Consider the following 70,442-nt stretch of genomic DNA (forward strand, 5'->3'; position numbering starts at 1 on the left):
CGACCTCCGGTTCAGTGCCGAGGAGAGCAGGTTCGGGACGCGTTCAAAGGTGCCTGAGGAGGCTGTGCTGTTGACAGGGGAGCAGTAGTGGCCCGGGCGTCGCCAGTGGGGTCCCCTCAGCCCCTCCTCTCGGGGGGACTCCACACTGCTTCCTTTGCACCATGAGCCTCTCGCTGGACACTGCAGTCTTGGGCTGGTCTCTGCATGCGGCCCCCTCTATCCCCCAGCCCCACCTCGGGCCCCCACCCGTGAGCTGCTGGGAGGCTGGGCGTCCTGGCCCCTGCTCCTCAGGTCCCCCCATAGACCACCCCAGGTGCCTCATGCTCAAAACAGTGTCCCCTCAGTGCCCCCCCTCTGAAGGCCAGAGGCCTCGGCCGCCCCTTACCCTGCTTCCTCTTCCAAGCCCTGTCCATTCCACCCCTCCTCTGCCACCATCTGGGCCCCCTCTGCCGAGCCTCCTGCCTGGACCCCTGTGGCCACCTGCAGGAGTGTCCTGGGGCTGCCTTGGCAAATGACCACAAGCTTGGTGGCTGAGAAGACAGACGTGTTACCCCCTGCTCTGGAAGCTGATGGCCTCCGGCTGAACCCCTGACGGTGGACCTGAGCCCAGCCCCTTCTCGAGCTGTTGCGGGCACTCTCTGTCCTCCTCCCCCAGCCCTTTGCTGAATGAGCTGTGAGAGGCCGCTGAGTTGGCCATGGATTCTCAGGGTCCCCTGTCCCCAGTCAGGACCTTGGTGCCCATGCCCTCCCATCCTTCTTAGAGCTCCCCCAGTCTGCCCTCTGAAGAAACCTCAAGGACTGGGCCTGGGGGTCCTGGTCCCCTGAGAGGGCAGTTCCAGGAGCTCTGCTGGGATCTTCCAGCTCCTGCTGGAAATGGGAGCAGGTTGAGACCCAGGGCCCACCCTGGCAGCCTGGGTGGGGGGCAGAAGTCTGGCCAGTGCCTGCACCCGGAGGCCTCCCCAAGCTCCTCCTTGCCTCGGCCTCCCAGACGCACGCTCCACATCCTCCCCAGAGCAGCTCCAAGCCGGCAGGCACTGGGGAGGGCAGCATGGGCAGCACCACCTGTGCCCAGGTCTGGGGAGGGCAGTGTGGCTGCGCACATTGGGCCTGCCTGGCTCTCATCCATCTCAGATGCAGTAACCGAGACCCAGGGAGGTTCAGAGACTTGGTCGACACTCCCAGACTTCCGGAGGTGCCCTGGGGAGAGCACCCAGCCCACAGAGGACGTGTCTGTGGGGTCTACCCTGTTTCTTCTGGGTCCAGGGAAGGTCCTGGGCCACAGACCCCATGAGGCCTGGAGCCCAGCTGGGCCAGGCCAAGCCTGTTGGGTCATCATGGAAAGTAACATCCGGCCACGCCCTCGGTGAGCTGAGTCAGTGCGGCAGGGCTGGCCCGGGGCCCAGATGTACCAAGGTGACTTGGACAGCGGGGATAAGGGGTATGTGTGGGGGTGGTCCAGGCCTCACTCTCTTGGCAGCTGAGGGGGCAGGGGTAAAAGGGGTCTTTAAGGTCAGCGCCTGGTGGGAATCCAGACTTTCACCAGAGCCACCCTACAACCTGAGACAGGGACTCCCAGAAGGGTTCCAGGCAGACAAGATGCTGGAGAATCACACCACTTCAAAGGAGTCCAAAGCTCAGCCAGGGCCAGCCTGAGAAGGGGTCCTGGAGACCCTGCTGTTGGGGGCCACTGCCTTCCAGCATCTCCTGGTGGGCGGGGGCCCAAATGGCTGGGTCTGGGGTCCCTTAGTCCCCCTCCCCGACAGTGTGGCTGTGCTCCCTGAGGTTGGGGTGGGAGTGGCTGCCTCTACAGGAAGCAAGCTGGGAAGTCATTCCCCTCGGAAGTTTTGAGGCAGGGGCCAAAGTCCAGGTGCGGCTGCGCTGGGCGGGTTGGCTGATGGGAGACAAGGGCAGCCCACGCTGGGGACAGCGCCCTTCAGTAGGGCACCAGCCTCCAGGGTGGTCCCTTCTTCAACCAGGGGCTTGGTTGGTAGCCAAAGTCTCCCTCAGGGCGTGCAGCCGGCCAGGTCAGAGGACACCTTTCTCACTACCTGTCGCTCTCGGCTGCCTCTGCAGCCCACCCAGAGTTCCTGTCACCTTCTGGGCACTCAGGAGACCAGTGTGGGGGGTGGTGGGGGGAAACGACATGATGGGACACACACATACACACACACATATTCTGAGCAGGGGGCAGGTTAGACGGTCAGCACCACCAATAGGACAGTTCTGGCTGAGCCCAAGGGCTCCACCTCCCACCCCAGCACGGTCTCCCACCTCTGGGACAAGGCCTGGTGGGGTTCCCCCAGGCAAAAGTGCCCTCTGGGAGCCGGAGGCATCAGGCCGACTCCGCTGGGCCCTGTGACGGCCTGAGACTTGGGTGACTTGAGGGAGGCAGTACTCGGGCCGGGGAGCAGACTCCTGGACACTGAATGGGGTGGGGTGGACCTCTGCTTGGCCCTTGCCCTACAAAATGAGCGCCAGGAACCAACAAGGCAGGCTGGCTGCTGGGGCGGGACAGTGCTGCAGATGGGGGAGCACCTGGACAAGCCACCTGAGCCGTCCACCCAACCCCCACTCGCTGCACGTGAGGACAGGGGCCCAGAAGACCTCAGCCCCTAGCCAGGCCCTGGAGGCCTCAACTCTGGACCCCTCAAGGGGAAAACCAGAGTTTTAAGTGGAATCACCCCAACTTGGGGGGCTCTTGAAAAATCAGCTTCATTGAGGATAATTTATATACAACCAAACGCAGCCATGTGAGGTGGTTCCAGGAGCCTGACAAATGTACCCACCTGTGTAACTCCTTCCTTCTCCCAGACAGCGCCCTCGTCAGCCCCGTGCCCATCCCCAGACAGTGCTGTTGCTGTCGCTGTGCAGGCTCTGGAAGTCACAAAAATGTGTCCTTATATGCCCTGCCCTGTGTCTGGCTTGTCAGTCAATGCCTTCGAGATTCCAGGTTGCCAGGCTCCTGTTGCTATCGGGGTACACAGCCATTGCTATCCTGCCACCTCTAACTGTTGGCCACTGGAGGGACCATTTGAACCACCTGGGGAACTCCTGCCCCCCCCCCCCCATTCCCCCAGGCCCTTGGGCAGAACCAAGTGCCTCCCATGAGTTGGGGTGCGGACATTGGCATAGCAGGGGGCTCAGAAACGGCAGTGGGGCCCAGTCATTCGCTTTGTTTTGCGCGAGTCTCTCAGTTGACAGGTGAGACCCAAGCCCAGAGGGAGAGGCATCAAACCATGCCCTGTGGCCTCAAAGAGAACCACGGTGGCTCAGGGAGAGTCAACCTAAGGAGCAAGGGGGCAGCAGAGGCCACAGAGATGGGAGGTGGCCCTGGACACCCACCTCCACTTGGACCCTCAGAAAGGAGCACTATTGGGCCCAGAGGAGGGCCCCAAAGTGGGGCTCAGGCTGGGCTGGGGAGGCCTGGTCATTGACCCTCTGCCCGGTGGGCAGTGTTGGGGTCTTGTGGCGGTGGCAGCCTGTGCCCCAGGAAGCTCCAGCTCCCAAAGCCAGCCCAAGTGACCACTCTGAGCTGCTACGAGGGCCACCTTCCCTGCTGCCTCCTAGCTGGTGGCTCTGGGCAAACCTCCTGGCCACCCTGTAACTTTCCAGCACAAGCAGGCAGGACTGAGCAAGCCCCTGGAGCCTCTGCAGCTTCCCTGAGGTCCTGTGAAGGCAAGTGCCAGCTCCCCTCTCCTGTGACTGCCCAGAGGCAAGAACTATAGGGTCCTCAAATGTGCTGGGGGTCCAACAGGAGGGGAAAGGGCTGTGGAGAGGTCAGAGGACAGTCTCAAGGACAGGCCCACACATAGGCCGAGGCTGGAGGCAGTTGCCACAGCGCAGTCAGGGAAGGCAGCTTCTCAGGGCCTCGAGCCGGAGTCAGCATCAGAGTGTTTCTGGAACAGCCAAGTCACAGCCTGAAGTCAGAGCCCCCAGGTGAGTGTGGCATCCTTGCACGCTCTTATCCCACAGGGGAAAGAAAACCCAACACCTCTGAAGAGGCCACAATCGAACGCTCGTCCCTCGCCCCATTCGTGTTGTTCTGACGTAAGCACGTTTTGTCTCATTGCTATATCAGTCTTCATCGGGAGACCACAGAAAGGGGTCCAAAGTCTAACTTTCCCTCCTGCCCGACCCCCAGGTGACCCAGATGCTCTCCCCAACTTCTTGTTTAGCTTGTAGCCTCCAGATGTAATCACCGTGTGCACACATATGCACAGGTGGGCGCACGCAAGCACAGATGGGAGCAACCATCCAGGTCCTGCCCTTCAATAACACATCCCAGAGGACGGTTCCCATTGGCACGAGGCTCCTCCACTTCAGACTGCTTTAGCAATGCCGTCCACACGCTTTGCACACACATAAGGGTGTGGATTCGTGTCAGAGCTAACACCTACTCTGAAGCCTTACAAGCTGCTTGGGGAGAGGCGTGAACAGGCCACACCCCTGTCCCCCATTTTCTCAGGTTCTCATCACACTGAGTTGCCAAACTCCTCGCTGCCGCCGGTCTGACAACAGCCTCTCCTCTGACTGAGCTTCATCCCTTCAGCAAGACCCAGCCTCCTCCATGCACCTAAGAGGGGTGCCACTGCTTTGTAGGTGACGATGGTCAGGGCCAGACCAGACTGGTGGCTGGCAGGAGGGAGGCTTTCAAGGGTCACTCTTGGAGCGGCCCTCGAGCCAGCTGGACCAGTGTTCCAGTGCAAAACCGTGCCTGCTCACGTCCTGCAGCTGAACCAAGCACATCATTTTGTGCAACCAATTCCGATCCTTCAGTTACCTGCAAACAACGTTTCTACATACAGGTTCACGAACATGACACTTAGAGACCCCCTGGAGCCTTGACCAGTCAGGGTTGGCAGTGACGGGCAGCTCCCTGGAGGTGCGGGGGCCCATCCTCAAGAAGTGCTTCTGGCACCCAGGGGACAGGGGGCAGTGTGCAAGGCCATCATCACTGCAGCCTGCCCCTCCAGCCAGCCACAGCAAGGTGTCTTGGCATCCTCAGGCTCCTTGCCCCTTCTCAGCAGCCCAGGGCTGCATCTGGCCCAGGTGAGGCTCACCCCTGGGGCACACTGGCTGGGAAATCTGGGACCAGCTGCCAAGAACCTTAAGACCAGAGAGTCTTGGGCACGCGGAAAGCATGCTCATTCCCAAGCCTCACCCGGCCCTGCATGCATCTTCCTGTGGCCACAAGGACTCTCCCCCTTCTGGTCGCTCTCGGGAGAAGCCAGCCCCGTAGGCAGGCAAGAGGTGAGCTGAACGTAGGCCCTGGGTGGGTGAGGAGCGGCCAGCTGCAGCCCTGCCTTCCCCTAGAGCTCCGCTCCTCTCGGCGAGGCGGCCCTGTGGGGGCAGTCAGGTACTGCAGAAGGGCCTGTGCCGCAGGAGGCTCTGCAAGGAGCGCTCCCTCCTCTGAAGGAACAAGAAGCCACCAGAAAAGCGCCAGAGAGATCAAACATGCGAAGCTCCCCTCCTGGAACCTTCTGGACCTGAAAGGTGCAGCCCCACACTCCGGGAAACGACTCCCCCAGGGTAGGAGCAAGCTTTCCGCAGCTAGCAAAGGGCCCGCCCGGGGACCCTAGACCACCCAACAGTGAACTGGGCCTGCACAGGGCCTAATGGACAAACTAAGTAAAAAACTGGATTTAAAAGCCTCAGAAATCTAACAGAAAATCAGAAGCCTAGAAGTTCTGGATCTGCCCACACCCAGGGCCCTGAAGAGACAGTCCAAGAGAGTGTGTAACCACATCCGTGCCCCGCCAGGAGAAGAGCCGACGCTGGTGCCCCCACCACTCCTCCCACAGGGCTCTCCTACAAAGAAAGACCATGCACAGCGCTGGATTCATGTTTCACAACTTTAATAGAATATTCTAACTATTCTGTACAAATTGAAAACACCGTATTCAGTTACAAATGTATCATAAGTAAGGCTGAGCACTCTACAGGCCTGATCACAGTGTGGATACGGCATCCCCCAGCTGCCAGAGACCACGGTCACACACTTGGAAACCCAGCCAAGAACAGGTCGCTCCAAACCCAGGGCTTTTAAGACAAGATGAACGTGGGGTCAAGAAATGGGAGTGATCAAGAAAGGAAGACTCGACATGAACACTAATGGGAAGGTCCTACTTGCGCACCGAGCTCCCAGCACAGCAGACTGGGCATCCTGGTGCTCTGCCCACCCCCAATCCTCAGAGCCAAGAGCGGTCTGTATGTCATGAAAACAAGCTCCCGCCTCGGCAGCTGGCAGGAGAACGTAGCACGGTTTCTTCTACACAGGCCTTGCTCCAGTAGGAGCCGCCACCCCCTCTTCCTGGTCAAGTCACTGGGTCTCTAGTCACAAACATGGTTTCCGAAACTCTAAGAAGGAGCAACAGCAGGCATCCCAAGCCCTCATAAGCATGAAAGAATAAATAAATACAGGATGAACCACAAAGCTCGCACCGCAGGGGCAGTGAGCACCCCCCACCCCGAGGACAATAAAACCAAAGAACACTGTCAGGAGCACAGGAGCCTACTCCACCAAGCCCCGGGAGGCGAGGAGACTGCAGGAGACCAAGCGGCTGGAAACAAAGCGTGAGAGCTTCCTCAAGTGAAACAAGAATCCAGTCCGATGCGGGAGTGGTGTCATGGGTTCTAGGTGCCCTGCAACCACAGCCCAGACATCTGTCCTTGGTGTCGAGCGACCTTCCACCCTCTACCCCCCATGTGGTCTGCGGGCCCCCTCGCTCCAAGGCAGGACCTGGGAAAGTCCACTGAGCTGCACCCAAGGCCGTAGAGGGTGCTGGGATTAACCCTCCTATTTCTGAAATGCATTTAAGTTGCCACTGTATAGGTTAAGCAAAATAATAAGGAAAAAGGAAAAGTGAAAGTGAAAATCATGCACTTGAAAACGAGTTAGATGTAAGCGCTGTCAATCCGACCATGCGCGGCCAGGCCGAGGCCTGCTGGGCGTCCGCAGGCAGCAGCCACACCCGCAGAGGTGCGCTCGCGCCTCACTGCTGTTTGCACTCGGAGGGCTGGCTCGGCTCCTTCTGTCAACGAGAGAAGACAAAACTTGTAACGATCAATCATCACCAAGTTCCTCCAACCAAATGAAAACCAAGACTCACTTATTTCACCCATTTTTACAGAGAACACAGTTAATGCAAATGTACTTTTAAAATAGTAACAAAAAATCAGCTAACCTCCCAGAAAAAAAGTCACAGTAGAATTGCCTTTTTGTTTAAAGGCGTGCTTCTGAGACACTGTAATTCACGGCACATTCAGCAGGAGGGTCTCAGGGGCGAGGGGAGGGGCTCCTGAGGGTAGCAGAGATTAAGGAAACGTGTGGGAACGCCCAGGTTTCAAAGCTGACAAGCAGCCTCAGAGCTTCGGGGCAACACGGCCCCTGGCCCACGAGAAACAGCAGCACGCTCCCCTCTCCACTCCCCGCCCCCGAAGGCCGGTTCAACACTGAAACAGCGTGGCGCTGTTCCAGGGTGTCCACACAGGCAGCCCAGCCAGCCCTGCCTGATCCCTGGAGCGCACCTCTCCCCAGAGGCCAGGCCCTGGCGCTCAGGAGGTGTCTCTCTCTTGCTCTGGGGCTGCTCTCTGCTGACAGGGAGCATGCCAAGGGATGCACCCCCGAGTGGCCTACGCTGCAAGAGCAGTGACAAGAGGCCACTACAAGAGCTCCACAGAGAAGCCCGATCCTGCCAGGAGTCTCTAACAGTGGGAATTCTGTCCTTCCAGAACAGCTATCGGGGACCAATTCCCCACAGGAGAGCAGGTTCACTTCAACATAGTCTAACGTGTGTATCTCACACCACGTAACACCACATTTACCAACGCCAGGAACTTCGTGTGGAGGAGAGCAAATAGCCTGAGAAATAATGATTTCACTAATACTTCTGAGCAGATAATCGTACTCCTCAGTAACCTGCGACTTCTGGTTGCTAAGATGACAAAAGACTCTGAAGACAACGTGGCGTCCACGGAGTCTAAGCAAGCCTGCACTACCTGGTTCAGAGAAACACCTGGACAACGTGACCGATCCCTCCTATGGCGTAAGCCGGGGCAAATCATTTCTTTGGGAAATGATTTAAAGGATGAAACAAATTGCGTGTAAAGGATACATAAAGATACAATGGTCTAAGCTGGTTATTTGTATGTGGAATGGGAAGAGCACAAGGACAAACCTGGACCCTCGGGCCCGGCCCCAGGTCTAAGCCCAGCAGTGGGCCAACAGCAGGTCACTCCGGGAGGGGGCCCTACCCTGGCACCTGCTCGCCACACACTCATCTGAAACCCTGACGAAGAGCTGGGCACCAAAACAAACACCCCTGAGTGGAAATCCTAGCTGAAAAAGAGAGTGAAATCCAGCTCTGCCATTTCAAGGGTAGACCTGAAAGGTGGCCCCAACTGGTGGCCAAGAGGATCAAGCGCCAGCCCCAGACTCGCTGGATGAGCGCAGATGCCCCAGGGTGGGTCAGCAGTGGCAGCAGATGTGGGAAAGCAGTGCACAGCCTCCTGTGGACCAGGGGGGAAAGCATGTTTCCATAATATTTGCAAAAAGGAAGTGGGTTAGAGAAGAAGCCAGGCAAGTGGTTCTGTAGGGTGACGTGTGGGAGCTGGGCCAGGTGGTACTGGATGGGAGGGACTTTCCACATATGTGAATTACACATATATAAGGTGAATGTTAGACAATTTACGATGTGCTGTTTCAATCATGTCATATATATTTTTAATCAGGAGAATGTATTATTTACTTGTTTCGCATAAAATCAGTAACTCGGGTGATGAAGACTGCTTGGAAGGAAGGGGTCCTCAAGAAAACCAAGACCAGGAGAGGGGCTGTCACGAGGACACGAAGCCAGAAGGGAACCTCGTATTCAGAGGGAGAGGGTGGGAGGAAAATCTCACCAGGAGGGGCAGGGGCTGGGCAGCCCACTGGCACACCCGCCTTCTGAGGACCATGGCAGCCCCACCTCTGGTAAGCATCCAGACAGACAACTTCCAGGCTGTAATGCTAACAGAGAACCCTGGAGCTTCTGAGGTGAACTTTATCAATGAGACACAAACGGTATGTGGACTGTGACAAGGGCTGTGACAAAGCTGCAACAAACCCTAGTATCTTCTGTTTCATGTCACAAGGTTTAACAACAGCTTGGTCACTCCATGTTACTGATTATCAAGGGAGAGAAGTTGGTGCTTCAAAGGCACAAACTAATAGCCAAAACCTCACCCGTCATGGGACTATCTAAAAGAAGTGTTTTAACAGATGACAACTGCCCTGAGAAGGGACAAAGACAACCCACCAAGCACACACTGTAGCACCACAGCCTCACAGGGACCTGCAGCCCCCAGTCTCGAGAGCCGGCCCAAGTGGAGAGGGAACGGCTTCCTCCGTGGAGAAGCTTGACCCCTGACGAGAATCTGACGACATTAAAGAGATGCCGCTAACACTGTTCAGACGTGATGATGTCACCGTGGTTATGCCCAAGGAGAGTCCTTCTCTCCTGGAGACACAGGCTGGACTGTTTACGGATGATGCTTCAAAGTGACTGGTAGGGTAGGGGAGGAGTGGGGCTTCGGGTGGAACAAGCCTGGGGACAGCAGACATGTAGGGCAGCAGGAATTAAGAGCAATTAGACATAGTGTTAAATATGTGGGCAAATGATCAGACCTGACCCTCTAAAACAGACAAGATCACAGGCGTCGGTTCATTTCCTCTAATTAACACGTTTCCTTCAGCCTAGGTCTGCCCACCTACCTGCTAGCTGTCTATGAAAGCAGGCCCACGGGAGGAAGACAGGAAGGCAATGCAGACAGACGCTCAAAGCCCTCAGGTCTAACTGACTGCCTGCATCCATGGACCATCTGCAGCGGTCAGGTGAAGTTCTAAAGTTCCGACTCTGACAGGCTCTGCTCTTAAACCGGTTGCTTCCTTACCACAACATGTCGAACCCCCGCTATTTCCCGGATGTTACTGTTACTGCACTTGTTTCTCACAGCATCTCCTGTTCCCACCTCTCCTTTCCCCCACCACCCCCCAGCACCCCGCAGAGGTGACGACAGCATCCCTTGAGTGAGGGACTTCATGACTGGAGCAGAGCCAGGGTAAGCCACATGGTGGGGAAGGGGCGGCTCCTGGGGGTTGCTGACGCTCCTTAAATCTACAACCAGTTCTTTTCTTCTTCAGCCAGAACACTCTTCAGCAACCTCAAGAGCATGTGTTAATGCTTACATGAAAAAGATGCCAGCAGCTTTTTAGAAGAAAAATTCTGGCACATTCAAAGTGGTCACCCCTTTTTTACCTATTGGTCTGCACAACACCTGAACTTGAAAAGTACAGACAATCAACAGACACACGTCAAGACAAACCACAGTGGACCGATTCCTACTGCCACAGTGAGTGGCTGATCCCAGCACAGCATCCCTGGCTGACGTGTGCTACCCTGCAGGCTGCCGACCTCCCGGGCTCTCTCATTCCGTCCTGTTCCAGGAGGGCAATCCCACTGTCAATAAAAACGCCACACCAGTGACATCATGCTGCTTGGTCAGCAGAAACACTGTACTCGGCAAGAGGAGCCAAAAGTAGTTCCTGTCAGTTGGTTTTAAAGTACACTCAACAGACACCTGCACAGAAACACTGCTCTCCAGGAAACACTGGGTCCAGCCCAGCACACACCGAGTGAGCCTGGACAGCAACTTCCTCCGCATCCAGAAAGTCACAGCAAGGCATTGTACAAGCACAGATCAAAAGTTTGGAAGTTAGGAATAAACGGAATTCCACCTTACCTAGAAACGCATGAATGATTAACAGACAAAAATTACACCTAAATGGGGAAAAAAATGGAGAGGAACTGTCAGCATGAAAGAAAATGAAATACACAAAATTACATAGGAGGAAAGAGCCACAATTTCTCATGATACAAAAAGCTGCAAAATATCAGCCTTGAGATAAGCAACCTCAACCACCAGTTCTGTACCTGTAATACCAAAACATTGTTTCTTCCTTATCTTCCTTTGCTTGTTACAGACTCTAACGTGACAAATCCCTCTGAAGAGGTGCATATGAAGGAACAGAAGTGTCACATCCTGAGCCCAGAGGACAAGACTCAAGTCGTTCCAACTGCATGTGTGAAACAGCACATCACACCGCTGACCCTGCTCACTTGTCATCACTTCTCACCTACTCCCACCAACGGCCCACTGGCAGGCTCCATGAAGAATGAGTACTGAGGACCCTCCACTTCCTTTCTAGTTATTTGTGATCATTTGGTGAGAATGCTCTTCTAGAAAACCAAGACGTGAGAGGACACAAGGTTGGCAAGGAAAGAGAAGAGGAGGAGGACAGAGGACAGAAGGAAACAAGAAACGGAGGAACGGACCACCAGCTGCCAGTAACGCAAGACAGACAGTGCACCTGAGTCTGGAGGTGGACCTGCAAACTATCCTCAGCCTCTGTTCTAGAATCCAAACCGGGAATGTGTGCAGCAGCACCCCAAAGGGCAGAAAAACAGCCATATATTACAGCTGGGACCAGCGCACAGCAGTGTTGGGGGTGATCATCGCCCAGTTCTGCTAACTAACGGACATCCCTCACCCCCTGCCCACCAAGTCTGATCCACTCAAGGCTGGGTCCCCGGTTTCCCGTCCCTCCTCTCGGCCTCTGGCTGCTTGTCACCGAACACAGGTGTGCTTTCAACAGTTATCCTCTGACGGACAGGCCAACTGTGACAAAATGAACATTTCCATGAGCTAATTCTCACAGTGGTATTTATATGGCACATTGAAAAAAGTTTTAAACCATCTCCCATCTTTCCCTAGAAGGAACTGCTACTGTGAGCATGCATTTACAGAAAGATTTGGTGTTAATACATGGATTAGAGAACTAGTTATTACAGACAGCTTAGTGCACATTCCACTTTGGGCAAAAACAGGAGAAAAACAAACAACATGATGTTAAATAGAGATATACATTATAAACCAGGAGTGTTAGTCCTCTGACAGTCATGGTGTATCTAATTCTAGGATGCAGTGAGCTGTACATTAAATTATGTGTCAAGTAACAAAGTACCTTGATTTAAGCTAATCTGAGATAAGGAAAAAATCCAGACACGCAGGTAAAATTAATGAAATTGCCCGTTTCTTTTTCTTTTTCGCAAAGCTTCCTACTTTATCTTAAATTATCTGAGCTATCTAGACATCTGAGTATTCTTGGCCCATGTACAACTGTAAAATTATGCCTAGAATTCCATTATTCTAGTCATTAAAAAAACAACCTTTCAAAAGTTCCTTCTTTGTATCTTTTCCAAAATAAACAGTTTATTCATGTTGTCAGTTAAATCATTATCTTAGAAGAATTAAAGATCTGGAAAATAATGTTGATCTACTGAATGAATTTATGTAAATAAGATATAGCTTGAGAAAGAGCTGTAAAAGCGTTGTACTGAATATACTTAACACTCAAATCACATATAAGGTGTTTAATAGCTTCTCATTCAAGTATTTCTCTGACAGGTTTTAAGTTTCCTAATTAGAGAATGACAAACACACAACCTAACACTCCTGCCTCACAGTGGGAAACACATCTGAGAAGTTAAACCGTGCAGCCCCGATTCAGGCAGCCCCCAAATAACTGACCTTGGGGTTAATCTCAGCATCGTCCTCATCGTCTCCCTCCTCGTCGCCTTCTAATTCCTGTTAAAAGGAGTGAGAACTAGTTGAACAGACAAGATGTATATTCTTGTGGATCCACCAGCCACAAACAAATTAAAGCAATACTTGGGTTTAGAAGGAAACCAATTACTACTATCCATAACTGATTAAATCACCTCTTTTGGACACATAATTATTTCTGGGTATCTTTTTGCTCTCACAGATCACCCTGAAATAAACACACTGCTGAAAACGTAGATTTTGTCTGTTAAATGGTTATTTTCTAAGATGCATTTTCATAAACCAACTGCAGGGTCAAAAACTGGACGCTGGACAGCATCTGCCACGCTTTTCCCTAGTTTTCAGGGAGGTTAAAAGCCTCAAAGGCAGCGTCTCACAAAATGGGTCCAACCTGGTCCCATAGTTTCAGAACCTCTGTCCACTCAAGCAGACGAGGCATGGCGCAGCCTCACAGAAGCGGCGATGCTTCAGAGAGCTGAGTCTTACCTCCTCTTCTCCTTCCTCACCTTCTTCAAACTGAAAAACAAGGAAAGACGTTTTCAGGTTATAAAACATGACAGCCACCTGACCCAGACAGTCCCTGCCCAGTGCCCACAGTCAAGCTCAAGGAAAGCAGGAAGTCTGGCTCGGCCTCTGAGTAGCGGCAGCACCTGCTCCAGGTTGAGCTCCTGGGGACAGTCTGCCACTGGGTATCTCTGGGCACTGACACTGCAGACTGAGCCGGGGCCAGCACTGCAGGGCCACTTGTTCCCCAGCCCTGCTGTGTTGATAGGCTGCCAGGTACCTAAAAACCACCCAAAACAAGGACTGAGGATGCAGAGGGGTGCAGAAAGGAGACGGCTGGCTTGTGTGCGCACTGGCTCCACCTGGGAAACTGGTTGATCTAAGCAAACCAGTAGCATCATTTTATCACATACAGGAATTGAGATATCATTTTATGTCTCATACAAGGTGAAACATTTACGAGAAATATCATAAAATCGTGGTGTTTAACCTTTAAAATAAGTCAGAACTAAAGTGTGCGAGGGAGAAACTCCAATGCTACAGTTGGTGGCTCTTGAATAAATTTCTCCTGTGTCCAAAGACATCACTGGTCAGGCTCTCACTCAAGTTCCAAACATCAGACTGGCATCAGAATATAAAACAAAGTAAACCTCATCACTATCGGTGCACAACACAGGGTACGGGAAGAGTCACTGGGCTTTTTCTTACAAACATTTCTCTTTTGGAGCCCACAAACATGTTCCTCAGAGACCACTCAGCGGGACGTGAAGAGTGCTGAGTGCTGCGTGGCCCGTCTCAGACCCCAGGCCAGTGAGCAGCCCTCCGGCACTGAGCAGAACCCCCACAGGATGACTGCCTCCTGGCCCTCTTTGCTTCCGAGTTTGCAACAGCCTGACAGGGAAAGACCTCACAGTGTTGTGATCAATGAGACTCTCACAGCATCTCAGGTCAGACTGCAACCAGCCCCAAACAGGCTCAAGTGCCGATCTCTGAGGTTCCAAGGACACCAGTTCACCCTGCCCATGTCTTTCAAGAGAGCTCTGTGGGGCAGCAAGTTCCTGTTTCAAATGCATCACACTCACATAGAGCAGTGGTTCCAACATGGGGTGTGCAGCCCTCAGGCTGAGCAAGATGACCCAGGAGAGCATGGAAGATGAAACCAGAACCCTAAACCCAGGCATCCTGGACAACGTCCAGTGTTCACGCACAGTGTCTAATGCACCCAACACCACTACACCAATCTTTACACCAACACTTACTGAATAATTACTCTGCCAGGCACTGTTCCAAGAGCTTGGCAAGTCACTCGAGTTGTGCACATTAACTGTTTCACAGAGGAGGAAACTGCAGCACGGAGGCGACACCTGGTAAGTGGCAGTCAGGACTCCAGTCTGACGTGAGCTCCCACTGCTGTCCTCTAACTGCACTGCTCACCAGCAGTATGAGCATGGAAGGTATTAAGAGCGAATGTGCATACATATATTATAAGCAAAGCCACTGAACTGCTCACCTGTAGTAACACGTGCATATATTCTAAGTAAATAAATATGCATAGGCTGCATATTCAAGTTTTTAAATTGATCAGTATAGGATCAAAAAAGATTGGAGACAACTGGCCTAGAGATGAGCTTTTCAATGTTTTGGCTAAAGTAAATGAGACTAAAGATTCAGTTTCCTAATTGCCAACAGTCTCATTTTAAATCTTCAAGTGGCGTTAGGGTCAGCCCTCCCGCACTGGAAAGTGGAGGCAGAGGACAGTTCCATCACCACTGAGAGTTCTACTGGACAGTGCTGGTCTGGAATTTGTGGTGTAACCAGCATTTCCTAAAACTTCAGTCTTACAACCACTTGAGTGCTTAAATGACCCCACACCATGCTGAGTTGTGTGTACACGGTTCCTGATCCCCAAGGCCATCTCCTAGTCTAGGGATGGACAAACCGCACTTTAGAGATTAATTGGTCCACACCACATGGCTCGCACGCCCTGGTCTGGCCCCCGCCCCCGACTCGGGACCTTCAGCACGATGCGGAGGTGCAAGAAGCAGGCCTTCCTGGCCTCAGAGAGCTGCCCAGTTCCTATGGCCCTGTCCCCAGCCCTACTAGACCTCATCCGAAAGGAAACCTAGAAGCATCCAGGAAACCTAAGAGTGCTAAAAGCAAGGGAATACCATCTAAACCGTACTTCCAGTAGCATGCTACAAGACAGACTCTATTTCCCCACCCAAGCCTTGGTTACGATAACTGTCCCAGGTGACAGTCAAAGAACGGCCAGGTAAGCTGTGCCCAGGGGTTATGCTCCCAAGTGCTGACTGCAAGGGCTTGTTTCCTTCAAGCAGAGAGAAGTGGCCGGCACAGTGGCGCCTTTTCTCTGTGGAGCATGAGTTTCTACTTCTCTGGGGTTGACACACCAAGGCAGGCACAAAGTTGGCTCTGATGATAATCGTTTGGTGTGGCCAGACCTCTGTGAATGAGATTTTCCTCGTGCTTACGAGTCACCCAAAGCTTACAGACCTTAAACGGGACAGTAAACCCCTGGGGTCTTTAGAGGAGATTACGAAGTGAGTCACTGGATGGGGCTGACACAGGGGACTGGCACCTGCCCTGAGACCACCTCAGAGCGACCTGCTGCTCCTGCTTCTGTTTCTGCCATTTCTCCTCCTCCTAGTCTATGTCCCCCAAATGCCAGTGAGCTGTGTACCATGTATCTGGTGGAGGACGTAATAAAAATCTTGGCCTGGGAATTCCCAGCCACCACTCAGGACTTCTCTATACCAGCAGAGGTAAGCACCCAGGGGGCGGCTGCCCCCAAGCCACATACATTGTCGTCATCCTCTATGGCCTCCCCCGTGAAGTAGAGCACAGCCCGCGGGACTATCCGCTCACGGAAGAAGTGTCCAATTTCAAAGTCGGAGGCTAACGTGAATTCGGAATCTTCATCCTGAGAGGGAAAACCTAGATGTTAACTCATTTCAATGGGATGACCATCACATTCTCTCACCTCCTCCTTGTCTCTCAATTCGGGTGACTCAAAGCACCAACGCCAGCACTGCTGGGCGACAGCCTTTTATGAGGCTAAACGGCTTTGAAGGAAGCACCAGCACGAGGTGGCGGGGAAGGTAGGAAGTGCAGGCCACCGGGCTCCATGGAGCGCCAGGGGTGCAAGGTGGGCGGGACTAAAGCCACTCTGCCCCTGAAGCCCCAGTGCAATAGGTACCTCAGCCCACCCACACCGTAGCCCACAAACTAATCCCAGGTTTTCAGGGAGTAGGAATGAATTAAAAAGAAAGTAGGCAACTACTCAGGAAATACAGATTTAACGGCAAAACAAGACTTTTGATGACAACACAGATCTTACCAGTGATTCTCCGTCCCCAGATGCTAGAAGAAAAGAAAAAACATCTCTACATTACACTCATGTCCACAACCTTTTAAAGCCCACACAGAAAGCTCAGCTGACAGATAAAATGGAGCATTTCACAACTCGAGCTGTCACCAGAAATTGCCTAAACCTGTGCCTCCTCCTGGACACCCTCACCACCCCTGCCTAACGACGCCAGCTCCAGTGCCCACAGCCCTGCCGCCCCCACTCCCTCACGCCATGGCTGGGACCCAAGCTCGCCCAGGGAGCCAGCTGGAGAACGGCAACATTCAGAGAAGCACTGAGAGAAGCCAGAGGCATGAACAGGGCGAAAGGTGGATGGGGTGGCCCTTGACTGGAGGCATTCAGGGCATTTGTGCTGAAGTGGAGATTTAACTCGTGTCCTGCACAAAACTCAATGTGATGATTCCGTGGAGAAAGAGGAAAATCTTTAAGCCTCGTAAGTCCTGAGTGTTCCCAAGACACTGAGTCTCAGCTAGGTCAAAACCACATTTCTGTTTGTTTGGAAAGGTGAGAGGAGAGAAGAGAGTGCTGAAACATTCTTCCTGCAAAATGAAAAAAGTCCCCTGGGGGCAGGAGGTGCTATTCACCGATGTTCTGCACTTTTCAACACACATACGACCACACATTTTGTTGAGGGACTAGAGCCCGACACTAAACTAAGTGTGACAGGAAAGACAGGGACTTAAACCAGGCTCAACAAAGCCTGGCGACGTTAAAACGATCAAATGACTCAAATCCCATCACCCTGCCCCTACCACCCTCTGTTCGCTTTCATGGAGCTTATCACTTGCTCTGTGTGTCTGACGACTTTAAACACAGCTCCACGGAGGTGTAACTTACAGAGCGTAACACTCACCTACTGTAAGTGTACAATTCAATGACTTACGGTACACCTTTAGAGTTGTGCAACCATCCCAATGCATTTTTAGAATCTCCCAAATCATGCCCCAAATTCTGGAATTCACTTAATTCTATTTTAATATTATTATTTAAAATCCAGTTTTAAAAAACTTCCAACAAAGCCACTGACTTTAAGAATCAAGGCCCCGCTGCTTCACGCTGAATTCAGACAGGTACCCTCCAATAAGCCCATGCAAGGCTCCAAAAGGGATCTTTCCGAAAAAGGAAATTTAGGAACTAAATTTTGGGCTGTTCTTAACCCCCAAACTAATATACATTTGCATCTTCCAGGTTCAAAAACAAACTGCAGAAAATGGCCACTCCAATAAAAAAAGTGAAGGACTGAGTGGCAGGGGCAGGTCAGTGACGGCACTGGCTCAGAGACAGGGCAGAAGGCCAGGGCTCAGACTTGAGGGGAGAGCCGCCCTGCGGCCCCCAGGCAAACGCCGGGTCACGGCTCCCTGGAGCAGAAGCCGGCGTTTCTGTATCTCAAACTGTTTTTGTTCATTACAAATAAAGAGAAAATGGTTTTTCCTCATATCCACACTTTAACATTGCCAAGTGGTCTGGCCTTCACATTCTCTCAGGATTAGAAAATTATATTAAGACTTCCAAGTTATTTATTCTCAAAACCAGTTGCTCAGCCTTTATTAGCTCAAAGGTTCCATCTTTATGACTTAGGGAAGGAAAAAACAAAAGAAACAAAAAGCTTCCAAGCTATGATTCTGCCCTAAGTCTTTCAAAAATGGAAAACCAACTATAGTCACGTGTCAACAGGGACACGTTCTGAGAAATGTGTCCTTAGGCGACTTTGTTGTGCAAACGTAGTGTGTACTTACACCGACCTAGAAGGTAGAGCCTACTATACAACTAGGCTGCATGGTGCTAATCTTATGGGATCACCATCAGCTATGTGGGCCCTCGTACACCAAAACACTGTGGCATGGCACAGGACGGTACTCACATTTGTCACAACATATAAATTCCAAAATCCCTGTGCTCTACCAAGTCATGCAGAAAAACGAAACAAAACAATTTATGAGAAAGAGAGAGGTGGGCAGATAATTCAAAAGCTGGTCAAGGGTAACCAGAGCACAGCCAGGGACATGTGCCTCGAGAGCCAAGTCCACAGCTCCAGGCTGGGGGCCGCCCCAGGGACAGCAGAAAGCACGAGAGCAAGGCGTGGAACGGCCGCTGGGTGCTCCAGTCATCCAGGCGCGGGCACTTGCTTCCGCCTTCTCAGAGAGCCCAGAGAGCTCGCCTGGGCTTCCCATCCTGCTCCCCGTGCGCCCAGGGAGCACAGCGGCCTCAGGCACGGCCACCATCCCCTTACCTCCCACGCTCACCAGAGGACCAGGACCCTGTGAGGCCAACAAAGGTACCTTATATAAGTACATGGTCAACATTCACAGCCTCACCCGCTCACCTTTCAGCGGACTGAAGAAGTTAAAGAAGGAATCATTGGGGACTTGTTTGGTGATTGTTCGAACAGTGCCTCGACCCTTGTGCTTCTGCTTCTTCTTGATTGTTTTGACTGTGACGTTTTTCCCTTTCTTCCAGTCAATAGTACACCTACAGGGACAGGACAGGAGTCACCGATACACACTCCACGAGAACAGTCATTACAGGTGGACACGGTAAGCAAACCACAGCTCCACGCTTAACCTGGAAAATTTAATAAAACCAACCTGCAAGCAAGCACTACACACACCATGAGGTTCACCTGAAGGTCAGTGAAAGAGAAACGGTGTGGCCGCCATCATCCTGGGTGGGACACTGTCTTAAGTTTTAGACTTCTCGAACTGCAATGGCATTACGTCGCAAGGACTCACCAACGTGTTTTCTGTGACCAAGCCCAGTCAAGGTTGGGCAAAGGTGCCTATTGATGCTCAAGAGCCTGTCACCTGCTGCCCCTGTTCAGACTCCAGAGCACAAATGAAGTCACCCACTCATGCACCCAAATTCTCAAGGCAACTAAGTGAGCGGGACAAGTTGGGGAAAGGAAACAGGTGACCACTCCAAACACTGATGCCTAACGCAAAACACACCAAATGCAGGTCCTTGGTGCTGGAGCAGCCCTTGGTGGGAGTGGAGCACTTTTGAACTCTTTGAATCACCTTGGAACAACTCTTTGAATCACCTTGGAACAACAGGTAACACGTGGCAGGATCTGACGAGCGTCTGCTCAAGAGCATGCCTGGAAAGCTAGGTTTTCTTCTCCCATGATGGCCTGGCTCTGGGAAATGATCTTTCTAAATTACTCTAGCCATTTGAGTCTAACAGGATCTTAATAAAATTACTCATACGGGGAGATTCATAAGCATTAGTACTTGGTTCCAGTGAAGAGGGATAATTGTTTCAATTCAAGGATAAAACAATTTCTCAAACGGTCTCAAACAAACCAAGAGGAATGAACTCCAAACCACATTCTCTCTGGTGCTCTACAGACTGAAATCCCCAAGGTGCTCCGTCATGATTCAACCAATCGAACTGGGCCACCAATTTCCAAGGCAAGCAACTAATCAAAACTGCCCTGCACTGACTCATTCATTCACTCAACAAATACTTGCTGAGGGTAATTTATCAGTCGATGATCACAGCTTCATTTAAGGTGACTAGAGAACCCAATCCCCTCATTAAAATGAGGAAACTGGGCCACTATCCCAAACCTTGGCACGTGTAACTATATGATACATTTCCCAGTGCTGACCATCCCAGCACCAAAGGGAAAACTCAGTTAGTTTAAAGCTTCGTCTACTTAACTTTCAAGCAAACTAAAGACTTTTTGCCTTATTCCTAATTTCTATCTTAGTTGTAAAGTTCTAAAATCATCTCCTGCTTTTGTCTTGCAAAAAGAAGTTAAAATAGCATTTCCTTACCCGTCACAGTCAACTATTTCAGGACCTTCAAAGGAAAAGGGATCAGCCTTATCTGGCTCGGACTTCATCTTGTACGTTTTTGTCAGGACTGAATTGGTAAAGTAGTCGTTGGGTTCAAAGTGGAACTCTAATACAAAAGACTAAAAACAAAAACTCAGGGTTAGCATCACTTGAAATCAACAAATAACTAGTGACAGTTTTAATCAACAAATAACTAGTGACAGTTTTATGAACTACACAGTACTTACTGGAAACCAGCTCCTCTTTAAGCAGGACACCACAGGCAGAAAGCCTTACTCAAAAGCTCAACAGATATGGGCACATAACAAGAAAACACTCTTACTGCAGAAAAACACCAGCACCAGGTGAAAACACAAATGCCAGGCTGAGGGAAACCCCTATGGCCCTTCAGTCCCCGAGTGAGGGCATGTGCCCGCTAACGTCTGCTTCCCACTGGACCTCAAGCTCTCCCAAGGAACCCCAGCTTCTGTCTGCTGCCCCGAGCTCATGTGGGCTGGGGGGCCTGGAGGGAGAAAGCAGGCACCAGGAGCCCTGCCCTCCTCTCCTTTCCTCTTGGACTCAGGTAGAACACTGCTTTCTTTGCCACGAAGAGACCCCAGGGGCGTGGGGGGGGGCACTGACTGTGCTTCTGCAAACCACACAAAGGACAAGTTCATCCTTCACTCACAAAGCACTCTACAAATCTGGAGAGACATTCACAACGGGAAAAATGGACAGGTGTGTACAAAATTGTTATCACAAGACAGAGATTCATGCTCACAAGTAACAAAATAAACGAAAAATAAAATGAGCTGTCCCCCGTTTGGACAAAATGTACAGGGAATAATATGCAGTGCTGCGAGTGTTTTGGAAAGCCAGGTGCGCTCACATACTATCAAAAGGCTTACAAAGGACAATTTGGCAATACCAAAAAATTAATAAAGTTAAAACAAAAACTCTCTAACTCAGTAATTCTCTTTTGAGGAATTTGTCCCATGCACGTATTGATGTGTCCATACGTGCAGAGACATTCACCTCAGCCCTACGGATAAAGGAAAAAGACAACCTTGGTTAAGCAAACTCTATTACAGACACAGTCTACAAGACAATCTGTGGGTTCAGACAGCCCAGGTTCAAATTCCTCTGCCCTTAAGTGCTGTGTGATTTGGGGAAGCTACTCAATGTCTCTGCACTTTCCTTTCCTCTTCTGTAAAATGGAAATGACGATCCTCTCTCTCTCTGTGAGTTGACGAAGATTAATCCATGGAAGCATTTAGAACAGGGCCAGGTTTACAGGCAATGGTTGCTAAATGTTAGTTGTTTCCATTTTTTTTTTTTTTTTAAGGATTGGCACCTGGACTAACAACAGTTGCCAATCTTTTTTTTTTTTTTTTTCCCCTGCTTTATTTCCCAAACCCCCCTGATACATAGCTGGATATCCTAGTTGCAGGTCCTTCTAGTTGTGGGATGTGGGACGCTGCCTCAACGTGGCCTGACAAGCGGTGCCATGTCCGCGCCCAGGATCGGAACCCTGGGCCACCGCAGCGGAGTGCGCGAACCCAACCACTCGGCCACGGAGCCGGCCCCTCCATTTTTATTATAACGGTACAGTCATCAATTGTGAAAAAAAATAAAGACTAAAAACAAACCACTTCCACAAAGGGGAAGTAAAAAAAGAACTCTCCAAAGGAGTGAAGGAAGAGAGAGGCCTGAGGGCTTAGGAAGTACAGACACAGGTGGCTCGAGGATCAGGGGGACAGCCCAGTTTCTGGAAGGGATGGCAGACGATCTGGCCAGGAGGTCTCCACTGACCTCCGCAAGAGCAGTGTGGGCTGGTGGGGTGGTCACCGAGCACAAACCACAGCCTGGCAAGGAAAGGACGGCACACAGGGCACGAGAGCATAGGAAGGCATCGCCTGCACCCCGCTCCAGCACCCCAGGGCTTTACAGAAGCCGACACACGGAGGGAAGGCAGGGAGGCAGTCAGCGGAGAGAATGCTCCTACCCCAGGACTGTGGAAGGCTGACATCACAAAGAGGACAGGAAACCTAGCGGACCGGCTGGCAGCAAATGGCACGCTTACATTTTGTTCCTTTGTCACTCCCTGCTCTCGTACAGATTATGTATTTTCTTCTTTCTCTTCCCACATCATTTCTCGAAACCAAGTGTGGTATTTCTCTTCTTCATATTGTTCTATTTTTTCTCTCCCTAGGCCTCTGTTTAGTCAGAAGAAACCCTAACACAACTGGGAATGAATTAAAGAAAGTGCTTAACGTTCCAAAAGAGAAGGGCCCAAGGATGAGGCGACCTCATTCACACGCCCACAGCCAGTCAGCCATAAACACTGGATAAACGCCCACTCGCCTGGCACTTAAGTGTAAAATTAGACCTCTCTTCTGCCCAGCAAAGTCAACACAGCTGCTACTGTCTTTGCCAATCCTCCTGCGGAGCAGACTAGGAAGTGGTCCCCACCCAACACGCCCATGTGGTCAACACGGACAAGCCAAGTCCAGGCCAACGACACACTGGATGCTGTGCACTGCTGCTGCAGCTCTGATCTAACCTTGAAATCATTTCAAAACAGAAAGACAGAAAAAGATTATTATTACAAAAAAGAATGAGTAAAAAAAAATACTGCTAGCAGGAATGCAAAGTGAACCACCGTTGGGCCTTATAAGTTCATCTCCTCTCACTCAGTAATTACTAAAAGGAATCTAAACTAGGAAATCACCAGAAACTTAAACAAAAGACTTAGGTTCAAGTGTGCTGATCGTAATGCAATGATTTAGGATGGGGTGGTGGTGGCAAGTCTGGGGAATGCCAGCAGAGCCTGTGTGACATGAGAGAGCAGTGTCTCGCTGTCCACGCGCTGTCACCCCACTGTGCTCCAGTGCCGGCGTGGCGGGCCTGGAGAAGAAAGAGCAGTGATCCGGAGATGAGGAGGGCATGGCACCCATGTGCTTCAATCTCATGCTCGATGGCTTTGTTTTTCTTTCTAACTTTAATGCCTTAGATATTTTATAATAATTTTGAAAAGGACAAAGACTATGGGGAAACTCCTTAAGCTGCTGACAGTCATTTCTAGAAGACAGAAATTTGTACAGTGTTCTTCACACTTCTCTGTGTTTTCTAAGTTTTCTACAGTAAGCACATATGACTTTTACAATGGGAGAAGTAACAAGAAAGGGAAAAGAAGACTGGCTCACGGTCTACCACACCAGGGCTCCAACCTGTCTCTGAGCCACTGTAAGAGAAGGACAACACAAGACAGATGGACTGAGAAACGAAGAAGCAGACCCAGGAATCATCAAACACCCGTCCAGTAAGCAAAGGAAGAAAAAAGGAACTGATCCAGAGGGGAAAACTTGGTAAGCTGAGTCTGGATGACTCACAGGTGAGAAAGAAGAAAGAGGACAAAACACACAAAATCTTAAAACAGCACTCACACATCCACGTGCACACACCCCCACAGGGAGAGAATCCACACAAACCACAACAAGCGCCGGCACACTGGGCCTCTAGGGGGCGCCGGGGGAAAGCCTCGGCACAGGGTGCAGGCAGCAGGAAGGCCCTGAGATAAGCCCCAGCAGGAAAGCAGGGCTCCCCCGCTCCAGCATGGCCCTCAGCCTGCACAGGCCTCCCTCTGCCTCGGGCCCACGCCCCCACCTGCAGAGGGAGAGCTGATGGCACAGCCCAGAGCGGAGCAGACAGGAAAAGTGGAAGGGATGGACGGATGCAGGTGTGTCCCCGCCCCTGGCCGCCAGCAAGCATCCCTGCAGGACTAGGAGGGAGAATCCCACTCGCCCCTGCCTCCTCTGCCAGCTGGGGCTGGTGCTCTGCAAGGGGAGGAGGAGATCGACCCCAGGTCCCAGCCCCTATGCCCACCCCCAGATACCTAACCCACAGTCCTCCAGGCACTTTGTCTCCAAGACCTGAAGCTGAGAGCCACCAGTCAGTCAGTCATGTGTCGTTGGAACTCCTGTAGCACTGGAATGGAACCTGTAAGCCACAGCCAGACTAACAGGTCACGAACAGTGCTCCCACGAGGACCCCACCTCAGGTAGGATGGCGTGCCCCCATCCCCAGACTCCTTCAAAGAGGAGCTGGCTTAGGTCAGACTCCTCTCGCTCACTGGCAGGCAGACCCGCCCGCTAACCCTAACATAACACACTACAGCAAGGATTTTGGAGAGAGGTGTTTTGTGACAAATCAAAGACCAGGGAAACATTTTCCACTCTTATCTACCGGCAGTTATTTCTTAAGGTAAAACCTCATAGGTTTCTTTCATCAGTATCTTGGAGTTCTGTTAGTGCTGCTCATACGTGAGTATAGACCTAGCATCCTTTTAAACCTGCTTTATAAACATTAGATCCTCATAAACCTGGGAGACACTTAGGAAAAGGATATCACCCCATCTGACAGAGGAAACAGACCAGCTCAGAAAGCACAGCATGGCAGCGGGCACCACGGCTGAGGAGTCCAATCCTGTGTCTGACTCCTACACCTGCTACCAAGCAGCCTGTGGCCTGAGTGACCTGTCAGGCTGCACATACTGCTGGGTGAGGCCCATAAAGGCAACGTGAGAGCCCTCATAATTCTCGGTGAGTGTCCCGCTTGAGTCTACGCTGCAAGTGAGGGGCCACGTGTGGATTTCTTGCCCTGGCTCCAACCCCTTACCCTCAGTGGCCTGATCGTTTCTGATGCCGACCAGTTCAAACAACCAGTACTCACCATGGGTTGTCCAGGGTCTGAAAATTTCACTTTAATATCCTGCAGATGTTTTAAGATTGGTTCGTCATATTCCTAGTCACAAAGAGAAAAAAGAAATCTCTAGTGGGCTTTTTAAAAACAATACACATTTCCTCACTGAGTCACTGTTGCATACACTCCTAACTGCTGGATAATTACCCCTGTTGGAATTCTGTCCTTGTCAGGTAATAACTCCTAGGAAGCCACCTGAATTTGTTCACCAACTACCAGTCTTAGAGTGGAAGCAATGAGATGCCATCTTCCTCTGGCAGAGAGCACAGGTAACCACCAATGCCAGGCAGGAAGGGCAGGTCTTCAATGCCAGGAGCAAGAGCCCTGACTGCTTCCATACCACCAGCTGCCGCTGCATACGGGGATCAAAAATGCCATCAAATAAGACTGCTGGACCTCACTGTCTCTCAAGAGACAGAAGAAACGCCTAGATCAGCCACTGGCCTTGGAAGCCAAGGCCCTGTCCCCTCATTATGGCACGTGGCAATAAATATCCCAAACCCACAACACACACAGTCAGTCACAGCCAAGGACACTCACAAAGCATGTCTGAGACCTAACCCGCAGGCACTACACAAGAGCTTCTAACAGCGCGATATGCTTTTACAGGTGACCATTACTTAAACTCAGAATTTACTAATGTCTGTCATTTGAGAAAGTCCAGGGGACGGAAAAATCTGAAAAGGAATGAGGAGGCTTGAGACCCAGTAAGCGAGTACTAACACAGGTGTTTCATTCGTAAGACAGTTACTTCACCCCTGAAACCTTCACCCCTGAAGCCTGGGGACAGAGCCTAAGGACTTCTTGAGGTTCCATTAAGTTCTAAATTGTCTTATAACTAAACTACCCACTTCCCAATTTTAAATTCCTTTAACATAGAACAAAACAAAAAACAGCAACAACAAAGGTATCTAGCAAGTTTAGACAAAAAATAACCCAAAAACAGTTTTTCAAGTCGGCACATAAGAATGGGCCTGCAGACTACGCACAGTGCTGTCTGGCACATACGCCTCGTTCTAAACTGCCGAGACGGACGTGATCACTAGGATGCTTTCCAAATACACGGAGCAGGATCTTCACATTCAGCCCACTCAAACTCGCAGTACCCACTGGTATTTTCCCAAAATTCATGAAATTACCATTATGTTCTTAAATTCCTCAACCAGCCACGTATCTTGAGGGCCAAGAACTTCATATGGCCCAGAGCATAATGCAATGCCCTAAATAAGGAGACTCTCAAAAGCACTGGCACTAACATAGAGGTGTTGGGGAGAATGAAAAGAGACACCTCATTAACACATGGCTAACTGTGGTACTACTCTCAAAACCCAAGGAAATGCTATGGGGGAAGCAGCCATGGTCATCCCTGGATTACTAACTAGCTGGCCAGGCACCACCAGGAGCCAGGTTACCCAATCAAGTCACCTAACTGGCACCAAAAAGCCCACATCATGACAACCCTGCCCCCAATCAGTGTGTGCCCACCCAGCAGCATCAGCACCACCTGGGGGCATATTAGAAGTGCAGGCCCTCAGCCCACCCAGACCCAGAGTCAGAACCTGCATCTCTGTGTGATGCCCAAGTGATGGGTAGGCCTATTAAAGTATGAGAAAAACTAACTCAGGAGTCTTTCCGACTGCTCTATAGGCACGGGCATTTTCAACCCGTGGGGCACATTAAAATCAGATAAGAACCTCCACAAACACCCCAGATGCTCACTGACTTGGAGGTGGGGAAAGCACTGATGTTGCTATTTAGTTTTAAAGTTGCCCAGGTGATTCTAACATACAGCCAGGGTGAGAATCTTGTTCTAGCATAATTATTCCATTTTCCCAGCGAATTTCTGGTTCATGGCATTCCTTTAAAAGTAAGGTTTTTTTTTTTTTTTTTTAAGGAAGATTAGCCCTGAGCTAACTGCCAGTCCTCCTCTTTTTTGCTGAGGAAGCCTGGCCCTGAGCCAACATCCAGGCCCATCTTCCTCTACTTTATATGTGGGACGCCTACCACAGTATGGCGTGCCAAGCGGTGCCATGTCCGCACCTGGGATCTGAACTGGCGAACGAACCCTGGACCACTGAAAAGTGGAACGGGTACACTTAACCACTGAGCCACCGGGCCGGCCCCCTAGGGTCCAGTTTTCTTAAACCCCACCTTTTCATATGAAAAGGAAGCTCAGATGGGAAAAGAGAGGCTACTCTGAGCCACATATTTTAGATGTCCCCTGAGTTTGGAAGGAGTAAGAAACACATTCCTTCGATCCTTTCTTAAGTTTTGGTTACAGGTAAGCATCAAACGAGGCAGCAGTGACACAAGTTTCTGAAAGCCCTTATAAACCTAACTGTGAGATCTCACGCAAAGTCCAGGAGACCTGTTTGCACGCCACCACGGCTGTGCTCTGATGTGAGAAGCACCGTGCTGACCTGTCTGGATCAAGTCCAGATGCAGAGATGACCATCTCTGTGGACCCCAGGCAACAAATCAGGTGATGAGACTTTGGGCATACTTGTTTCTGTATTCTAGAAACTTCTACCATAATTCAGTTCAAGGAAAGTCAAATTTGTTACCTTTTAATTGGTTCATCGTTTCATTACAGAAAGCCTGACAAGGCAAGACAAAAAACAGAATGACTGCCTATTCCAACTTTTTTTTTAAATAGAGACTTTTTCAAGAGAAATGATAAGAAAATATTAGAAACTTGCTATGTATTTAATACAACTAGCAAGGGTACACAACAGGGCCATTTCAAATTTCAAAGATCAATCAAAGGAGAGGTTTAAGGACGTGCCAGTGAGAGTGTGCAGGCATGTAAATATGCTCATGCGCACACACACACACACCCCTTCATTGCACAAAATCCATTTTTCCACTCTGCTCTCCCATCCTCACACTTTCCTGCTTGTTCACATCACAGGAGGACGAAGACGGGTCTTGGACCTGTTAACAGGCTTTGTGGAGGTGAGGTAACAGACCTTTCCTAGGAAGTAAGCCGACTACAAGTGCTGACTAATGTTCAGAGCTGCTGCCCTCTCCACTACAACTGCCACAAGGTCACACGGAGGGTTCCAGCAGTAATAAGCTGTCCTGGTGAGACCAAGAGCACTCACCTGAGGGGTCGGTCACAGAAAGTGCCTTTTCACCCACAATGGAGAATCATTAAACACTCAGTGAACTTGTTCAAAAAATAAATAGTTTTAAGACCAAAATCTCTCTGCAAGGTGGAAATCTGCTCACCTGGACTAATTCACTTAGCATATCTACGTTTCTAAAGATGGTAAACCAGAACTCCGGAATTCCTTTGGGGTTTGGCTCTTCTGCTGTTGCTGCTTCTTTTTCTGCTACGACTACTTTATTTTTCATGTCTCCCTAAAAAAATAAAGATGCAAAACAGAACATATCACAAGACAACAAATTGACAAATAATTCAATGACTTAGTGCAGAATATAATTTCAGAATCCCACACCAACTTCTATTAAAACCCTTGTTCTCTGGATCTGTATCTCTCAGACCACTGTGCACCTCACAATTTCAAATGCTTCTGCAGGACAAAGCATTCAAGGCATTCCATCCAGACATAAGTTCATGATATAACTTTGTACCAAGGGAACAAGAAGCTAGAGATGACACAATGCCACCAAACTTGGGAAAGGCTGTCCAGTGCTAGCTCTTTTAGACGTCCACCCGGGGACAATCACCTACCACCAGATGCAGACTCCCTGTCTTCAGCCACAAAACAATGCCAAGCACCCTGGAGGGCCCAGTCTAAGAAGACAGTGATGACAATCATGACAGTGGTGGCAACGTGGAGGGGAGTCTTTCTAACGTCATGGCCCCAGGGAAAAGGCAGGAGATTAACACAACACTCAGTGGAGCCAGAGCAAAGTGTGGCTGCTTCCTCACACGCGAGTCTTGTGAGGAAATGATCATGAGGGGCTTTTAAAACGAACAGAGGCAGGTCTTTCTTGAGCAATAAGGAACTGATTCACAACTATTGTGATCCACAGCCATGGCTTCAACTAGGCCAGGTTCCACTATTTTTAAAAGATCAAAAACATATACAGCTAGCCAAACTACCATACACTTAAAAAAAAGCCCTAAAAGTTAATAGTATAGGATAAAAGCTACTGTTCTGGGGCCGGCCCCATGGTTGAGTGGTTAAGTTTGCGCACTCGCTTCGGCGGCCTGGGGTTTCACTGATTCGGATCCTGGGTGCGGACATGGCACCGCTCATCACGCCACGCTGAGGCGGTGACCCACAGAGCAGAGCCAGAAGGACCTACAACTAAAATATACAACTATGTACTGGGGGGCTTTGGGGAGAAGAAGAAGGAAAAAAAAGAAAAAGACTGGCAAAAGATCTTAACTTAGGCGCCAATCTTAAAAAAAAAAAAAAGACATCAGAGAGAGCTAAGTGCTGTGAGACTTTCTGGTACCAATCCCAGCCCAGAAGAGAAAAAAGCTACTTTTCTCCCAAACATAAAATCAGGCCAGCAAAGGTAATCTTGTGGCATGCTGGGACTTTGTGTGGCAGTGGGATGGGATCTGTCACCAGAAAAAGGCTGTGAGCAGGCGATGGACAGGGCACATTACCAAAGGGCCTGCAATCTACCAACGTGAAGTGGCTAGAGGCACCCTGGCTACTTCCTCACCACTGCTGGTCCCTAAGCAGGGTCACTGTACTCTAGAGAGCAGCTATAGACAGTAGAGAGGGGAGACTGTGTCTGGTTCATCATGTTGACTGACGGCACATCAAGCCAGATGCCAGGCCAGGGGCTGCTCAGTACTCACTGTCGAGAAGAAATCTCAACCCACCTGAGGGTGAAGGAGCACCTACTGTCAGGAGGTCTCTATCCTATAAAGCTGTATCAGTGATTAAAAACCAGCTAAAGAGGTTTCTGATTCCTAACAGTTTTCAAACAGAACGTAAGCTGCACTCAGTAAAGACAACTTACCGCCAGTTTGTCCTCCTCTTCACTTTCGCTGTGCCATTCTGATTCCGCATCTGTTGGCTCAACGTCACCAGTGATGAATTCCCTTCTCTGAGTAAAAACAAGACCTTCTTATGTTAAGTTATTCAGAAACTTGAGTTAAGATGAGTTTGTAAATAATGTCTATGAAAAGACTGTGAAAACTGGTGCTTTCGTAACTTATTTTACAATTCTAAGTTTTAGGGCTGAAAGAGTAACATTCAACAATTCACTAAGTCTGGATATTTTATGTAAAGAAAGATGTGAAAGATACTAATTACATTTACTAACAGAGCTCCCTACCTTGTCAAAGAGAGGCTGGTATAGAGCTGCATACTTTCTTTCCAGGTCGTGGACTTCTTCATAGAACTTGGCTTCTATATGAGCGCACTTCACCTGAAGCTGTTTCAAGGCATTGATTCTTCTTTTGACGGCTTTAGGTAAACTAAGAGGGAATAAAAAACGTAACATCCATCTCTGCCAAATGAGGCAGCACGCTTCTCAATTTTATTGGGAGAAATTTAGGTTAACACAGAATTAACATCCTTACAATTAAAAGCTAAAAATTAAGAAAAGGACAAACATCCCAATAGGAAAAAACAAAAAGGAAGCTGAAAAGATAATTCACAAAAGTAAAAGTACAAATAATCAAACAGGGAAGAAAAGGTCCAAACTCACAAGATATCCAAAAGAATGTAAATTTAAAAGAACTGCTGTCTTTTCAACAAACTAGCAATTAAAAAAAAAAAATCCCAGGTTTGTTGAGGCTGAAAGGAGATAAGCCATCTCATTGACTCATCTTTCTTTTTTTTTTCCTTAAGATTTCATTTTTCTTTTTTCTCCCAAAGCCCTACTGGTACACAGTTGTGTATTTTTAGTTGTGGGTCCTTCTAGTTGTGGCATGTGGGATGCCACCTCAGCATGGCTCGACAAGCAGTGCCATGTCGGGGCCCAGGATTCGAACGGATGAAACCCTGGGCTGCCGAAGCAGAGCACGCGAACTTAACCACTCGGCTGCGGGGCTGGCCCCTGGCTCATCTTTTTTAAGGGCACACAAGAAGCTTGAAAATGTACTTTGGATCCAGTAACTCTACTTCTAAGAATTTATCCTAAGAAATAACCAAGTATCTATGTACTGCAAGGTCCACTGATATATTATTTGCAAGAGTGAAAAGCTAGAAACAATGCCAAGTTGAACAGGATTAAAACACAGCCTGTCCACAGTCACACTATCCAAGAACGCTCAGTGTCACATGACACAGACAGACATGCCGAGGGAAAACGGGAGACAACCAGACAAGTGCGGTTGTTGTCTTCTAGTCAGATAACTATCAGCTTGCCTTTTGATACCTTTCTATATTATAAGAAATATTTTAGTCTGTATGTATTACTTTTATAAATCAGAAGAAAAAAGCCATTTTAAACCCAACACAATTATTTCTTTAACCTGAAACCCTTGGTCACAATCTGGAAGGAACAGCAGATTCCTGGGCCTTGTCACAGACCCACACAACCCCCTGGGCGGGCCTGGGTCCTGCCCTCTGAGTTTGCCTCCACCTGGGCGGAGTCCTCAGGGCAGAGCTGGCACTAGTCTGCACACTTTACTGATCCTCCAGCCACGCACAGCACAAGTACCAGGCAGTTCCCACACAGAGTAGTTTAGAAAGTAATGAAACAGCCCTGAATCACAAAGGACCCCTCTCCTGGGGTATGAGTACACAGGCCTTAATTATACTCAGGGTAAGGTCCTTCACCAGACTCCCAACTGGAGTCACCTTTCTAGGACTACTGTTGGTGGAAGAGAACAAGGAAGCAGCAGAGTTAGCATTAACAAAATGGTAGAGAGTAACACCTGTGCTTCTTTTCTTCATTAACTGCACGATTTAAAATTTTTTAACTTTTCAGAGGCCGGCCTGGTGGCACAGCGGTTAAGTGCGCATGTTCCACTTCGCCAGCCTGGGGTTTGCCAGTTCAGATCCCGGGTGCGGACATGGCACTGCTTGGCACGCCATGCTGTGGCAGGCATCCCAGATGTAAAGTAGAGGAAGATGGGCATGGATGTTAGCTCAGGGCCAGTCTTCCTCAGCAAAAAGAAGAGGATTGGCAGCAGTTAGCTCAGGGTTAATCTTCCTCAAAAAAATAAAATAAAATACTTTAACTTTTCAAATCTTCTTAATGGAGTAAAAACAAGAAGGATTCTAAGTAAACTGGACCCTGATACCCTCCTTGGCCACCCTCCAGCCAGTTACAGTATCTACACACTGTTCTCCTCCTGCAACAGGCACTCCACGTGCAGTCCGTCCAAAGTGGAACACTCCTCTTTCCAGGAGACCTTGTTCGCAGTCCTGCATCTCCTCTCTGAGCATGCTGCCCACTTACTCGGTTTCTAAAGCCAGAAGACTAGAAACCACTACTCATCCTCAGCTCTTGTACTGCCGCCCAGTCTCACTACAGCCCAGTGATTCAGTGCGCAAAATCTGAAAACCCTGCCCCACTGAGTCAGCGCCCAGAGAACCCACTATAAGGCAAAGCAGATCCCAAGGGTCCCCTCCCCATGACAGCAGCCTTGGGGAACACTACCAAGCCCTGAGTAGGGGAACCACTGCGGAGGGCAGGACAGCTGAGACCAAGCTCTGTCTGACCGGAAGACAGAAGCCCAGTAGCTGCTCATCCCTTCCAGAAGCAAGACAGCCAGGCCCTGAGGGGGGCTGTCCTAGGATTCCAAGGTGGGTGTCCTTATTGTCCCCCCCTCAATAAAACCAGGACACGCGGGGCCAGCCCCGTGGCTGAGTGGTTAAGTTTGCGAGCTCCGCTGCAACGGCACAGGGTTTCGCTGGTTCGGATCCTGGGCAAGGACATGGCACCACTCATCAGGCCACACTGAGGCAGCGTGCCACGTGCCACAACTAGAAGGACCCACAACTGAAATATACAACTATGTTCTGGGGTGATTTGGGGAGAAAAAGCAGGGGGAAAAAAAGCCTGGCAACAGTTGTTAGCTCAGGTGCCAAGCTTAAGAAAAAAATCAGGACACAGACGCCTTCTAAAACAGCAGTTTCTGGTGTTGCCAGCTCGTGGCGGGGAGCCAGGGAGGAGTGGTTCTCTTAGCTAACCAGAGCCACGTGGAGGAGCAAGCACTCCGCCCTCTGCCTGGCACGTCCTTCCCCTGCTAACTCCTTCTTGTCCCGCATGACTCACATAAGCTGTCACGTCCTCTAAAATCGCCACAGGATGGCACTATGTGTAGACCTAGCAGATGACTCAACATGTTGCTTATTCTTTCCACAGATCTGGGCCCCTCCTCCAGAGTCTTTGGAAGCCCAGCGCCTGGCTCTCAGCAGGCAATGTCTGCTGAACGAAAAATACACTTATTCCGACTCTAAGGAACTGGGAAACATAATAGGTTTTTTCTGTTTCTCCAAGTTCTATCACGTCTCACTCACAGCATACTTACGTCTCAATGTAGCTGGAAGGAGTGTGGGAGACATTGTCAAGTCGTTCCTGTAGAGCTGCCAAAACTTGAGGATTCTGCATCACCTGATCTGTGAGCTTTTCTACCAAGAGTGAAAAACAAGGCCAAAATATTTAAAATAAGACCACCAGAACAGCCAAGAGTCAAAAATCACCAATACATAATCTACTTAGCTTTGTTTATCTAAATTCTAAATAGAGCAAGCAGCTTTTTGAAAACATCTGTTTCGAAAATATTTAACATTTATTTTAAAGGCATTTGATACTTTATGTTAATTGCCTGAGGAGGTGGTTATAAATCTACTGAAGGGTACCTAAGGGTTACTGGTTCTCACCTTAGGTGTTTAAGCCCCAAATCTCCCAACTGAGGACAGCATCACTTCCTAAATTCAGGTGGTCTATCTCCTGTCACCTCACTTTCTCTCTCCAAGTCCCACGGTGGAGCCCAGAAGCCAAGGCCAGGGACAAGGCACCTGTTCCTCAGAGTAAATCAGCACCCACTTGTGCTCCAGCTCACACTCCAGGAAAGCCCGACTCTCACCAGTTCACCGGTGGTGCCAGACTTTCAACCTACAATGTCCTTGTGCCCAAATCCACCTCCTCCACAAGGCCCCTGGGCCATCCCCCTACTAAAAGTCACTTGCCTCCGTGGCCACACTGTCTATATAGCTCACACACATTTGTACTGTTTCAATGAACAAGATACCAAGAGGGAAGTAGGTGTTCTTTTACTCAGCTGTAACCACGGAGCAGTACAACACCTGGTTCCCGGCACAGACTTAGTGTTTGTTGAACCAATTCCCTTATTGCCACCGTCCAGAATCCAAACTCAGTACCCACCCCTGACTCAAAAGGTAGTCCATATGTGGGAGTTCTCCCCATCCTTCTGTAAGAAAGGGATGTGCGCAGCAGAATACACCCAGTAGACACTCAATTTTAACAAACACAACCACTAAACGAAGCACTGTGTATGTGTATTTAGTGTATATAATCGTGTAGGTAGAAAACTGTATACATGCGTAAAATGTAAATCGTCAATGGGTGCTAAACCCACTACGTAAAAGTCTCATGGAGAACGGGATACCCACAGGGCACCCAACAACTTACTAACTAAAAGGACCCTTCCAATGGAAAAATCTGGAAGACACTGTCTTAACCAAGTCATCAACCTCAGTATTGACTGTCACAGGTCTAAACGCACTTGCCACTGCACCAGGTCACCTGTATGAGTCTTGCCAAAATGTTTACCCTGAATCTAATGAGGAGGAAGCCAGACTATCCAGAGTGTAGGCATTCTACAGACAGCTGGGCACATGCCTTGCTGAAGTGTCCCTGTAATGAAGGATATAAAAGGTGGGGGGTGACATTTGCAGCAATGTGGATAGACCTCGAGGGTATTATGTTAAGCGAAATAAGCCAGTCAGAGAAAGACGAACTCTATATGACTCCACTCATAGGTGGAAGTTAATATATTGACAAGGAGATCTGATCGGTGGTTACCAGGGAAAAGGGGGGGTGGGGGGAGGGCACAAAGGGGGAAGTGGTGTACCCACAACATGACTAACAAAAATGTACAACTGAAATCTCACATGGTTGCAATCTATCATAACATTAATAAAAAAAAAAAGGTGGGGGGTGACTCTAGAACAAAGGAGACAGCACACGCAGTGCATTATCCTTGGGGAGTCCCGGATTTGAGTGTAGTGTACAGCTGTGAAAGATCTGCTGAGAAAAACAGGGAAATACAACACGACTGTATATTAGCTAATAGTCTTCCACCAATGTTAAATTTCTGGGTTGTGATAATGGCACTGTGGTTAGGAGAATTCATTCTAGTTTTAAGGAAATTTACACTAAATTGTTTTAGGGAAAAAGAGCCAGGATCCACAACTTGCTTTCAAACAGTTCACGGGAAAAAAAAAGTATGACTGCATAGATTCGAAAATGGAGGGAAAAAATAACACATCTAGGAATTTCTGGACAAAATGACACGATATCTGGGATTTGCTTCAGAAAATCAGGGGAAGAGAATGAAGAGCCCAGGTGAAGACTGGCAGGTGACCGTTAAGGCTGACGCTGAGTGACAGTGGGTACAGAGGTGCACTATGCTATCCAATTCACTTCTGCAGAGTCTCAATTCCCTATAATAAAAATTTTTTAAAACACAGTACTGATTTTCATCACTCTGACTTTCTTAGAATCTGTGAGTACAGCTAGCCTTTACTTGTGCTACCTGCATTATTCTAATAAATGGCTCGAGAGCAGGAGCCTCTGCTCTGCACGAAAACCCTCCCGTTAACTTCCGTGTGCATGAACTCACCTGTGTTACTTGCATTTTTAGCAGCTTCCAAGGAATCTGAAGAAACCCCATCTGAAAAACTGAAACAATATATTTAAAAAAGTATTACTGTAAAGAAAGTTCCAAAGACAAGTAGCCCAAGGGCACTTTTCTTATTTAACATATTAAGATGTCTCTACTGTGACTTCAGATTTGGGTGGAAGAGAACTATGGACACGCATGTCTGTTATCTGCAAGATACTTTCCTCTTTGTTATTAAAAATAATTCTACTAGCTAACAACCCCCCATACCCTTCCCCACAGTTCTAATTTCCAACCCCGGCCGAAGCTTCTTAGTTTTCATTTCTCCAATTTCTTTCCTCAAAAAATCTGCTCCTGTCCTCAAATCAAACCCACTAAACCCACCACCAAGCATGCTACAGTTCAGTCAGCTGCTAAAGCGACCAAAGAAAAGCCGCCTGACCAAGCTGTTAGGACACAGTGCCCACAGCGGCTCTGTCGGCTGGCCACACAGTCTCTAAAAACAATTAAACTTCATAAAAATAGGTCTAACAGTTCTCAAAGATGCCTGGATACATCTCTCTCACCAAAAATAAACCACATCAAACACTATACACAACCAAATGTGACCTTCAGATCAATCCACCAAACAAAATCTTTCCTTGACCCCAGAGGCTACAGAACGTTAGGATGGTGTCAAGTCGATCGTATGACTCCACCAGGGAGATGTTAAAGCCCAGAGGGCAAAAGGACCGCTTCACACAAAAGGCTTTAAGGATCAGTATTTGGGAAACTTTTCATGTCTGAAGTAATTTCTTTATGGACACACACACACAGACACACACAGACACACACTCCCCTCCCCCCTGAGTCACCAGCTAAAACTTCTAATGATGCTTACTGAAATATGGCTTGGCTCTTGCTCATCAACTAAAATTTAAAGTCCAATAAACAAAATCTATTTTGGCTTACCTGTTATCTGCCATCTGAATGTCTTTATCTCCTACAAATCAAAATAATTGTAACAATTAACATTACCAATATTCACAAACAAAAAGTTTTTCATATGTGCTCCTCGGTTGTTCACGGAGGACGAGGATGCACTGGGAGGTGGGAGAGGAATCTTTCTGGGGGTGGAAACGTTCTACATCTCGAATTGGGTATTGGTTACTTGGATATATACACTTGTCAAACCTCATCAAATCGTACACTTAGAATCTGTGCATTTCAGTGCATGCAAATTTTACTCATACAAAATGTCTCTTGTTGGCACTAACATGACTAGACTTCAGAGGAAGAACGATTAATCAATTCTTTTTCTTTTTTAAAGATTGGCACCTGAGCTAACATCTGCTGCCAATCTTCTTCCCAAAGCCCCCCAGCAGTACTTGTACAGCCTAGTTGTAGGTCCTTCTGGCTCTGCTATGTGGGACGCTGCCTCACCACGGCTTGATGAACGGTGCTAGGTCCACGCCCAGGATCCAAGACGGCGAAACCCTGGGCCGGCAAATGAGGACACGTGAACTTAACCACGTGGCCACGGGGCCAGACCCCAATTAATCAATTCTAATTTACCTTATCTCCATAATAAATTTTAGCAACAGGAACATGTATTTATGCTAGACCAATTATTTTAGAACAATTCAAAGCATTTACTGGTATTTACATCTTGTTTCAAACTCTCACAGGATGATTTTTACATTTTGAGTATTCTGTACGCTCTATGACTTCTACCCTGAAGGTGCAGAGCTGGTATAAAAACACTAAGTAACATACTCAGGACTCCACTTTTACAAGACACATATAAAAAAAGACTATCTCCAGATAAGATGACTTTCTGCCTATAAATATTGAAAATGGGCTCCAGGACATTTACCTCTTAAAAAGAAGAATTTTATATTAATGAAGTTTCAAAACCCTATCTAAATGCCTAGCTAAAAGAAGTTGTCAAATGTAAAATAAACCAGAGGTCTGGTGATGAAGCTCCTTAATCTTAGATGCAGTAAACACTTCAGAACCTCTCTGAAGGGTTGTTCCAGGCTGACAACTGGTTACTGTTTCATTTTTAGGTATTTGAGCAAAGCCCAAATCCCTCAATTATACTGCTTTAGGGTAAAACAAAATAATAAAATACTATGCAAATGTTACATTATCTTTTTCAAAATGCTAAATGATTTAAGGAAGCAGATGAAAACCAGAAGGAAATAAAATGCAACAAATACGACAACAGCTGGCCATACGCACACCATCACCTTGCCAGTTACCCACACCGGCCCCAGGTTTGTGAAGGGTTTCAAAAACCCTTCAGTGGTCCCTATCACCTTCTGCTGATTCCCAAGTCACTTCACACAGAAATCCAAATTCCTGCACTTTCTAGTTCTGTCTACCTCACCACTCCTATTCTCACATCATGGTCCTTTGCACTCTGCTACATGCATATAGCTGCAATCAGAGTATTCCCAAGTTTATAGTCTGCTTTCCCACATATTATAAATGCAAAATGTGTAGGTCTTCAAAATAACATTTGATGACAACATTCTAAAAGCTAATACACTTACCATTTACCAGTTGTTAAATACTGAGGGGTTTTCCCCTGATATAGCTTTGATAATGTCTTTATGAACATATAGTTTATCATATATTTACGTTATACAAACATATTTATATAGCTGCCCATCCCCGAGTTATTATTTATATGACAATAGTAGGATCTCGATAGTAGGATTTCTGTGTCAAAGTATGAATGGATACTGAGACCTCCTGCCAACTAGTTCCACACTGACAGCAACTGTAATTTGGCTGCATAATGAACACTCTCCACGGTCTAACAATACCCCAGTAGTGCCTTCTGCAGCCTACACACACTCATCACCAGGAGCCTCCTCTCTCCTGAAGCAGCTGCCAGTGCTTCGTTTAACGGCCCTGGTCTAATTAAACTGTCCAGTTTAAGGGACAGACTCCAGTCTTCACCCAGTCAACACCCCTCATTAAGTAACACAGCTAATTCCAACTCCTCCTATACTAGCAAGGGACCTCTGTGACGAAAATCCAGTTAGGAACCATGCAGAGTGCACTAGCTCAAAGATGGGTCGAGATTTTTGGTGGATGCTCGTTGGTCAGAGGATAATTTTCAATCTTCTATACAGCAAGCATTTATGGGTAATCAGTCTCACCATCTTAAAGTTTCGTTTTTCTGAGGGCATATTCGTGAGATTCTTCATTTCATATTCCTTTGTTTCCATTTTAGATTAAAATCCTTTCACATTCCTCCCCTTTTGATCAAAATCTTTCACAGAAAGCATTACTGATCAACCTTATCACATGGGTATCTTCCTTAATCAGAGAGATGTTGAATGCTGTAAGGTAACTGTGTGTCCCATGGAGGAGGAAAATGGCTAGCAAATATTTGGCCTCATTTGAACAACAGGACTGAGAAATGCAGAATCTCGGGTCATGTTCCTCCAAGGTGGTCAGCTCATTTCCATGGTCAGCTGAGCTTCAGGACAAGCCTTGGAAAAAAAAAGAACTTTATTTTGTACATAGATCTTATTTATACATCTGTACTAAATGTACGAATCTATTTGTACAAACAGATTTATTTGTACATCTGGGAGGAAGGGATTTGCCTGCTAATACAAGGCAGCAGAAATTTAATTAGGAGGATTATACCAGGGCCATAAGTCCAATTACAGCTACTGACTGGACTAAACTTCTCAACCAATTTCCCCAGCTGCCTATATTCAACAGGGTGAAAATGTCCCAGGTCCCTGGGGCTTGGCATATGTCAGTTAAGTTTTATATTATCTTTCATTATTTTTAGTTCTTGCGTTATTTTCCCCAATTTGTTAACATAAAAACAGCACTCTTCCCCAAGCAGGGCACAGCTTCCCCTTGCTGTGCCGTGAGGAGGTTTAGGGCTCTGTGGTTTTGTAAGGCCACTTCCACTAGGCTGCCTATTCGGGTTTGTTGATAGCCGAAAGGTCTAATAGAAACATTAAAGGTAGTAGCCACGACTACGGAGAGATTCCAAACTGCCTTTTCAAGTCCTTCTACTCTATCACAAGGGAAAAAGACTCAGGTAAAGGAATGTCCAAATTCCTTTCTTTCTACTATGGGAGTGTTTGTGGGCATCCACCCCAAATTGTACCCATCTCAGCTACGATGTGCTCTTCTAAATTGGGAGGAGAAAGACCCCAGATTGGATACACAGGTGGTGGAAGGAAGGATTTTCATGACTTTGGCATCAGGAGTGAGGGCAACTCCACGGCATCCTCTGCATTTAAGGGGCAGCATGGAGTAAACATTTCTTCCACACAGAAAGAACCAGTGTTTCCTAAAGAGAGGGCATAAGTAGGCCCTTTTGCCCAGATTTTTTTTTTCCTGGAATAAAAGAGATCTCATGATCCACAACAATCATTTACACACAACATAATTGGTTTTGTTAGTGCAGTGGGAATGGTTACAGGAACATCTTAAATTTTGATATATTTAGACTAACAGATGAGTTTGATTGTTGTGGATGAGGTTCTGAAAAGGTCTCGGGACTTTCCAGGGAGAAGGTAGGTTGAACTAAGTTCCCACCATTCACCAGATTTTTGCTCAATTCCCCATGAGTTCAGGTTCCTCCTAAGTGTTATTAACTCTGGAGCAAATCCAAAAAACAGCAAGAGAGTTTTTTAAGGTGGGAACGAAGGGGTACATAACTGTCAAACTAAGGGCAGCAAGGCGGCCAGAGAAAGGACAATTACAACTTTAGGCAGCATGATTTAGTTGAGCCATACAGAATGAAGCTAAGGCCTGGTCCAGATATTTTGGGAAAGCTGTCCACTTCTGATGCCATTGCTTTAGTCCCTGGAAATTTTTAGCTTTAAGTCACCAGTTGGGGTGCAGGTCCACTCAGGTTTGGGGGCTTTTAGATGGGACACACGAATCCAGGAGTCCGTCTCTCGGAGCTTGGGGCACAGGGGTTAGTCAGTACCCCTGGTAGAGGTCCTTCCAACGAGGCTGGAGGGAGTCTTTATGGAGACGCCTTTTCCAACAGATGAAGTCTCCAAGCTGTAAAGTGTCATGTTTCACATCTTCATCTCCTGGGAGCACATTGTGCGAAGACTGTTCCACCATTGCATGATTACGCCCAGTGGATTTAATTAGACCCTTGTGAAACTGAATTATGTGACCTTTTACTAGTTGTGGGTTAAAGGAAGCAGGGGCTAAAGGCATTGGCCATCCCGTGATTATTTCAAAGGGTGAGAGTTCCTGAGTCCCTAATGGAGTAGATCTAAGGTTTAGAAGAACCAGTGACAGTACTTTCGGCCAAGGTATTTGGAGAGTTTCAACTAATGTAGCCAACTGGATCTTTCTAATTCCATTTGTACACTGGACTAGTTCTGAAGACCGAGAATAAACACATTGGAAATGCTACAGAACCGGCCAGACAGCAGACTTGTCCAGGTACCTGTCCAGTGACGCTGGTCACTATGGAGTTCCAGGGAGCTTCCCCAAGTGGGAATAATCTTTTCTAAAAGGATGTTAACTACAGAAGAGGCAGTTGCCTTCTACATGGAAATGCTTCAGTCCAATGTGAAAACATACAAACCATTACTAGAACATATTATATCTGTGAGATGGGGGCAACTGTATGAAACCCATCTGCCAGGCCTCAAATGGTCCACTGGGTAAACTAAAATGTTTCGAGGTGGTGCAAATAGGTTTCCCTGGGTTGAATTCAGGACAGATGGAGCAAGACAAGCATTTTCTGTGGCCTTACTGATGTTTCCCCACCAATACTGACTCATAGATGTTACCATTTTCTCAGTGGACCAATGGTTTAATTCACATACAGTGGTCAGTAAGGGAAGATTTTTAGATTTTCCTGGCAGGAGTGGCTTATTAACGGGTCCAAACCAGAGTCCCTTTTCTTCACTGTACCAACAGCCTTCAGCTTTCCAATTTGCTTCTCCCCTTCAAAGGCTAGCTGTTGTAATTCCTTGGTCACTTCCCTTAGGTCCTCGCCAGGGAGAATAGTCTTTTGGACTGTGATAGAGGTCGACAAATCTCATAAGGGCAGTGTTTTTCGCAGAGGTATCAGCAAGATGGTTTGCTCTGACTTGCAGTGACTCAGACTTGCAATGCCCAGAGACTTTAATGATGGCTAGAGCTCCTGGTAGTAGTACAGCATCCAACAGATTTCATACATAAGGTTCAGTCTTAATTTTATCTCCACTGGAAGTGAGGAAATTTCATTGTTCCCATAACATTCTAAAGTCATGGGCCACTCCAAAGACATACTGGCTATCAGTATAGATGTGTGCTGTCTTGCCTTCAACGAAAATTCATGCTTGGGTGAGGGCATCTAATTCAACTTGTTGAGGTGAAGTAGCCAAAGGCGAGGGTGCAGTCTTAAAACCTTGAATGGAGTTGATCTCGCACACCCAGCACAAAATTGACCATTTTCATTTTTTAGGTAAGACCCATCAGTAAACCAGGAAGGATCAGTTTCATCAAAGACACTTCTTGTTAAGTCATCACGAGGGGTCAACAGGTGATCCTTGAAAGTCAGACAGTCATGGGAATGCCATCAGGGGAGGAGGGAAGAAGGGTAGCAGAGTTGAGACTGTTACAGAGAACAAGAGTGATACGAGAGGCAGTTAGTAAGAGGATTTCATAGGAGGTAAGACAGCTTGCCGGAAAGTGTTGAGTATGGTGTGAATTCAAGAGTCTCGACAGTGCGAGGTATAAACACGGTCAAGGAGGATCCCATGACTATCTCTGCTGTAGTCTTTACTAAAACAGCAGTAGCAGGTATGGCTCTAAGGCACAGGGGTGGTAATCATTGGGCCAGATTTAATTTTTGGCTGTAGTAACCTAGGGGTTGGTGATAGCCCCCATGTTTTTGAGTAATTACTCTAAAGGCATTCCCTCCGTTCTCATACACAAAAAGGAAAAAAGGTAGCTGATAATTTGGGTCCACAAGGGTAAGTGGATTTATTAAAGTTTCCTTCAAGGTCTTCAAGGTCAAGTTATCTTAGTCATCCAAACAAGAGGATCAGGTTTGGCATTCTTCAGTAAGGCATATAGGGGCTGAGCCATTAAGAATTTTGTAATCCGGGGCTGGCCTGTGGCCGAGTGGTTAGGTTCGCGCGCTCTGCTGCAGGCGGCCCAGTGTTTCGTTGGTTCGAATCCTGGGCGCGGACATGGCACTGCTCATCGGGCCACGCTGGGGCGGCGTCCCATATGCCACAACTGGAAGGACCCACGGCGAAGAGTATACAACTATGTACTGGGGGGCTTGGGGAGAAAAAGGAAAAAATAAAATCTTTAAAAAAAAAAAAAAAAAGAATTTTGTAATCCAGCTGTGACAGTAACCAGCTAGCCCAAGAAAACCCCATAACCAACATTTAGTTTTGGGGTTTGGAAAGCTTAAAATGGTTGAAGTGTACTGGGCTCTAGGCGTAGCCCCTGTTATGTGACTAAATGTCTTAAATACCAAACCTGAGTTCAGACAAATTGTGACTCTCCCTCCAAGACCTTATGTCCCTTGACGGCTAAGATTTTAAACAAGTAAACAATGTCTTTTTGTGAGGAGTCTTGGGAGGGTAAGCAAATCATCCACATATTGTAGTAAGGTGAAGCCTCCAGAGAATTCTATCATTTAAGTCAGGCTTTAAAATTTGTGAGGAGGATTCTCAGTGAAGCCCGGGGGCATGACTGTCCAGGTATATCATTGTCCTTCCCAGGTAAAGGCAGAGACACTGACAACCTCTACCAACATGAATACAAAACATGCACTGCAAAGTCAACCACACTGAAAAGGCTGCTTCCAGTAGGGAATGGACGCCAACAGCATGTGGGGATTAGGGATTAGGGCAGTGAGGAACTACCATGTTGTTTATCACCCTAAGATCCTGGACAAATCTCCACCCTTGACCAGCGATTTTTTTTTTTTTACAGGTAAAACAGGGGTATTACAAGGAAGGTACTGCAAAGGATAACGAGTCCTTGGGCCTTATAGTCTCCTATGACGGGCCTTACATCCTGTAAGGCTTCGTTTATAGGACATGGGTGTATCCATGGGAGAGGTTTGGAGGAGTCAATCCAGATTTTAACGGGAGGGGTACTATGAATTCTGCCTACGTCTGCTGAGGATTTTGTGCAAAGAGTGAGGGGTACTTGGTTTAACAGTGCGGATGAGTCCAAAGTTTGGTCTTCTTTGGTTTGTAGAGTACAATAAAGGCAAACGGGGTTGAATTCTCCCGAGTGTTGGATTTAACTCAAGGGATATTCCCCCTTTGGAGAGAAAAAATGGCAGCATATTTCTCCAGGAAATCCTGTCCTAATAAATGTAGGGGAGCCGAAGTGCTGAGGAGAAATGGGTGTTTGTCTTGCGAAGGTCCCACACAAAAAGATACGGGCTGAGAAACACGGACATGTTATGCTTTGAGAGCCCCACTATTTGAACATATGTATTATTCCAAGGAAGGGACCACTGAAGCGCAGTGGGGCTGAGCACTGACACGGTGGCCCCTGCGTCAATTAACACCATAAAGAGCGTGTCTCGGATCTGGAGGGCAGTCTGCCCCAGCCTACTTAATGGCAGGACGGGGAACAGTCCCTCAGACTGAGGATGTCCTCAGAGTCCCAACACGGGGCTGGGTTTGGCAGTTGGTTCTGGGAGGGTTACAACTGTCTGGATTGCAATTTACAGCCGTTCTTCTCGCAGTGACCAGATTTTCTGCAAGAACGACACGGTCCTATAGGACAGATCTGCTGCAGAGTCTACGTCTGTTGGAGACGGAGATTCAGAATCTGAGCTGTCTGTCTTCTGACATCATTTGCTGGGGTATGAGCCAACTGACTGGCCAGAACGACAAGGTCAGCGTCGACACTGTCTCCCATTCTACACAGGTTCTTTTTGTCTCTTTTGGTGAGGCAGACTTGGCCCTGAGCTAACACCTGTTACCGATCTTCTTCTTTTTGCTTGGGGAAGATTTAGCTGAGCTAAGATCTATGCCAAGTGGTGTATGTCCACGCCCAGGATCTGAACCTGCAAAGCCAGGCCCCCGAAGCAGAGCATGCTGAACTTAACCACTAAGCCATGGGGCCCTGAGCTAACATCTGCTGCCAATCCTCCTCTTTTTGCTGAGGAAGCCTGGCCCTGAGCTAACATCTGCTGCCAATCCTCCTCTTTTTGCTGAGGAAGCCTGGCCCTGAGCTAACATCTGTGCCCCTCTTCTTCTACTGTATATGTGGGGCACCTACCACAGCATGGCTTGCCAAGCAGTGCGATGTCCGCACCTGGGATCCGAAGCGGCAAACCCCGGGCTGGTGCAGTGGAACATGCGCACTTAACCGCTGGGCCACCAGGCCGGCCCCCTCACATAGGCTTTTGGCTATGCTGTGAGCTTGGTCATATAAAAACAGGTGGTGTAGTTTAAACCCTACAGATTGTCTGGGGTTTTCCCAAACAGCAGTTTTAAACCAGTACCGGGCTTGACCTTCTCCGACAAACATGTGGACTGACTGATAGATCAGAGAGACCAAGTTGGTAAGTCAGGGTTACAATATTGAATTCTTCCGCAAATCTATGGGGATCCTCAGCTACTCTGGGAAAGTCCTTAATTATATCTCTAAGCTCGGGTTTTATCCATGGGGTAGGAAATTTGGGGTGGTTTAGCAGGATCCTCAGAAGGTCTAATTTTGAAAGGGAAGGTTTTAATGGGCTTGGTTGGTGAGGTTTCAGTGACAGGAAAGAAGGAAGTTCAGATTGGGGGGAGGGATAAGGAGGCGGCACAGGGGAGGTGGAACAGTTGGGGAGGACAGACCTCGGCAAGCACCAAGGAAGAGGCCTCTGACATTTTTTATTCATCTTTAGCTGTTTATCTGCTTCAGTCAATTTGGAAACACCATTTTGTAAGGAGGCAATTTTAGAATCCTAAACACGTTTAGAAGCCTTGAGATACCAATTAAAATAGCGGTCCCATTTGGATTGTTTAATTTTGTAGCCGTAGTCTTCTAACTTAGTTCAGAGAAAAACAAGTTAGGAGAGATCAAAGGTTCCCCATAATGGCCCCTGGAATTCTAAGTTATCCTTAGTAAGACTGGTCCATTTAGTCAAAAACGTGCATGAGGAAGGAGTGAAATAAACATAACATAAAATCGGCTGGGGTTCCTGAAGGGGGGCCACCCTTAGAATATTTAGATGACTAGGATCCCATTATCAGATTCAGAGCAAAACAATACTCACCAGAACAATCTGTCCCTATCCAGATCTCGAAGTCAGAGAGCTTGAACAAAAGGAGGGGACTTGAGATCTGAGAGGAGACTTACCAAACTGAAAGTTATAGCAACCTGTGGAGGCCAAGAATGCAAAGGGCTCAAGTGTGCAGACCGTGCTTGATTCCGGGGGTTGCCCGTCATTCCTTGGTGGTTGTCTCCTTTGGATCCCACTTCTGACACCATGTAATGTCAACTGAAAAGGAGGTAAACTGAGGCGAGTTCCAGTTACCAGGAATTGAGCTTATTTGGGAATAGCAGAGGAAGTGTAATTCAAGACACGTGAACTGCAGTGAGGTACAGGCAAATGCACTGACGGTTTAGGGCTGGTGGCTTTTATGAGCAGAGTGCAAAAGGGGAAAATCCAGTTAGGGACCATGCAGCAAATTCACTGGCTCGAAGATGGGGAGAGATTCTTGGCAGATACTCATTGGTTGGAGGATAAGTTTCAATCTGTAAATCAAGCATTTATAGGAAATCAGTCTCACAGTCTTTAAGTTTCATTTTTCGGACGGTGTGCATGTAAGAGTCTCCATTTCATATCCTTTGGTTCCATTTTAGATTAAAATCATTTCACATTTCAAATCCAGACCTTCCTGCCTTTCCCTACCATCACCAACCACTTCACTTCCTGCTGCCACTTCCATCTGCTCAATTCAACATTATTGTTGCTGTTGTTGGAACAGATGACAATCAACAGCTCAGTCAGGGTCAGGACTGCCGCAGCTCAGCAGCATTCCCAAGAAATCCACTGTCTAGAAACAGAGTGAGAAAATACGCCTTCTATCCTGTTCACTATGTAGTCCCAGGGCCCAAAACACCATTAGGCACAATGAATATCTGTTGAATGAATAAACACCCTATTGCAGGACACAGGCCAAAGAAGTTCACCTTCCCATGGAATGACACCACGCCAACTTAAGAGACTGCAGTGACACAATGACACAATTTATTTTTCATCTATGTGAAGGCATGTGCAATTTAATGCTATTTTTGATGACATGATGACAAAGCAGTTAAGTTAAACCCGACAAGACATTCTCAAAAAAATAAAAAGGTGCCAAATCAAGGATAGAAAGAGAAAAACAAACAAAACAATGAGCTTAAACAATGGGAAAGAAAATAATCTTGAAGACTTAAACCACCACCACCAACCCAGAACCCAATGTTTAGAACAAAGCAGATACACAATAATCTGGTTTTGATGTGGGTTTGAATCCTATCCCTATCATTTCCTAGCTGTGTAACCTTGGTTTCGACACCCATAAAGTACCTATCTGAGAAGGTGCTGCAAAGACAGAATTACACACATAAAGTGCCTAAAACATGACTCACTCCAGCTCTCTTCCCACTTTTTTTTTTTTTAAAGATTGGCACCTGAGCTAACAACTGTTGCCAATCTTCTTTTTTTTTCCTGCTTTTTCTCCCCAAGTCCCCCCAGTACATAGCTGTATATTTTAGTTGTGGGTCCTTCTAGTGGTGGCATGTGGGACACCAACTCAGCGTGGCCTGAGGAGTGGTGCCATGTCCGCACCCAGGATCTGAACCAGCAAAAACCCTAGGCCGCTGAAGCGGACGGAGCGCATGAACTTAACCACTCAGCCACAAGGCCGGCGCCTCTTTCTACTTTTCTAAGTGTAACATGCTTACAGATCATTCCATCTATTGCTTGATATGAAACCAACAAACCGAGTTACCTTAAACATTGCTCCCTTTATCTAAGGAAAAATAATGTAGAGTGGTGACATGATAAACAAGCTACAGTTCATTTAGTCAAATTTCATCACCACAAATTACCTGCTTTTGTTTAGCGATTCCTACTACAGTTAAAATAGAAAGTTACGGGCCCGGCCCCATGGCCGAGTGGTTAAGTCCGTGCGCTCCGCTTCAGCGGCCCAGGATTCGGATCCTGGGTGCAGACATGGCACCGCTCATCAGGCCGTGTTGAGGCAGCATCCCACATGCCACAACTGGAAGGACATACAACTATGTACGGGGGGATTTGGGGAGAAAAAAGCAGGGGGGGAGAAAAAAGAAGATAGGCAACAGTTGTTAGCTCAGGTGCCAATCCTAAATAAATAAGTAAAATAGAAAGTTACAAGGAACCACCAAATTTGCAGTTTGAGAAATATAACCATCCATTTGTTTTAAATGCTGATATGCTGGGTTTAATACCAATTTCATGAAACCAAAGTCCAAGTCTCATCAGAAGGTTCTTCTACTTCTAGAAGGCAACCAAATTTAAATATGAAAGGGATACCAGGCAATAGAATATTCTAAAATTTCAAAAGAATGCAGCAGTTCAGGTTCCCTCCCAGGGTCAAAAATTTTAACTGAGTCTACAATTCTAAATTTGGATTGACACACAAATTTCCACGATTACACAAATGAGTGTTTTGCTTTTATTTTTATAGGATACCTCACAATCCTATTTATAAATTATTTTTACTCCGAACAAGGGAATTGTTCTCATGGGGAAAATTTTTTAATTTCTGTAGCAAATTATCCAACATAACTTTAAACTCCTTATTTTTAACTGAAAACTTGATCTGTAGCTAGACTAACCATAGAATTTCAAATTGGGCCATTTTTGAGAGAAAAAGGTGTAGGCTGGGGAATATAGTCACCCTTCATATAACCAAAACTTTTATACATTTATCATCTCTCTTAAGCAAGTCAAAGGACCTTGGAGTTATCCTACGGAGGGTAACTGAGTGATTAAAATTAACTTAAATGAAATCAATATGTTCTGTAAGACTTCAGAATTTCATTATAGTCCATAATCCTTATTAAATTAGGGTGGTAGTTAAATGAACCCTATAGCATAATCACTTGGTTTACATACTGTCTGAGGGACGGCAATTCCACCCTGTCCACCTAAGAGGGAGGCTGACCGGTCCTGGAGGACAGGTCCAAATCCTCCAGGAGTACTATCATGCTTTGGCGTAGGATCACAGCAGAAGAGACAAAGAACCATCTATTCATCCATCATAAGGAGGAATCAGGATATCCCCGCAGGACATCCCAACATCTCCACTCACAAAACCTGGCCAACACAATGAAGCCTTAGGACAGGCCAGATCTAATGGACACTGCCCTGATCAGCAGATCCTTTATCCAGTCTGTGACTGCATTCCCTAGTATTAGAAGGGAAGTGTGCTGGAGGAAATATGCTGGGCAGGTAAGTGAAAACATACCTGAAGTAAATAACACAATGACCTGTGTAAGTTTCTGAATAAAAGCTATTCTTGCTAACCAATACACCTGTCATTTACACTTGTAATCTCTTAGCAATTAAAAAAAAAAAAAAAAAGAAGTCTCCAGGTCCTAAATTCATACAGGTAGTCTTGAAATTATGTTCAAACTGATTTCAATCACACGTAAAGGCTGATAATCTAATGTATACGCACTTCCTTTTTCTTCTGGCATTCATCAAAAAACTGATTCAAGGGCTGGCACCGTGGCCGAGTGGTTAAGCTCATGCGCTCCGCTGCAAGCGGCCCGGTGTTTCGTCAGTTCTAATCCTGGGTGCGGACATGGCACTACTCATCAAGCCACGCTGAGGCAGCGTCCCACATGCCACAACTAGAAGGACCCACAATGAAGAATATACAACTATGTACCGAGGGGCTTTGGGGAGAAAAAGGAAAAAAAATAAATCTTTAAAAAAAAAAAAAAAAAAAACTGATTCAAAAAATCACATACTATATGTTTATAGATGAACTAAGATTGGCAAACAGTTAATTACTGCAGCTAGGTGTTAGGTATGGGGAGCACTACTTTTGAACATGTTTGAAACTTTTTACCATCATGTTTAAAGAAAAAAAGAACAGATAATGCACGTTTGTCTTCCCACTGGAGAACAAGTTCCACTGGGCAGCGGCCTGTCGACTCGCTCAGTGCAGCAACCAGCACAGGACTTGGCAGGAGACAGCGGCCAAGCAACCGCTGCTCCATTCATCCATTCACTGCCATTGGTCACCGTCTGCTTGTGTGTTACCTGTACAGAGCACGGCGTCAGGGACCCCATGAACACCTTAGCCTCTCCCAAGTAGTTTCTGATCTAAACGCCAGCAGACAACAGTGAATCATGTCTTCAGAAACTTGGTAGAGACCAAGCCCTCAGTTTTCAGGAAGAAAGTAAAGAAACTACTTCCTTTCCTTAACCAAAACACACTATTTTTACTCAAGGCACAGTGGTTCTTCAGTGCTACAGCTCCAATTTCCTCCCCCACTCTCTTTTCTCTGCAATTCATTAGTACAAGACTGAATGAGGCAAACATGTGAACGTTTTTCTTAATCCAGTATTTACAGACCTTGTCACCTTGTCAGAAAGGCTTTTCCCTCTCCACTCTACTTCACATTGAAACCACCCAAGTCCCTACTCCTTCTCTCCACGTTTGTCAAAAGCCTCCACCACTATCTAACTTGTTTGTCTGTCTGCCACTGTGCAAACACACGAGGCTAAGGCCTTCTGTCTGTTCTGTTCAGTGCGATCCCCAGTGCCTAGAACTGTGCCTAGCACAAAGGGTGCTCACAAACGAATCAAGAGATGCAAAGCACTGAAAGCTACTTTGCGATAACTGGGTAAACAAGAAATGTTTCAAATTATAACACTTACAAGTGCATTCTTATAACCACTGCACATAAATATTTAAAGTGTATAGTCAATCTCTCTCCCACAAAACTCCTCAACAGAAATAATCTCATCTTGGTTTTGAACAGGTTTTTTGGATAATAAAAACTGCACTTAAAAAAAAAAGGCCCATGGAGCCAGAATGGCAGCACAGTTCATTACAACAGCTGACAGAGTATACTCGTAAGAGGAAATGTAAGGCTGCCCAATGAGTGCTCAAGATCAAAAGGTAAAGGTCACAAAGGGATCTTTTGTAGTTTTCTTACTATAAAAATACACCGCCTCTCAAATTCAATGGCAAACTAAGGAGAGCAGCCCTGCTTTCTCTAGAGAGGGTAAAGCAGAAAACCAGCAGCTGTCACGTGAAAACAAATCTGCCTCATCACAAACCAGTTCTTGACAATTTCCTACCAGTCAAACCCAAAATCCTTCACTACCTATTGATAAGGGCTTCCCACTTACCCTGTGCTCCAGGGCCAATCTCACAACTGCAGTTCAGGGAGGCGAGTATTTGCTAAACCAGGAGATTATCATGCAAAGTAAGCTATACCCCGTGAGAGCGAGTTCCGGCAGCGATACCGCATCAGCGACTTTCTACTTCTAAAATCATCCCAGCGGTAGAAGAGCCAAACTAAGTACTGTCAGCCTTTTCCTTTGGATGCCTAAACACGCTTCCCTTTAAAACAAAAAAGCAAGCACCCCTTAGACAGCAATCCCAGACCGAATTTCCAACAAGCTCCTCACTGCTGCCTGATTATTCAAGTACGGACATCACCGGGAGTAGCAGTACCGGTTTTCGCCTGTTTCATACAGTTGATGGTCCCTAGGCCTTTAGGAATTTAAATCACCCTCCTGCCCACACGCTATTCTTCCAAAATAAACAAAAAAATGTAGGCTCTGGCAAAATTTTTGAAAGTACAACATGAGCTTATCAGAACAGTCAAACCATTTTAAAACTGTGGACAAGGAATGGAAAGGAAGAAAAGCAACTCTAAAAGTAAGTAATTTCTAACTCTATCATGCGATTTATACTGTACATTTGAGGTCATCCCTCCTGATGCTGGAAGACTATCAACTGATCAAAAGAAGAAAACAGGAAAAGATCTCAATCCCAAGCGCAGCTGGCGAGAGACTTGCAGGCACAGGGAATTAACATGCTCTCACCATCAAGAGGCTGCTAAAACCCTGACTGGTTAACAGAAATATTTTAATTAAAGATTCAAGTACAAATTCAGACTGCCATGTGTTAATGAACATCCCAACTCTAAGTACTTAAGCTCTATAAAATTATGAACTGCCCCATACAGATAAAAATCTCAAAACTCAAAATACTCACAAAACTGCAATGCCTGTACATTTCTGGAGGACAAGAATCCTAAAACGGATGTACCCATTTCAGAACTCAGTTTACTGAGGGTATCAAACCAAAAATGACAAAATCAGCTTTGCAAAGAATTCGATCAATTTCTCCAATCACTATTTTGTACTTGTTTTGAAAAATAACACAAAATTCACAAGTGTTCAGGCGTTATTTTATGATACAGAGGCACAGATAACTGCAGACATTCTGAATCAGTAACCCTGGTCAACCAGGAAAAAAAAAAAGTGCAAATCTATGTGTAATAACAGGTATTTAAGACAGTAATATAGTGTTAAGATAATTACTATTTTATATAATCGTAAATAACTATTTTGAGAATAATTCTTCTTATTGTACCGTGACAAGAGGCCTTAAAATTCTAGTGAAAACACTCGTAAGCAAACTTGGGAAGGTTACAATTTCTAAGCCTATTTTATCTATAAAATGAATTCTTCTTGTCATTATAATGCTATAAGAAGTTAAGTTTTGCAATAGTGTTTTTATTGACCAAAAAAGTCTTATCTTCAATTGATCCTTTCAAATCTCAGAAAAAAATATGATAATTTACCCTCAAAAGATGAAAGGAGAAAATGTCCCCATCTCCAAAAAAGTAGCTAGTAAATCGAGAAAATTCATTTTCTGGGGTTTCTTTTTCCTGAAACTCTACCTTAATAAGTGAACCCCTACTAGGTAACCCTAATTTTCAAACCATTTCCCTCTTCTTTAGTCACGAATTTAATCTTTGGAATATATCCCTATTCTAGCCCCACCTTCGTTTCTCTGAAGTTCATTTGACATTGCCACACTATTTATTCCACTAGCAATTGCTAGTCCCAGTCTGAAATAATTTCCAGATTTTACTATGGGAAGCATTCAGCGTTCTGTGGAATCACAGAATTTTAAGCTGGAAACGATCAACCAGCTCAAATTCTCATCACCTAAACTTCAGTTAGTCTCAGTGCAATCATGAAAACAAAACTCCTCATTAAAACTTCTTCCAGGGGCCTGGGGCCAAGAGGTTAAGTTCTCGTGCTCTGCTTCAGGGTCGGGGGATCCGAAGGTTGGGATCCCGGGCGCCGACATGGCACCACTCATCAGGCCGTGCTGAGGGGGCATCCCACATGGCACAACCAGAAGGACCTACAACCAGGATATACAACTACATACTGGGGGATTTGGGGAGGGAGGAAAAAAAAAAAAAGAGGTAGATTGGCAACAGATGTCAGCTCAGGGCCAATCTTTCCCACCAAGAAACAACAACAAATCTTCCATTGCCTCCACAAGATAAAGCTGGGCAAACTTAAAATTGCCTGCATTTTCATCCAAGCTCTGTCACCTTGGACAAGCCACTCTACTTAACCTCCCAGGGCGTTAAGTTTCCTGAGCAGGAGTTAAATGGAAAAACAGGTTACTAGCTTATTCTGAAATGAGTGAGCACGTGCGAAGAGATCAGAGGCGTCGCCGGCGTGGTTACTCGTGGAGAGGTACACTTCCTACTGCGGGAAGGCGGTAACTTCTACAGACTTCTCAACTTCTGGCTCCAGCGACTCACTGGACACACCTCTACATTCCTGTACAGGAGAGCGGCCGCAGGCCTATTCTAGACCGTCTGCCTGCAGGCGGGAAGACGGAGCCGGCATTCCTAGAGAAGGCGAAGCACAGCCGGCACGTGAGCCAGAGCCCGCATGCACGCGTCCCCGGGCTGGCCCTGCAGCAGCGAAGGGCACAGGCGCCGCGCCCCGAGGGGTCTAAAGCCGTCACGGGACTCGGGCTCCCGGAGAGGAGCCTGCGGACGGGCAGGTCTCATCGCGCCCACCGACGGGGAGCACGCAGGAGGCGAAAGATAGACGGTGGCCGGGCGCCCGGCAAAGGACAGACACTGACCGAGCGGAGGGGACGCACGGGACGCTGCCGCCGTCCCGTGCAGGGTTGTTATCAGTCTCCGCTTTCGGGAGGCTCGAGTTCTCTCTCCTGGACGCGACGGCAAGTGGTCGAGCGGCCCTGACTTCCCCGCCGCGGACACCAGGCCCCCCGTGCCCGCGGTCACGCTCCGGCCTAGGAGGTCCGGACAAAGGCCTCGGGCGGCCCCCCGCGGGTCACGGCCCCCTCGCCTTCCGGGCCGGGCGGGCCGCGCGGGAACAAAGGGCCTCCTGACCTTCAGGCCGCCCGGCGGGGCGGGGAGGGACACCTGCCGCTGCCGCCGCCGCCGCCCGCTCGCCCGCCGCCCGCCAGCCTCCCCGCGGGCCCGCCGCCGCTCCGGGCTCCGCGCGCGGGCCCCGCCCTGCGCCGCGGCCTCCGCGACGGCGCCAGCCTGACCCCGCCGCCCCGGGGCCCGCCGCGGCCGCCGCCCCGGCCCCCGCCCCGCGGCCGCCCCGCGCGCAGTTACCCCGCCGAGCACCGCGCGTCCGCACCTCACGCCTCCTGCGGCAGTGGCGGCGGTGGTGGCTGCGCTCGCTCCGGGAACTGCGCCGCCGTGGCCGCCAACAACGCCGCCTCCCATTGGCCGAGCCCCCCTGCCCCGCCCACCGCGAGCAAGGCGGGCTGCGACTGGGCGGGCGTGGCGCAACTCTAATACGCTTCGGCGCCGTCGTGACTACCAATCAGAGGCCGCCGTGGGGGCGCCGCGCTCAGACCCGCGGGCCGTATGCAAATGGAGTGGGTGACGTCTGCGGCGGCGCGCGCACGCCCGCGTGTCTCTTTAAGGGGTGGGGGCACGCGGTGGCCACGTGGGGGGCGAAGCCCGCTCCTCCCGCGCTGCTTCTCCACAGTTGGCTCCTGCCCAGGCTGTCGCCCACCCCAGAGCTGGGTGGCCCCTTCTCCCTGACCCGCACCCCAGCCACCCTAGGAATGGGCGCCACTTCCCGGCCCACCCACCTCCCGCGCCCGCCTGTTCCATCCCCCCTGTCTCCCCTACCCCGCCACCTCCGCCTGTTCCCGTGCGCGCTGACCCCGCGGACCTCGGCCGCCCAGTCCCCCAGGCCTCTCCCTTCCCCGGATCCCCGGGCTCTTCCTGTCTCCAGGGCTTCGCACGTGGGGTCCCCTGGTTCTCGCCCACCCCGTCCGGCGCGCACAAGGGCTCCCCCGGGTAGCGCCCAGATCCGCGCCCCTCAGCGTCTCAGCCTGGCCCCGGCCGGGCAGACCCCACCGGGCCCGCGGTGCAGCCTGGAGCTGGGCAAGGGTGCAGGCTCAGCCCCCCACATCACAGTTTGTAGAAAAGCACTGACCTAGAGGCGACTTGAGGACCATGATGACCGGGCTGAAAACCATACCCTAAGCCTGGGTTCTGAGGCTCTTCATTTCCGTCTTGCGTTGTTTTTGTCTCCTTTTTCAGAAATAACTTTCTTTGGTGCGGTTGCTTTTGAAACAGTTTCTAACTAATTTTTATCGAGTTGTTCCTGTTCTATGGCATTTGGAGGAGGGGGGAGGTTTGAAACCAGCAGGAGGCTCCTGGTTGAGGCGCTCATTAAGGATATGAGTCAGTTACAAACCGCGGGGTGGCCAGCGGGGTGCCCAGGGCAGACGGCACAGCCGGATCGGCAGTAGGTCTGTTGGGAGGGTGTGTGTGCGATTCCTATTTGCCTTACTTAGACTTTGTGACTTTTCTGTAATGACGTTGCTTTGCTTTTGGGGAGGGGAGGCCAGAGCTCACGGGAGGAAGCATGAACTTCAGAAGAAGAGAACGTGAGCATTTTCAAGTTTGGAGGGCTTGATCCTCCTTCTCTTTGATAAAGTCTCAAATCCACTGAAGCCGCTGGATCTGGCCCTGCCCAGACGTTGGGGGCTGGTGCGGCTGGCATCAAGCTGGTGGAGCCCTACAGGAGCCAGCCCACCCGACCTGGGCTGGTTGGATAAGCAGCCCCCCCCCGGCAGGCAGCTGAGCCTGGTCCTTGGGGGGGTCTAATGAAGGTGGAACAGTTGTGGTGGTGCAGCCTTTCCCTGGGATCACTTCAATGAGTTGGTAGGAAGGTGGGCGATGTCCACCGGAAGGCTTTTTATCTGTAACGGTGTTTAAAATGCTGTTTTCGTTTCCTGTGGCTCCCACAGCTAAGTATCGCCAACTGAGGGGCTTAGAAAACACAACAAAACTGTATTCTCTCACAGCTCTTGAGGCTCGGAGAAAGAAATCGAGGTGTTGGCAGGGCTGTGCTCCCTCTGAAGGCTGTAGGGGAGGATCCTTCCTGCCTCTTCCAGCTTCTGGAGCTCCAGGCTATCTTGGGCTTGTGGACACATCACCCCAGTCTCTGCCTCCTTTCTTACATTGCCTTCTTTCTGTGTCTCTTGTGTCCTCTTATAAGGACACTCCAGTCACTGCGTTAGGGCCCACCCTAATGGCCTCATCTTAACTTGATTACATCTGCAAAGACCCTATTTCCAAATGTCAAGTGCACAGGTGCCAGGAGTCAGCGTTGAACCTCTCTCTTGGGGATTGCCATTTGGCCCAAAACACACATTAAGGCAGTGCCCCGGCCGTCGTCCTGGGCTGTGCAGCAGAGAGTGAATGTAGAGGGCAGAGATTCCTGCATAGGACCCCTGGGTCCAAATCCCTGCTCTACTCAGTTCTAGCTGGGCGGCCCTGGCCAAGAGCCTCTGCCTCCATTTCCCCATCTATAAGTTGGGAGCATTTGTAGTACCTGCTTTGCAGGGCTGGGGGGAGAGTTGGAACAACTCTGGATGAATGGTCCGCTTGGTGCAGGTGCTGGCCATTCTGATTACTCCCCACCTCCGCCCTAGTGAGGGGAGGGCACTTGGAGCCTGCGGATACGACTGGGGAAGGGGGTCTTAGAACTGGAGCCCAGGCCTGTCCGTTAGTCCCTGCTCCCCGAGGCTCTCAGAAGTCTGTCCCATGAGCAGCTCAGCCTGCATGGTGCCCTGGTGCATGGTGCATGGTGGGTGACACCTGGTCCCTCATAGGCCCTGGTGCTCAGGATGACCAGGAGCAGCCACCTTGAGGCCACTCTGGGCTGCCCTTTGAGGGGCCAGAAGGACAAACTCCTGGTTCCACCACCTGGTGAAAGCAGGCCCGGCCTGGGATGGTACAGTTCACCTGTCCACACCTGCAGTTGTCCACACTCCCTGGTCTGCCCCTTTGGGGCTTGTATGGATTTGGAAGAAGGCCCCTCTCGGGGGATTGTGAATGATATCAAAGTCCTCCCTGTCCACATTTTCCCTCGTCGGCTCCTGCCTGTCATTTGAGTCCAGCTGGATGACCACCTCCTCTGAGAAGCTTTCCTTGAATACCCTCCCAGCCGCTGCCACAGCCCCCTGCTTTATTTCCATCAAGGCACCCATTGTTGGCTTTCTTGAAGCATGTTTGCTTGATTACATACAAGACTCTCCCCGCCTCCTGCGTCCTGTCCCCGCCTCTACAAGGAAGAGTGTCAGGCAGGCTTCCAGGAGGAAGTGGTGCTCCAGCTGATCCCTGAGAACCAGGAGGAGAGGGTGCTACGTTTTGGGTCAAGAGCACGTGTGGAGGCTGGGAGGCGAGCAGCACAGTGCACTCCAGGACCTACAAATAGCTGAGGGAGGCTCTTGTCCCTCAAGATAGTTTTTGGGAGCCCTGCCTGGAGGGGAGCTGGGGGCAGGTGCCCCTGGCACATGGGCATGTGTTTGCATGTCAGAGATTTGGGTGGGGGCCGGTGATGCCTGGGGCAGGCTGCACTCGGTGTCCTCACCTGCAAGTGGGAGTGCTGGGCAGGGAACCACGCACACAGTGACACCAATGTTGCCGTTCCAGGCACTCCGCCTGGGTCTGACATTTTCCCGGATCTGGGCACTGGGTCTCGGAGTCCCCAGCAGAGCTGGGAACAAAAATCCCACGCTGTTAGCCTCATGTGGAGTGGCTCCTTGGAAACTGCAGGATGTCCTATTGGAGTCTACTACGAAATTAGGCAACATTCCTCACCTGCCTGCACCGTGACTCTATTTTCTGTCCCCAGTATAGCCATGAATGGGTTTATTTAAATGAAGGGTTAAGTCAGATCAAATGTGCTTTTCTGTTAAAGAGAACAAAGGCACAAGAATGGATGTCTGTTGGTTCGCTGTAGCTGCCACAACAAAGCACCATGAATTGGTCGGCTTAAACAAAGAAATGTATTCTCTCCCAGTTCTGGAGGGTTCAAGTCTGAGATTAAGTGTCACAGGGCCGGCTCCCTCCAGAGGCTCTAAGGGAGGCTCCTTCCTGCCTCTTCCAGCTTCTGGGGGCTCCAGATGGTCCTTGGCTTGTGGTTGCAGCCCTCCAGCCTCTGTCTTTGTCATCATGTGGCTTTTTCTCTGTGTCTGTGTCCCTCGTCTTCTTATAAAGATACCAGTCATATTGGATTTAGGGCCCACCCTACTCCAGTGTGACCTCATCTTAACCTAACTGATTACAACCGCAAAGACCCTATTTCCAAATAAGGTCACATCGTGGACTTCCAGGTGGATGTGAGTTTTAGGGGGACACTATTCAACCCATTACAACGTCCATCCTGGAAAAGCCCGCACTCCCCTCGTGCCAGCTCCCCATCCTCTCAGGAGGTGGCCCCTGCAGGGCGGTCTCCCTCTGCCTCCCAGGAGGAAAGCTGTTCCAGGCCCCCCGAGTTTCTGGAGCCTCGACTCTGTGTTAGGGCTGAGGGACTGAGGCCTGGTCCCGTGCTGGGGCAGGGGGGTGGCCTCCCACTGCCACCTCCCACTCAGGGATCTGCTCTCACCCTCCCAGGCCCTGGCACAGTCCCCAGGGACCTGGGGAAAGACACCCACCCCGAGCAGCACCCCCGCTGGTGGCCCAGGGACTGTGGGCTCCCTGTCTCACCACATCAGCTTTAAAAACAGGCTCTCAGCATCTGGGACCTTGTGTCTGAAGGCGTCACCCCACCCTGGACCACAGTCTTGGGGGATCCACTGAGAGGCTTCCCAAAAGCCCCCAAACAAAAGTGGTTTCCATTTCACACTGGCACCCGGGAGGCGGGACCCGGCTCCCATCTGTGCCCTCAAGACGCTTTCATTCTGAATGGCCTCCTCGCCTCTGTCCTAGGCCCTTAGATAAACATCCAGGCTTTGCAGACCCCAGAGCCTCGTATTGGTGTCTCTTCCTCTGCAGACACAATCCTTTCTGGATAGCCCCCTGACAGCAGGAGCGCCAGAACATGGATCTCTGCCGAGCTGGGTCCTTCTCAGGTAGGAGGGTCCCTGCTCTTCATGAGCTAAGGCCCCCTCATGTCCTGGGTTTGAAGTCACAGTCAGTCCCCAGGGTGCACTGCCACCCCCATTCTCCATGCTGTCCACCAGCACCGCAGCAGCTCCGACCATGCCTCTCTGCTACATCCTGTGGCTCCCTACTGCCCACTGTGAGCAGAACACGGGCGGTCAGGGCAGGCATCAGTTTGTGTAAAAGTCCCCAGATGATGTCTGGGGCCGGCCCGGTGGCCAAGTGGTTAAGTTTGGCACACTCCGCTTAGGCGGCCCAGGTTCGGACCTACACCACCAGCTGGCAGCCATGCTGCCGTGGTGACCCACATACAAAATAGAGGAAAGCTGGCACAGATGTTAGCTCAGGGCAAAAGTTCCTCAGCAAAAAAAATAAAACAAAACACAGTCCCTAGATGATGCTCAGTGCAACCAGGGCTGAGCACTGGGATCAGAACTCCCCGGGGGGTGGGGGTGGCAGTCTCCAAGGCCCCTGGCCACCTCGTGGCTTTTGTCTTTGCAGTGTCCTGACCCTGCCTTTGCATGCTCTGGGTTCGTGTGCCCCTGTCAACAGCCCCTCTGCACAGGTCCTCCACCTGGCTTGGTCTTGGGCTCCGAGCAGCTCAGGGGGTTACCCTCCAGGGGCCGCTCTGCCCTTGGTCTCTGCTCCTCGGCTGGACTCAGCCTCGTTGGCCACTCCCACAGACTGGGCTTGGGGGAACGGGCGCCCTGTCCTTCTCCCTCCCACCTAGAGAGCTGTGCCTCATCTCCACGTCACTGAATAATGGCAACTCCTTGGCCTAGGAAGGTCCTGGATAGACGTCATCATCCCCACGCCAAGAGGAGGAAACGGAGACATGGGCTGGATAACTCCCCCCGGCCCCCTGGCTCAGAAATGGCCGGATCACAACCAACCTGGCCCTGGAAGGGACCTTGTCCCTTGCCTTTAGGGGTCACTGCTTGAGGAATAACCCCAGGAGCTGGCAGAAGAGAGGGAGCACCGGGCCCCAGAAGCACCCCAACGTCCCTCCACAGGGCGGTGGCACCCAGATTATGAGGCACTAATAAAGTGGACACGTGGAGAGACAAAGGATGAAACAGATCTCGTAGCACATTGACATGAGAAGATATGCGCGGTATATTCTGTGCAAAGAGAGGGATGCACAATGCGGGGTGCGTTTGGAAACCTCACTCCCTCAGGAGAAAGGAGTCTGGGACACTGTCCCCGAACTGCACAGGCTCTCTCTGAGATGGGCTTCCAGGGACGCTCAGTCCCCATACTGCTCATTTTCTGCAGGATTTGATTTTTAAATAGTGAACCTGTGATATTTTTATAATGAAAACACCTAAGACTTCTCTGTGGGGAGAAGGAGGAAGACAAATCTGGCCCTTAAAGCTGGAAAGACGCTTCACACACACAAAAGACACACTTTTCACATGCAAATTAATATTATACAAGTCACAAAAATTTTCCGCCCCATCTTGTTCCAGAAGAATCTGCCGCAGCTTGTGAGGGTGCACAGGCGGAGAGCAGGGCAGGACAGCAAGGACACTCCTCACCAGGCACGTCCTTCAGCAAAGACAGGAGGATTTCCTGGCGGCATGTTTGAAAGAACATTTGATCGTGAAGTTTCAAACACAGGAGAGCAGAGAGGATAAGCCGAGGAACAGACGCCCATGGCTTAGATGTGACCAGGCACATTGTGCATGATTCGCTTCATCAGTTTTCTTGGCTGGAGGATACTGAATTACAGGCCTCAGGCAACTGCATCCCTAATTAAGGACATTTTGGACACAACTGCCATGATCACACTCAATAATTAACAAAAATTCCTAGTATCCTGCCATACCCCGTCCATACGCAAACTTCCCGAAACGACTTTGTGGCCGGTTTGCTTGAACCAGTCAAGATTCATACAGCAGATGTGGTGGTTTTGTTTCTTGAATCTTCCCTGTCAGGTCTGTGTCCTCTACCTCACCCTTCTCCCCTTGACAGGGATTCCTCAAAGACGTGAGCTCAGGTGTTGTGCGGGTGCCCCATCTTCTGGATGGGTCTGGTTGCTTCTTCCTGGATCCCCTGCCTGTGCCTCCATCCCCAGTACTTCTGTAAACAGGAAGTGAGATGGGTAGCCTCTCCCGTCCACGTGGGGCCCCTGGACCAGCGCATGCGCCTCACCCGGGAGTGGGAGGAAATGCAGAGTCTCCAGCCCCACCCAGATCCGAACCAGAGTTTGTGTTTCAACAAGGCCCAGGGTAGGCGGTGGCTTCATCAATACTGCCTGTAGGTTCTAGTGGAAAGACTTCTCTGGAGGTGAGGCTTGGCTCTCCCCAGCAGGGACACCTTATGCCTGCTTGTCCCTCTCTGGGCCACACTGACAGTGACGGGGAAGGAAGGGGTCACGGGCAGAGCCCGGCATTGTAAGGTGACTTGCACACCTCCCCGGGCCCCCCGTGACCTACAAGCCACCTGCAAGGTGACACTTTGGCACTGTGAAAATACCCAGCTCCCGCCAACGTTCACCAGGGCTCTCTGCAGCCACTGACAGCCCTGGCCTGACTCAGGTGTTTCCTTGGTGGTTGCAGAATGAGGCTGTCTCATCCGACCGTTTCGTCCACTTCCATTGGCTGGCATTTCAGGTGAAGAGCAGCCCTCCCCCTCGGGCTGGGGCCATTTGGTGGCCCTGAAATGCAGTTCCAATGGAAGGGGGAGAAATGCTTAATTGTGCCACTTATAAACAATTAAGTTTGTAGGGTACAGAGCTGACCCCTCTGGTGGTGACAAATGACTATTTCTGGGTTTTCTTTGATGCCTGCATTTCAATTACTCCTTCTTTCCAACACTCAAGTTGTCCCAGACTTGGCCAGTGGAAGCTCCTGAGGCTTTTTATTTTGAAATAATTAGAAATTCCCAAGGTGTGGTAGACACAGGTCCTATGTGCCCCTCACGCAGTCCCGATGGCCACCTCTTGCCTGGTTAGAGCCCAAGATCAGCCCAGGGACCAGCACGTGTGTGTGCGTGCAGTTCTGTCATGTCACCACAGGCGTACATTCCTGCAGTACCACAGCGTCGAGGCCAGAACTGTCACACCACCACAAGACCCCCTCCCGGGGCCCTGCCTCTGCAAGCCCGCCCTAAACCCTGGCAGCCATGAATCTGCTCTCCGTCCCTATATTGTGGCATCTTGAGAATTCATCTAAATGGAATCATATCGTATGGGACCCTTGGAGGTTGGCTTTTCCACTCTGCCCAGTGCTCCTGAGGTCCACCTAGTTGCTGTGTGTGTCACTAGTTTGTCCCGAGTCCTTTGGACATGACTCCACTAGTCTTCAAAAGCTTCCCTTTGGGCACGAGATGGCCCAGGGTCTCCCCATGCTTCTGGTCCAGACCTAGAATGGGTCATTTCTCCCTGGAGAGGGAGGGCATTTAGAGCCTCGAATCTGGCTCTGGGGGTGCTCATGTGACTAGGCTTGTCCCCTCTCAGTCTACAAGCCAGGAAATACCTACTGTTCAAAAATCAAGTGTTGGTCATAATTTGTTCTTTCCAATCGATATTTAACAGTATAGTGACTTTCCTTACCTTCGTGATTTTATACATGTATTTTTCCTTACGTTAAAATCTGGGTTGTTGCCATCGATATACTTATTTGCTTTGTCCCACAATATCGACTTTAAGGATGAGGATGCCAATATTACTACTACTGACAAAACACCTAGATTAAGTGTGACTTCGCTGCACTTTTTTGGCCTTGAACACACCCCACTAAAGATGCATAGCAAGACGGCGAGTCCCCTCCTCAGCTGAAGTCGCCCTTTTCTCACTGATTCAAAGCTTTGTGGCAGATGGTACCTTCCAAAACAGGTGCAATGGTATCTCCAGTCCGCCACACTCTTCCGGAACCTCGGTACTCCCGTCACAGGGAGGTGTCTGTGCCTCCTCCCCTCGAGTGTTGGTGGGCCTCTGAGACGGCCTCCACTCAAGGACCGTGGATCGCACTGCGACTTCTGAGGGGAGATCGCCGAAGGGCACACAGCTTCCGTCTCTCCTGGGACACAAACCTTCGGAGCCACGGGCTGCCAGGCTGAAGCTGCCGAGCTGGAGAGCCCACACCCGAGCAGCCTCAGCTGCGAATCTCCCGGCCTGGGCCCCGGCGCGGGCGCCAACCTTCCCCGTCTGACTGTGACGCTGACTGAGCACCGCCCACATGAGCCTAGTCCCCCAGAGCCACCAGAGTCACTAAAAAGATGCCCGTTGTCGTCCGCGGCCGCTAAGTTGTGCCGCGATTTGTGTGGAGCGATAGCTGACTGGAACAAGTTTGTTTCACTTTGTTTTGGGGCCTTTTTTCCTTATTGGTTTAATTTTTTTGTATGCAAAACATTTAAAGGTTCACAAGTCAGACAGACCTGTACCCAGAGCCTGTCCTCATAGTCTCACGGCCATCGTCCTCCACGTGTGACTGGGGGTGCTCCTGAGTCGCACCGAGTTCCCGGCTGGCACACAGTCGGGTGGCACCAGTCAGCTTCGGGAAACGGGGCTGCCGTGGCAGCACTGGCACGTCCTTTCATACCTGTTTCCCACGAGTGGGACCGCAGGGGCAAGGATGAGTGCGTCTATCACGACCATAGAACACTGCCCAACTCCCCCCACGGGGGCTGTGCCACTTTGCACTGCCATCACTGACGTATGAGGACCGGGCAGTGTTTACCAACCTGACTGCCCCGGCGCCGATGACTGTCACTTGTCCTGATGGATCAGACCCGGCGCCAAGCTCTTGCAGGTGTGCGTTGGGGACTGGCTCTGCTTTCGCTCTCCTCAGTCAAGGATGGTCAAGCGTGTTAGAGGTCAGGTGGGGATTCTTAGCCCAGTGAGTAAACGTGGGTGAGCAGAGTGGGGAGGACACACTCCCCACGTGGGGACCCGGTGACAAATGGCCGCCCTGATGTGCCGAGACCTCCCTGTTATCTCAACCGGCCGCCGCGCAGATCCTGGGCTCACAGCTGTGAGCATGAGCAGTGGTGCGGGGCGGCTGCCCAGCCCGCCTGGCGGAGCCGACCCTTTGCTGGTGTCCGACTGCTGACCTGCTGGGGAGCCTCTGCAGGGTGTTTATTCATCAGAAGCAGAGGGGCCGGCTGAGCAGCCTTTGTGTGGGGCGCCAGTGGGTTCTGCCAGGTTGAGCCTGTCTTTTTCCTACTCAAATACCTCTGAATGCGCCCACACACCAGAGATTAGCCGATAGCGATCTGCATGGGGGAGAAATTTCTCGGCTGGCTGGAGCGGCTCAGCTGACCCGAGTACCCAAGTCGTGAACTGCTGAGCAAGCAGCCCGCCAGGCGGCCCCTGCCAACGCTGAATGTGCGGGGAGACGGCAGAGAGAGCGCCTGGCCTCGCTGTTGGGAAGACTTTATTACTGACGTCTCAGAGGACGGCACGGACCTCGAGGAACAGAATTCTTAATTTAGGACCCGAGGGCCACTGTAAACATGACCGGAGCCGGGGCGCCGTCACTGCTGCGGCAGAGGAGGCCGCCAGTCCGCTGGCACAGTGTGGAACGCAGCCCCTGCCCTTTCATTTGAAGCTTCCGTTTTGAACCATTTGCAGATACTCCTTGTGGAGCTTCTCCTGAGCTTCGAAGAGCTTCTTCAGCTTCTTGGCTTGCCCTTTGCTCAGTTCTTTGCCTTCTGTGTCGTGTGTGGGCAGACCCTGAAACAGTGAGAGCACAGATGGTCACCGAGGGGCACGTGACTCCCCTCTCGGGCCCTCGGGCTCAGTGCTCAGCCCACTGACCAGGGCATGGCCACTTGCCTGGGCATCTACTCACCCCGATGCTCTGGGTCCAGTGCACTGATTCGGCAGTGTCTGTCCCAGCCACGGAGAAGCCACCCATCTGGGGGCACCCTCCCGCCTGGGAGGTGAAGGGCACTCTTCCCATCATGGTCTGTGTGGCTGAGTTGTGATACGACCGGCTCAAAAGGATGTAGCAAATACACACAAGAAGCAGAAAAGAAGGCCTCTGGGTGCAGAGGCAAAGCGGCCACAAACGGCTGTAATGAACACCCCGGGGGCAGAGGACATGGACATGTCTACACCAGGGCACTCCTGGCCGGCTTGTGAGGGAGAGACCCTGCAAATTCCATTTCCTGTCATTCTCAGCTCAGCCTGGCCACGATACCTGGTGCCAGAGGCCACTTGACCGCAGCAATGGAGGGAGGCGGCCTTGGGCACCTGGGTGCAGGCACTGGACCCACGACAGGCGCCAGATGATCCTGCCTCCCTTCTGATCGCATCCCAAACAGAAACTCTGCTTGCCCAAGCCTGGAAATTCTTGTCACCCCAATTTACTGGTCTAACAAAGTTCTGCAGGGAAGAAAAGGAATTCTTACGTTTTCGTCAAACTTGGAGTATTTGTCACTTTCTGATAAGAACATCTCTCTGGGCGGAATCTTCATCTTGGCCAGCTTCGCTGCCTGGAACACAGAGACGTGGTCACCACTGCTGAGCACACGCATCGCCTCCCCGCCCAGCCCCCCAATCCAGAGAGCTCCAGAGGACGGGAGGGCAGAGACCGGGGCCAAGGGATGTTAAAGGAGGGACGGTTCCACAGCCACCGATGCTGTGTCTCTAGGGACTGTGGAGGCCGTCTGCAGGCTCACAGCACTGAGTCAGAAAGCCACCTGGGGCCTGCATCTGGCCAGAGGGCAGCTGCCTGAGGCCAGGGCTCCCCTTGCCCAGGGACCCCTGGCTTCCCTGCAGGCACCACGTGGGGACATGTAGAGTGGGCCTGGGAGGGCACTGCTGGTAGACGGTGGCTGAGAGGGTGCCTGGCTGGGCCCAGGAGGCACAGAGAGCAGGGCATGGGGTCCACGTGTGCACTTCCACCCAGAAAAGACCAGCCCTGCCTCAAACAAACATGCTTTACTTCTTGTTCCTGTTTCTTCCTGGCTGCCTCCTCTTTCTTCTTCCTCTTCTCTTCTTCAGCCTAAGGGAACAGCAAACGGCCCCATGAGCAAGGTCAGCCTGAGGCCCCTCTCCGGGTGGGAGGTGAAACTAAACAAGCCCCGTACTGGCCCGCCATGGCCTTGCCCTGTGAGCTGGACTCTGACTCGGCCAACTCCACAGAGTGACACGGCCCGTGTACAGGGGGGCGGGGGCTCAGGAAGCGCACCGGGCGAGTCCTTATCCATTAGGGACCCTCGTACATTCCCTCTGGAGATGCTCAGGGGGCCCTCTGGGTGCCAAGACCCGCTCTGGACCCAGGACAGCAGTGAGCAGACAGCACACACTCGAAGATCCAGGAAACAGCTAATACAAAGAAATGAGCATAGTGACGAGCCTGGCCAGAGGAAGTGACCGGGGACAGTGTTGTGAGGCCCGACCCAGACCAGGTCATGGGTGCCTGGGGAGGATGAGAGCAGGAGGCAGAGGTCAGTGGGTGCCAGGGCATGGGGGCCTTGGGGGCCAGGTACAGGGCCTGAGTTAATTCCACGGTGAAGGGCAGTGCAGAGGGGCTGTGGGAGATGGGGTGGTGGCCGGGGGCTCACTTCCCACCTGGCACGCAGCACCGGGCAGGGGCGAGGGCACAGGGGTGAGGGCGACTGGCACAGAGAGCAGGGGTGGGGAGGAGGAGCCTTCAGCCTGGGGGCCCGTGAGAGGGGGAGGACCAAGGCTGCCTCTGGAGGTTGGGCTTGAGCCACAGTGTGAACAACTGCCACCACTGACAGGAAGGAGGACCGGGTCTGGGAGCTGAAAATCAGGAGTTCCCTCTGGGATGGGTCTCATGCGCTTCCTGGGAAGCGGAGCTCTCAGGGAGGTGGCTGGGCACAGGGATCTGGTTACGGGCAAGTTTGAGGCCAGGGGAAATTTGGGGGTCACAGCCAGGTGGATGGCAGAGAACCTGTGGGACTGGGTGAGACCACCTGAGAAGGGCCAGGGACGAGGAGGGCCAGTGAGGCGGGGGTGTGGCCAGTGGGGTGGAGAATGCAGAGGGAGTCCCAGAGAGCAGGGTCAAAGGCTCATGAGGGGCCAAGGGAGACAGGTGGGGCCACCCTGGGATGTGCCCAGTCACCGGAGAGCTCGACAAGAGTGGCGCCAGGAGCAGTGGGGATGGTGGCGCCAGGAGAGGCTGAGTGGGCAGGAAGGAGGAAGACACGGCTCTGAGCTCGGGGGGCAGAAAGTAGAGCACTAAGAATTTCTGCCTTCTCCTTTAAAGACAAGATGTGTTCATCTGCTGGTGAGACTCTTCCGGGGGAGGGAGACACTGTCTATGAGGGGTGGGGTCAGGATGGTCTGGAACACCAGGGCCTTGGGCACCGAGGGCCCTGTGCCCACCCAGGAGCCCCTCCCCACCTCCTGCAGTCCCGGGGGTGCTTCCTCCTGGCAGATCTGGTTGGGATGAGGTTCCTTGGTCAAGAAACATGAGCAACTAGAAGGAAGGCACAAGCTGCTGCTGCAGTGGCCGAGTTCCTCTCTCGAAGGCCCGAGGCGAGTGAAAGGCCCAGCAGGGCGAGGGACACGGTGGGCGGGGCTGCTCACCTGCCGCCCTGAACAGAGCCTCTACTGCCGTGGCTTTAGGCCCCTGAGCGAGCATGTCCAGGAGGCAGAGCTATCTGGGGGAGAGAGCAGGAAGCAGTGGTGTTTGTTTCTTAGCCAGGCTTGGGGGAGCAGGAGGCACGGCCAGCCACGGTGGGCCACAGGCTGTGGTGCCCAAGGAGAGGGGCGAGCCCAACATAAAGCTGGGGTGACCAGATGTAACAGAAATGGGGGGCTGAGAAGGGCCTCGATGGGGAGGCCAAACTGGCGGCCCGTGGTGGACAAGTCCCGGCTCCTTGGAACTTTCCAACTATGACAAACCCACAAGCAGCTCACCAGCCTAACTGCCCAGAACTTCCGCGGGCGTCAAGCTGGTGAGCCGTCTTGCCTCAGGAACAGCTCCTCTTGGTGGCCATGCTCACATCTCCGTCAGCTATCCCCTGTACCCGGATCCCTGGCCTCCCAGACTTGCCCTCTACGGGGGTCTCCTCTTTAAGGCCTCTCAGGGCCCCTCACCCCTGGAGGCGGCAAAGCCCTATGGCCCACGCCCAATGCTGCCCACGTGGGCCGTGAGTTCAGGGGCCTCTGTCCTTACCACCTGCCCCTCCACGGGTGCCTCACGAGCTGTGCCCAGCAATTCTGACACGAACTGTGTGTTTCTGTTCCTGTTTTTCTCTCTCTCTTTGGGACACCGAGGTCCTTGAGAGCAGAGACTACCCCAATTCTCTGTGGGCCCGAGCCCTCGGCTCAGCCGCTAGCCATGGGGCATGTAGCGATGTCTGAGACACTGGGAAGGACGGGTGCCGACAGAGGCGTGACTGGGACGCATTCCACAAAGACAACACTACTTCCGCTGAGAGCAAGGTGTGACCAAACACGTCAGCTTCACGGTTTACTGAAGTGACTGATTTTCCCTTAAAGTATGAAAATAATTTTTTAAAAAGAGGTCCTTCATTCGAAGATAAATTTTCTGTTACCATATTGCCAGGTAGTTTCCTATCTAGTTAATTTTTCCTTCTGACCATTATAAATACTGGGATTGTACTAAAAGCATAAACACTACCTCCTACAAGGTGAAGTGGGTGGACCCCAGGGGTTTTCACATTTCCCGTCAACAACATGCTCGGGTCGTTTTAATCTTACTCACCCTTTTCTTTTCTTCTCTCTCTTTCAATAAGGTGTCTCTGTCCACCAACTTGACCACCGTCGGCAGTCCTGAGAAGCAACAGTCTGTGAGATGCAGCCGAGGCCTGGGGTCCATCCTCCCTGCTGACCTGGCCCTGCCCCACCTGAGCTGCCCCCAGGCCCAGGACCACCACACGCTCCCCTGTCGCTGCCCCCGGGCCCTGGAGAGAAGCAGGCAGCCCCTTCCTGACTGCTCACACAGGTCAAACATAAATCGTGACGTGGGAAGGCCTTGCCACTCATGACAGAAAACCCAGAAGTCATCAAGTAAGACAACGTCATCTGAGTATTTAAAATCTAGTAATTTTCTGTGCAGCCAAAACCCCGACAAAGTTTGAAAGACAAGCTGTGAAACTCGCCAACCATCGGTATGACGTAGGCTGTCTCCTAAAGGACAGATCATAAGAGGTGGCCAGCACCCAGCAGAAAAACAGGTGATGGGCAGTCAGGCCGCAGGAGTGGTCACCCAAATGCCCCTCACACACAGAAGGTGTTGCAACGATGCCTAAGAAGGTGAACCACAAGGCCCCCTGCCACTGGGAACCACAGGTAGCCCTCTGGGATTCTTGATCATACACCCTGTCCCCAGCTTTTCCTGTGGCCCTCTCAAAAATCACGCCCAACCCGGCGTCCTCCCCCTTCTCCACCCGTCACATCCAGAGCCCCTTACAAGGGGACCCAGACATGGCCGAGGAGGACCCGACCCACCTTCATGATCTTCAAACCGCACCCCGAGCTCGGGCAGGATGTCATCCCGCAGGGCGTCGCTGAGCTGCAGGACCTCCGCGACTGTGGACAAAGACAGGGGCTCAGTCCGATGAGACGCCCGGGGACCGCTGGGACCCACAGGACATGCAGCCTCCTGAGCTCCACTCACTGTGGAGGCAGGAGGAGCTCAGATGCTCCAGGCACTGCCATTGTGAGTCCATCAGGGGCCAGCAGGCCACCGGAGGACAGCACAGCGTGCCTGTTCAGAGGCAGCTGCTGCCTGAGGATGCACACGGACTGGTCCCAGGAGGGAACCTGAGCAGGGGAGTCAGGCCCCCCAAAGCCAGGTGGGCGGCAGGTCCAGGGAAACTACGTTTCTACTGCACAGAAACGAGGCTCAGAAACCAGCCGGAGCACCTCGTCACTCAGGAAGGTGTCCGGAACACACAGCCCTCGCAGCCCCAGCTCGATGCTGCTGAGAGCAGCCGAATTCCTCAGTCCAGCTCCCAGGGACCTGAGGCCACACCTGCTCTGGGCCTGTGTCCTGAGGTCCCCAGAAGTCCTGGAAGGGCTCCCTGTACTCTGCATGCTGTCACTGGGTGTCGCAGTGGCCTGCCTCCTCCATTCGTCCTCAGGGCTAAGCAGCCAGCCCAGGACCCCCCAGCTCCGAGCACCCACAGGTGAGAGCCAGAACTCGGCTAGAGGGAAGGGTGTGGCTCTCTGGGGCAGATATGGGTCTGGAGGTTTGGGTGACCCCCACTGCTGCCA

At 50.1% G+C, this 70,442-nt stretch overlaps 2 protein-coding genes and 1 non-coding gene across 26 annotated transcripts in view; all 3 read right to left on the reverse strand.

Moving 5' to 3' along the window:
* Positions 1–5,838: 5,838 nt before the first annotated feature.
* On the reverse strand, positions 5,839–55,658 carry NAP1L4 (nucleosome assembly protein 1 like 4). Of its 18 annotated transcripts, XM_070565792.1 has the most exons (18): positions 54,504–54,592; positions 46,151–46,549; positions 38,998–39,333; positions 36,797–36,827; positions 35,846–35,904; positions 33,509–33,608; positions 30,358–30,499; positions 30,040–30,126; positions 28,321–28,452; positions 25,060–25,131; positions 20,329–20,468; positions 18,876–19,021; positions 16,523–16,545; positions 15,986–16,105; positions 13,150–13,179; positions 12,628–12,684; positions 10,780–10,817; positions 5,839–7,031 (listed from the first exon to the last, which is right to left on the reverse strand). In XM_070565792.1, the coding sequence occupies exons 4-17, from the start codon at positions 36,808–36,810 to the stop codon at positions 10,812–10,814; spliced, it is 1,128 nt and encodes a 375-aa protein (XP_070421893.1). In that variant the 5' UTR covers positions 36,811–36,827; positions 38,998–39,333; positions 46,151–46,549; positions 54,504–54,592; the 3' UTR covers positions 5,839–7,031; positions 10,780–10,811. The 18 variants fall into 18 exon arrangements, with proteins under 18 accessions (XP_070421893.1, XP_070421892.1, XP_070421882.1 ...); XM_070565791.1 differs by lacking the exon at positions 38,998–39,333 and having other exon boundaries at positions 54,504–54,605; XM_070565781.1 differs by lacking the exons at positions 38,998–39,333; positions 46,151–46,549; positions 54,504–54,592 and adding an exon at positions 55,317–55,658.
* Positions 24,246–24,368, reverse strand: LOC139074663 (small nucleolar RNA SNORA54). Its single transcript, XR_011524297.1, has one exon. It is a non-coding gene; the product is annotated as a small nucleolar RNA SNORA54 (small nucleolar RNA).
* Positions 55,659–60,686: 5,028 nt separating the features above from the next.
* The window catches only part of CARS1 (cysteinyl-tRNA synthetase 1), a 50,552-nt gene continuing 40,796 nt past the window's right edge, over positions 60,687–70,442 (reverse strand). For 4 of the 7 annotated variants that reach the window (XM_070564508.1, XM_070564509.1, XM_070564507.1 and 1 more), the window contains 5 exons: positions 69,675–69,755; positions 68,929–68,996; positions 66,172–66,231; positions 65,636–65,719; positions 60,687–64,955 (listed from right to left, as the gene is read on the reverse strand). In XM_070564508.1, the coding sequence (XP_070420609.1) occupies positions 64,821–64,955; positions 65,636–65,719; positions 66,172–66,231; positions 68,929–68,996; positions 69,675–69,755 (428 nt within the window). In that variant the 3' untranslated portion in view covers positions 60,687–64,820. Of the gene's footprint in view, positions 64,956–65,635; positions 65,720–66,171; positions 66,232–67,784; positions 67,859–68,928; positions 68,997–69,674; positions 69,756–70,442 lie in introns of all 7 variants that reach the window. The other 3 variants (XR_011524003.1, XR_011524001.1, XR_011524002.1) reach the window with 1 other exon arrangement.

The sequence above is a fragment of the Equus przewalskii genome, chromosome 11 (assembly GCF_037783145.1).
Source record: "Equus przewalskii isolate Varuska chromosome 11, EquPr2, whole genome shotgun sequence".
Taxonomy (NCBI): domain Eukaryota; kingdom Metazoa; phylum Chordata; class Mammalia; order Perissodactyla; family Equidae; genus Equus; species Equus przewalskii.

What these genes read in the sequence shown, in the direction of transcription:
- NAP1L4 (XM_070565780.1), bottom strand. Translation starts at nt 55,359, where the DNA reads ATGGTTTTCAGCCCGGTCATCATGGTCCTCAAGTCGCCTCTAG. An exon ending in CCTTCCAGCTACATTGAGAC is followed by an intron (nt 30,500 to 33,508) that starts GTAAGTATGCTG and finishes ATTCCCTCTTAG; the next exon opens with TTTACCTAAAGCCGTCAAAA. An exon ending in AAGAGGAGGACAAACTGGCG is followed by an intron (nt 28,453 to 30,039) that starts GTAAGTTGTCTT and finishes TTATTTTTTTAG; the next exon opens with GGAGACATGAAAAATAAAGT.